We start from the raw sequence: 72,089 nt of genomic DNA on the forward strand, positions 1-72,089 counted from the left end.
AGCAAAGCACGTTCACATGGAAAACTGGCTATCGTGTACAAAATGCTTCAAAAATTAATAACATGAAAACCGTACACCGGAACAAGGGTGGGTAAAAAGGAAAAATGGGCAGTTCAAAGGGAGGAACAGGGTTATAAAATCAGATTGGAAGTCCGCTGAACGTAGGGTGTGTTCACATAAAAACACAGCAAAATAAGGAAAAAAGAGAAATGGAAGAGGAACAGCCCCAAGGGAGGGGTGACAGTGGACGGGTGGGTGGGAAGGGACCTCATCAGGGTAAAATCAAGTCATGGCATAGAGGCATTAGCAGGTTGAGGCATATGCAGAGGGATATGCAATGTAGACGCACAGGGACGCGTCCCCACACTTAAAACCTTAACGGATAGGGTGAACTGAGCAATAGGGACCTAGGACTACACAACAGACCAACCTCTAACGTCCCCACACTTAAAACATTATTGGTGAGGCTCAAGGTTGATTGTCGATGGCACGCCCTGTGTTGTTGTTGGCTGCAGGAGGTACCAAGGTTCACTCCAGCACACGTCCTTCATGGCAGGGACCACGCAATAGTACCTAGGGAGGTAGCTGGTTAAAGGAATCACAGAAAATTCGTCAATGATGAGGAATGTTGCACTCAACTCACAATCACTCAAAGGGAATGAAAGAATAGTCACTCGCCCCAGGACTAATATCACTTGAGAAAGAATGATTGAAACCCATATCTCATACCCGGTTTAGAAATCGACAAGGGAATGGTGCAGAGGGAGTATGCCAGGGTGCACAGTTGATGGTGCATCAGTGCGTCCAACCCATCTGGCAGCATAGGTGCAAGGAGGAAGGCAAGGGAGCCTTATAGTGCAGTGTACAGAACAGGGTGACGTGTCCTGTGATGACGGCAGAGACCCATCCCGTGGACGCATAGGGAAATGGGAACATACCTGACTCCAAGTATCGTAACGTCCCTTAATCTCACCTCTCGGTAATTGATTGAAGAAATTCCAGTCACACTCAGTCCACCCTCTGTCTCACTCTCTGTTGATAGATACAGGAGGGCAGCCCTTTCCTGAAACCCATTGATGTAATCTTCACTGTCACTTGTGCAAAGGTTGTATGCCTTGTGCGCATTTGATGGTGCAACTGTGCATCCCGCCCTGTGCCGGCATACGGTGCGAGAAGGAAGGCCAGGGAGCCTTATGGTGCAATGCACAGAAACAAATTGTGCTTTGTGCATTGAGAGGCCCATCCCGTGCGTGCAACACTCCATTCACACTGCTCACCTCTCATTTGATTTGAAGGGAAAAGACTGGTCACTCGCCCCACCCTCTGTCTCACACTCTGTTGATAGTTAGAGAGGGCAACCCATACTCACTTCCCCATCCGGTTAGGATGAAAGCTCACATCACTCAATTGTTTGTCGATGAAGATCGCGTCGTCAGTTGTTGAAGAGGCGTACCCAGGGAGGCAGCCATCAAGTCGAACATTGTGTTGCATAGGACATGTCGTCTGCTAGAGGACAGTTAGACGCTCTGCAGAGAGACCCAGGACACATCGTACCAAGAGAGGCAGCTTCGGAACTGGATCCTGGGGATATCAATTGATGAATCCACTTTCTGGACTACTGGGTGTTGCCACCTTTTCCACAACCAGCTTCTTGCCCAAGGGTGTTGACCACCTTTTCTTGGAACGAGGCCTGGTATGACAGGGAATTTCTTCCTTTTCTCCCATAACAGTTTTTTGTTTCATTTTTCTTATCTTGTTTTTTGTTTTTCTTCTTTTCTTTTTTTTTCTTGTTTTCCCCTATTCCTGAGGGTGTCTCCACCATTTCTCGAAGAATAGGTCGGCATGATAGGGACCTAAGTCCTTTTCTCCCATGACCGATATGTATATATTTTTTCTTTTTTTTTTCTTCGAATTAAGCAAGGGAATGGTGGAAATACCATTTGTCAGAACCAACCTCGCCACTGCGCTGGTGGAAAATAGAGAATAAGAGATCAGGGCTGGAAGGTAGGGTTGAGGGGACAGAGGGTTGTGTCCATCTCATCAGGAATGGCTGAAGAACGGCTATCAGAAGTAGCATCATAAGAGTGAGAGTGCCACGCCAACGAGGGGAAGGATCAGGTGACTGTGATTGTCAAGATCCCCAAGGAGGGAAGTACTTCTTCAGGCGATATCCATTGATCAGGAAGGGATCATCAAAGGCATCAACGGTCTGCACTTGGACAGAGCCATTAGGGTTGACAGCAAGTACCTTATATGGGCCCATCCACCGCTGTTGAAGCTTGCTAGGAAACTTGCCAAATCGTAAATCATAGACTAGGACCAAATCACCTTCTTTGAACTCCTTGTGCTTGATGAAGCTGTCATGGTAAGCCTTGCGTCGAGCTTGCGTGGCTTCCATGCACTGTAGAGCCATCCTGCGAGTTTCGTCCAAACATTCCAGGTGCAGGAGAGGGCGTTGCAGTGAATCATCGTCCTCCAAACGCTCTTTGATAGCCACTCTCAAAGAGGGTAATTCCAGTTTAATAGGGAAAACAACTTCTGTACCATAGCTGAAAGGGTGTCTGTCCTGTTGTTGCTTTATGGGAGGTTCTATACGCCCAGAGGGCCTCTGTAAGTTGATCATCCCAATCACGACGATGTGCGGCAATCGTTCTTATCAAGATCGAGCAGAGGATGCGATTGGTGACTTCGACTTGGCCGTTGGCTCTAGGGTAATAAGGAGTGGACTTGCGATGGCGGATCTTATACAACTCTGTCAACTCTTCCATGACTTTATTAATGAAATGAGTGCCTCTCTCACTTACCAGCTCTAGGGGACTGCCAAAACGGGTGATGATATTCTCGTACATGAACAGGGCCACGCTATTACCATCATCCCGCTTTAGGGCTTTAGCTTCACATCACTTTGTGACATAATCCGTACATACCAGGATGTATCTATTCTGCTTCCTTTTGGTGGGAGGATCGATTGGGCCTACGAAGTCGATGCTCCACTTCTCGAACGGCTTCAAAGAAAGGATAGGTTGCAGTGGCATGGCACTTGTTTTGGTGGATTTTTCCATTCTCTGACAAGCATCACATCTTTTACAGTAATCATAAGCATCCTTATGAATGGTAGGCCACCAATATCCTGCTAGCAGAGCCTTCCTAGCTGTGGATTCTCTTGCAAAGTGGCCTCCACATGGCTCGTCATGGCAAGCCTTCAAAACAATCCCAATCTCATCTCCTGCAACACATCTTCTGAGCACTTTATCTTTGCCTTTCTTGTACAGTGCACCGCCTAACAGGGTGTAGGGGGCTGATTCTAACATAAGCTTCTTCCTTTCCCTACTAGAAATGCCAGGAGGGTACTGTTGGGTTGCCAGCAAATTGGCAATGTCTGCATACCAGAGGGTTACAGTTTCTACCAGGAATAGGGAAGCATCAGGGAGGTCTAGATCATCCTGCTCCTCGTCTGCAATTTGTGGGATACGCGACAGATGATCAGCCAGAACATGGGAACGACCAGGTTTGGTAATTACCTCAAAGTCGAACTCCTGGAATAGAAGGATCCATCTCATCATTCGTCCTTTCACGTCTGCTTTGTTCATTAGGAAGGACAGGGCCTCATGATCCACATAAAATTTAAAGTGGGTAGATAGAAGGTAGTGGCGAAACTTTTCTAGGGCAAACACCATTGCCAAGCACTCCAGCTCTGTCACTGTATAGTTCCGTTCCCTATCAGTGACTTTTCGGCTTGCATAATAGATCGGCTGATCCAACTTTGAGGAATCCTTTTGGCAGAGAACTGCGCCTAAGCCTTCAATAGATGCATCAGTGTGTACATGGAACTTTTTCGTCCAATCAGGAGGTTGCAGAATGGGTGCCTCAATCAGACACTGCTTCAGAGTGTTGAAGGCTTTGTCACATTCTTCTGTCCAAATAAACTCTGCATCTTTCCTCAGAAGCTTGTGCAAGGAGGTTGCCTTTATTGCAAAATGAGCTATGAACCTTCTGTAGTAACCCACATGGCCTAGGAATCCCCTCAACTGTTTGAGGTTGGTGGGTGCTGTTAGAGCTGCGATCTTTTCGATCTTTGCATGGTCTGTTGATATCCCTTGTGCAGAGACAATGTGGCCCAACATAACTCCAAAAGAGACCCCAAAGATGCATTTGTCGGGGTTGAGAGAAATCCCATACTCCCGGCATCGGTCAAAGCATTGTTCCAAATGTCCCCAGTGTTCACGAATCAAACTATAGACACAGAAGTCATCCAAATATACCTCAATAAAGTCAAAGCATTGTTCCAAATGTCCCCAGTGTTCACGAATCTACTTTCACCAATGTGGATGATGCTAACATATTGTGGGATCAATCCCCTTTAGGTCTTTGTAGGACCACACAAACATGTCCAAATTCTCTTTCAACAAGTTGTACAAAGTTGACAACTCCTCTTTCGGTAGGCTGCTACCCACCTTCAAGTGGCGTTCAGTGCCATCTGCATCCACAAAAGTCAACTGCCTTTCACCTTCTACTTCACGGATGAAGGTCCCGCGGACTGCTTCTGGATACAGATCCGAATCCTTCAAGGGAGTGGTGTCCTCATCTGATGTTTCACTAGAACCAACTTCTTCTCTTGGTGGAGACTTAGGTTGCTCCTTGAGATGTTGAAATGGGATTAGAGCCGTTTCAGGTTTGGTTTCACGATTAGTTACCTCTTGGCTTGAAGACTCATCTTCTGATGACACGTCCAGGAACATCACATAACAGGGCCCCTCTGATGCCTGTTGGAATCGTGAGACTGGTGCTTGTTGGCATGGTGCATCATCATCATCTTTCTTTGGCAAAGGTGGGTGAGGGCGGCAAGAGCCACTGCTGAAAGACGGCTTGTTCTTCTTTAACCATTTCTTATAAAGCTTTTGCATATGAGAAGATCCATTTACCAGACCAAATGGTACCAGCGCCATCCTGTCCCACAGCATGAGCTCGTCTGCTTTTGATGCTTCTGGAACTTCTTCTTCATATATATCCTCTTCGGGTGGGATAGATTCTTCCATCTCGCTTTCATAACCTTCTTCTTCCATATCATCTCCCTCCTCTTCTGTCTCTGTCTCTGCCTCTGTCTCTGTCTTTGTCTCTGTCTCTGTCTTTGTAGGAGCTCTGTAAGAGAAGAACAGTTCTCTGTTTCATCTTCTGCCTCTGTCTCTGGCTCTGCTATGGCCATGTAACAGGGAGAGCAGTACATCCATGCTTTTATCTCACTGTCAGAAGTGATTTCGTAAATCGTTCCTGGTTCAGGCAGGAAGTATTCACCCATTGATAATGGCTTTGCATCTTTTGGGAGTTGGCTTACAGTATCCACTGTTAAGTTAAGGAACGTGCCACTATTTTCTTGGGAAGGATCTGTTTGACAGTATCTTCGTCTGCTGATGTTCCATCTGTAGACTCATTAGGGGAGTCAGAAGATAATTCCAAGGAGGTGGATCCATGTCCTTTTTGAGCACCATATAGCTTCAACACCACTTTGTTGGGTCCTCTACCCAAGGTCAAGGTTCCTTTGAACCAATCCGTCCTTGCTTTGGCTTCAAAAAGCCATGGTCTGCCCAGTAACAAAGGGTAGGATGTACCATAAGAGTTTGGCTTCACCACCAGATAGGTTAGCCAATAATCTTTTCCAGCCACTGTAGTCTTCACATATGGGAGAATGCCCAAAGGCTTGATTCTACTCTGATCTGCCAGTCTGATGAGCCATTGGGTTGGTTGCACACCTTGGAGGCCTAGATCCTTCATTGTCACATCCGTCATAATGTTCACTGATGAACCACCATCAATTAGTGCATTTGCAATGAAGCAGCCTTCTATCCACACACCAATCTTTGGGGTACCCGGATCTAGGAAGGTGTTAGCCACGTCCACTTCTTTTACAGGCTCTGGAGCTTTGTTGGACTTTGTTGATGTTGAGGGAGCAATTCTTAATCCATTCTTCTTGTCAGTATACTTTTGAACCTTTTTCGGCAACTGGGAGACAACATCAATAATTGTCGGAATGTGAGGTTTGGTTTAAAGGTATCTAGATCTCTGACCGGATCGTATTCCTTAATAGGATCCACTGGCTTCTCTAACCGGTTAGGGAATGGGGCAACACCCATTTTCATTTTCCCTTTTTCTTCCAACAGGGGCATCAGGGGAACTTCTTCTGCCACTTGTGGCACTTCCTCCTCTTCTATCTCCTGGACCTCTGGTCCTGTCTTTGGAATTGTCTCTATGACTCTCTATGGCACTGTGGTGCTTTGTACAACACTGCCAGGCTCTATTCTGTTCTGTTCTTTTGGTGGAAGATTGAACTTCACTGTTTTGGCAGGAGGATTATTTTCTTTCTGGATAGGTGGTTCCTTATTCTTTGCACGCGTGATGGCAGCAACTTCCAATTCCACTAAATTGGAGGTAGGCTCTTGGGCCTTGGCCGGACTATCAGTAGCACTGTTTTTCATTGGGACTGGGCTTGGACAGTCTTTTGCAATGTGGCCTTCTCCTTTGCATCGGCTGCATAAGGGCTTATAATCCACTGACCTTCTGGGATTTGGACAATTTGGTGAAATGTGTCCCTTCTCTCTACATCTGTAACACTCCACTTCTGATCTCTGACCACCGCCAGACTGTCTTCCTCTATAACTTTGTGAGGGAAACCTCCTTGGACCAAAATTAGGACCAAACTCCCTAGGCTTTGGTCCAATATCCTGTGTTGTCATTTTGGATTCCAGCAAGTTGAATCTTGCGTCTTATTTCTTCCTTCTCCTATCATGCATCTCCTTCAGAGAACAAATATCCTCTGTATGGTTCTTGCGCAAATAGTAGGAATAGAAGGCTCTAGGAATGGTTGGTTTTTGTGTACATTCAGTGGCTAAATGGCCTGCTTGATGACACTTTCCACACCAAGTATTTGACCGCATCACATCTCTTCCTGCTCCTGCAACGTTGGATATGCTAGCGGTATTCACTTTCAACGTCTGTAGCTGCTCTGTAATCACATCCATCAACTCCTTTTTGATATTTGTAACTGAGTTGGATAAATAATCCTTCAAGCTTTCTCCTCCTGAGGTACTGGAAGTAGGGTTTTGAGGAATCTCTGTAATCACTGCATAAACAGGTTGGGCTAGTGCAGAGGGGTCTCTGTTCTGATTCTGATTTAGAGCTCCTGTTTGAACTGTTGGCTGTTGGCTCCAGTTGGTAGGGTTCCACTCTTGCTGCTGATTTGGCATTGGGAAAATTGGTTGGGACCATTGTTGTTGTGGTTGAACCATCATTTGAGGCATTGATTGTGGCCACTATAGATTTGGTGCACTGTATTGTGATACTGGGGGCATCTGTTGGTAGGAGTAGGGGACTGTCCCTGGGACTGCATTTGGTGGGTACATCATTCCTGGCATCAGAGGAGGTAGGACTCCTCTTCCTGTATTCATCGCCAATCTAGCTTCCACTTCATCGTACAGTCTTGCACCTTCGGTTGCAGCTTGCAGTGTGGCTGGTCTTTGCAGCTCCACAAACTTACGGACTTCTGGTTGTAATCCTCTGAGAAACACCCCCTTCTGAATGCCATCATCTAGATTATGGTTAGTCCATCTCTTCAGGATGGATTCCATTCGTGAGACATAAGCTTCTACTCTTTCTCCAGAGGACTGACTTAGGTTCATAAATTCCTCTCGCATCCGCTCTTCAAAACCTTCACGCCTAAATTTAGTGAGGAAGGCCAACTTCAGGTCGTCCCATGTGCCAAAAGTTCCTGCTGCTTGTCTCTCATACCACTGAAACGCCGTGCCCTTGAAAGTGGTGGGGAATATTGCCAACCAATGCTCAGGGGTTCTGGCATTGTTAACCACACATGCTACCATAAACTCTGCCACATGAAGATCAGGGTCTTCATTGTACTCTCCCTTAAAAACTGGCAACGGGACTACATTCACTGGCCTGTCTCATCAATATTTCCAGGATGGATCTGGCTTGGAAGTGGACCTGGAGGAAGGGCTTGATGTGACATTGGGACTTCTGTAAAGAGTTCTGCAAGGGCGTCAAAGGCAGCTTCTCCTGCGAGCTCGTTCTCAGCTTTGATTTTTGCTTTCTCTCTTCTCACGTACCTCTGGACTCGTTCTAACGGTTGCCTCTTTATTGCGTCATTCATCAGGGGGTTGGCTCCACTATGTTGTTAGTGCTCCACAGAGGGATAACAAAAGGCTTCAGTCTCTGGAGGACTCTCTTTCCAACATTTCTTCTACTTCTTCCTTTTCAACGTCTCTGAATTCTGCTTTCATGCCACTGCACAGAGGAAGGTATTCGGTTCTGAAGGTGTCAAAATGAATACGTCTAAGCATTGTGGTATCATCATAGTAATGCCAGCTGCTGATGGTTTCAACAGTGTATGTTGTGAAAAACACTCTGTCTACCAACTTCTAGTGGGTTGCTAATTGAACAAACAGAAGATTATCAGTGCACCAAGCATCCCATGTATCTTGCTGTTGAGCATCCACGAACAAATTCCAACTCTTTTCCTTCTTGTCTTTGTGAACCTCCACAGACCAAGACTCCTGAAGCTCCTTCACAATATCCCACTTGATGATGTTTGGAAACTTCTCAATGAATGCCAAATCTTCCATAGATGGTCATTCTCTCTGTTTCTGCTCTTCAGTTTGTTCCCAAACAGTTTGCCACCAAGATGCAAGTTTCTGCTGCTTCAACATGAAGAGGAAACTGTCCACCACATAGAGCATGCATCATGATGGTGATATGTTTCCGCCATTGTGGGATGAACTTCTTGTGGAAAGTGGCTTTGATTATGAGAAATTCCAACTCTTTAGTGGAAGAAGGAACTTTACAAACATCCATTGAATTCTTCTCTTCTTGGCAATGCCATTTCCTTCATTTTCAGTCTCTTCTGGTGCTTGTTGATGGCAAGGTTCCCCGGTTGCGCACCAAAAACATGGAGCCCCAAGAGGAACACCAAGGAAAAGGGAATTATCTTGCAAGAAAATCTATCTTGTAACATCAACAAGCTTTTTTATTAGGTTTTATCTGATCACAATGAAGAAAAGAACACCAGGCACAACAAATCTTCATGCAGTATCATGTAGATCTCCCACGGATTTGATAGAATCAACCATAATCTTCAATATCTTCACAAAATCCATCAATAGAACAAAGAAAGCAAAGGAATACACCATCTTTGAATGGAAATACATCACATAGTATTCATCTTCAATGTCTTCATAGTCTTCTCTCTCAATCTCTCATATACAATCACTCTGTTTTAGTAGAATTGGCTATCTCTGACTCTCTCTCTCTCTCTCCATCAATAATACATCATATCCTCACTACAATCTCTCATAATCACTCACAGTAATCCTTCTTAGGTCGTGGATACCCCTCCCAAGAGGTATGTCTGATATGAAGAGGCACCAGAGCCACTACAGTGTCCTTTCATAGCTCACCACTGTCACTTCACTCTAGTCTTTACTTGAGTCTTCAGCAGCTACTTCTTTGACTTCTTTTAGCTCTTTTGCACTTGTATTCACCTCTTTCCAAAGCTAGAAAAATTTTCCAAGCTACACTCTCATCCATCAGAACACATACAGAAGCATACAGAAGGTCTACAGAAGCTCACTAGAAGCTCATCAGAGAGTTACAGAAGGTCAACAGAAAACATCAGAACCACATTACTCATACCAAAACCATTCCAAACCATCAAAAATCACTCAATAAGCTTCCAAACAATCTCAAACCCTATCAATCAATACTCCATCCCTCCTTACAGAGAGAAAACAGAACAAAACAAAAGCTCAACAAAACCAATCAGGACCAATCAGAACATCATCAGAACTTACATCTCTACTAATAAACATCATGAGCTTAATAAAACTATTCCAACCTATCCAAAACACTCTCAAAACACTTCTAAAACAATCAATCATCTCATAAAATCAACCATTCAGCTCTCAAAAACAACAAAAATCAGCCAAAAAATAGATCATTTCAACACTCAACATGCTACTTAAATGAGAACAATGTTAAGTGTGTATCATAGAGAAGAACATTTATAAGACTTGCAAGGATTTGATGTCAAAAAGTCACATCATGGATAATATTAAAATGTGCAAAATAGGTTAAGAAATCAAAATATTGAGCTCAAGGTTTGATCAAATGTGAATTATTAGCCAAAAAGAAAATGAAATCTTTATATGTTCTTCTTACAATATATATAGTTATTGCAACTTATATTGAGACCTCTTTGAGAGCATAACTAGTTTTGTGGCCCAACATCTTTATTAATAATTAGAATAATTAGAAAATTGATCTAGATCTAAATGGGTACATCTTTCCACTTTTTGTAAACAAATTTGGATCCTTGATCTCGCACATTAGCCAAATGATGCGTGTTAGGTGGTAGATATTGCATATTACATGGGAACTAGGGCCTTGATTAAAAACTCGCAAAGCTTCCTACTTTTCCAACAACATTATCTTCTCTACATTCCGTTTAATAGGATAGCCTCCAACATATCTTCATAGGGTCTTTGATGTAAAAGGAGGGAGCTCTTACATTTTCCCTTGAGAACTTGTGATGAAATATAACAAACTTTTAAAGGTAAGGTTTTTAATATAATGTACCAAGTCATGGTCCTTGCCTAAACCTCATTTCCATTTGCTAACTACATGACTAATGAACCTATCCCATATACAACAACTTGAAAAGTATCAACATGCTTAGTGAATTATATGGAAATTCACATGCTATCCAAATGACATTAGGGGAGTTTTGAGGTCTCGAAAATGCCTTTTAGGATGTGGAGAGAGAGTGCTCTAGACCAATAAGAGCAAAGCCTCCGTAACGGAACTTCTAATTAAAAAAAATAAAAAATCATTTTACAAAAATATATAAATATGATAATATTACGAATTTGTATTTTTATTATGTATTTTTAGTCTCTTATATTCGTGATTATGACATATTTTGCATTAATGGCATAGAGTCTCGGCTACTTTTATTTAATGATGTTTCTAGATTAATGATAATGACTGATGTAATCGAAATTCAAATTGGTGAAAAGCATGGCGCTCAGTTTTTTCCCTCGTTTCTTTTATTCCTCTATTGTTTTTCCCTCCGTTATGATAGCCTAGTCCTCTCTCTCTCTCTCTCTCTCTCTCTCTATCTCTCTCTCTCTCTCTCTCTCTCTCTCTCTCTGTGCATGTATCTCTCTCTTCTACCATGGATACAGAAATTCGACCTTCAACAAGGCGTCCAAGCTCCCAAATCACATCCATATCAGTGTTTAACTCATTCCAAACTGATGGAAGATGGATTCCTACTATCATTAGCAAAGGTAGTTGGATCACCATGCAACAAGCAAAACGTGGAAAAAGGCAAAGACATGAGAGCTCGTTTATCTCTGCTTGGAAGGGCAGAATCCGAGATTTTAAGCTTGGAGCAAATAAGAATAGTATCAAAGAGGTACTAGTGCAACATGTGTTCATGCATAGAGAGCTATGTTTGAAACCTGGATCTTCAAAGCTTCCAATGCATAGACCAAATTGTAAGAATTTGATTCTTAAAGTTTTTCCTTTCTTAAACATGGTTTAGGTTTTTCCATTATAATATTTGTTTGTCTTGTAGATGTCTATCCCTCTAATCTTGAGGAATGGCAACCAGTGGAATCTATTATTGATGTTATTGATGTTATACATGGTTCAATTGGAGAAGAAATGTATAGAGGTAGAAAGAAGACAGAGCTTGCAGAGAATGGAATATTCTTTTATGACCATTCTTATGTTATTCCTATGCGGTGTTGCCAATGGGGATCAATAAAACTCCTTCCTTTGCCAGATTTTTCAAGCTTTGAGTGGCCTTTGCCAAGTCCAGCTACTAGTGAGGGCTATAGATGTAAGATATTTTCTGAGATCCAGAAAGCACTAAAATCTAATATCTCAAGTAGGCTAAGCAAAGTTACTTTATTTATGCCTATTAATATATTTATTGATTTCTTCTCTAATATGGAGATAAGAATAACAAAAACCATGCTTTCAGTGAAGAGACTAACATATGATCATATCATACAATTTGTTGATGAAGGATGGGATACAAGGACAGAAGGAAAAATTATATGTAAGATAGATCAAGACTCTATAGCTTGTAAATATATGATTGCTACTCAAAATTTTATCCTTAGCTTTTACTATAGTCGATGGCATTTTGTTGGTAGTAGTCTAGTTGCTTTAGACCAGAATCTTAATGATTTCAGCAAGGATCCTATTGTGGATCTTGATATTTGGTTCAACGAGTATATTATTGCAATCTTAAAGATCAGAAAATCATGTACGCTACATCAAGTGAGGATGGATTTACAAAATGAAGACATTGAACTACCATGCTCCTTTGTATTCCAACTTGACAAGAAACAAGTAAGTTTTCACATCATATTATATCTACTTAGATGTATATCAAGATCTCACTTTCTAACTAACAAACATTTGTAATTTATTTTTTGCAGATATCGAAAAGGAGAGAAAATAAAATACACTGCAATGACATTCAAGAAAAGACATCTTTACTATCAATATAAAATACATGTACAAATTTTGTAGCAGATGTCTATCTGCCATCTCTATGAGATATACAAGGGCTGAAGGGCAAATTTCTATATATGAAGGCCTACAAGGCGATATGGCAAAGCTATTTCTTTTTTGGAGAACTATCCTTTCTAGGAGTCCTTTTGCCTTTCTTTGATGTCTTGGGTATAGAAGGTGTTGAAGCTGTGGATTTGCCTTCCATGGTTATAGGCACCGCATCTCCTTCATGGTGCAAATCCCCACCAATCTCTGTTGTTGGTTGTATACAATTGATTATCATATACTTCAAGAGCTTTGCTCTGATGTACCAAATATGCTCAGATGTATAGCAATCCTTCGAAAACTGTCACACATTTATAGAAAAAAGAGTTTTAGTTCATTATTGTTCTTACAATAGACTATATTTTTATCATCAATGGACTATTTGCAATTAATATCTATCTTAAAGTTTAGCATCTTTCATATTACCTTTACATGTTTATCATCATTAAGATAAACAAAGTTAACCATTCTTCTAGCATTTGCAATCACCCTCCAGCCACAAGAATGGCTATCATCCTGATGGGGACACTGCAACCACCAACACAAAGTAAAACTATAAAGAGGACGAATGGTAGTTCATAGAACAAACTCATGTTTCAATTATTTTAATGAATAACTTACTGCAACTTGTCTATATTGCATTGTTGCAAGCAAATCAGATGGCATAGGGGGTCTTTTCTCTAGCTCTTCAATTAATCTTTTGGCACCTCTGTATATAAAATATGTTGAAATTTAGAGTACTTACAAAAAAAAGAATTGAAATATCAAGGAGCCCTTGGATAATATAACTTACAATTTAGCATTTCCATGGCTTCCTTTCATAGAGTTGATTAAAAAGCATTGCTTATCCACAAGGTCTATTGCAATCAAGCTCCAATGAGAACTAAAAGCAATCATATCTCAACAAATTAGTAGGATAAAATCTCAAAAACTCTAATAGAATATTGAATCACTTACTTTTCATTATATGGAATTATAAGCAGCTCCAAAGTATCGAAGTCAATCAAATTGAGCCAGTGCTCAATAAAACTTGCATCAAGCTCATTCCTCATAAAGAATGAGATAGATGGATCAAAAACCTCAATTTTTTGTTGTATATCCAAAGGAAACTCATGCATTATACACCTAGAAAAGGCATAGAAATAGTGAGTATAAACAAGAAAAATCTTATTGCTAAAAAAATATCAAAAAGTATAAGTAATTATGGATGGACATACCTTAGGCCAGCAAGAATAAGACTGTCATTTACTTCTCTTCTTTTATCCTTAAGAATCTGAACACATGCAGCATCAAAGGAGATAACCTCAGTTCTTTTGCCTAAGTCACCAGGTAAGAAACAAAACACACTAAATCCTTTTGGATTAGTTGCTTCAAGAAGGGTGGCTAGCTCATTTTCAAAGGACTCTAGTTGCTCTATTTCCCTTTCTTCAACCCTTTGCCTCCTATACTCTCTCCATTTATCTGCTTGTTCCTCTTTAGCCTTCTCCTCTTTTTCATGTTGCCTTGTATCCTTCTCATGGGTGACATCCTCAACCCTGACACCAGAATCATCTTTCTTTCTTCTAGCTGGGGGCACATTAAGGATATTAAATGTCTTCATATCAGTGAGGGGAATTGGCTCAAGGACCTTTGAAAATCTATATCTTAGCCTCCTAAGAATTACCATGTCCTTGTCCATGAGTGTGAGCCTATGAGCATGAGCAGCACAAATGTAGGCATCTTGGAAAAACTCAATTAGAAAATCCTCTGTGGCTTCTTGTATACAATTAAGAGCTGTTCTTGTCCATCTGAAACTATCCAAACTATATCTGTCACAAATTTCCCTGACAAGCCTCTGAAAAGACAACTTTGGAATTGCATTGTCAAGAGCATTTACTGCCTTCCTAATCTCCCTTAGACACCTGACATTTTGAGAAAACCTTCTCCTTGGCTTTGACTTTCTGGAGAGCTTCTGAGGCTTTGAAGACTGATGAATCTTTGATGCTAAATCCCTAGGATCAATCTTCTCTTTTCTTGCTGTTGCCTTAGTCCTAGCCATCTGCCAAAAAAACATATGTTACTTCTTCTCCAGCATGTAAAGCAAAACGCGAGTCCTAGACAAGAGTTATCTATGCTGCATGGCGTTTTCTCGTATCAGCTGAATTTTTCTCGAGCTGTCTAGTGAAACGCGAGTCTCAAGCAAGGCGCCTCCTTGCAGCTGCTTCTTTTCGCGTTTCACCGGACTTGTTGTCCATTGTGTCCAGTGAAACGCGAATTTAAGCCAGGAAACCTGCTTGAAGTACCTTATTTTCGCGTTTCACCGGACAGCTCATGAATAGCATAAAAATTGACAAAACCAAGAAAAAAGAGCTTTGATCCAAGGAAATCTTTTAAGATTACTTAAAATATCCATAGAATTAGGGAGGAAAGAAACAGGCACCGAGAGCATGGAATTCTCAGATAAGTAATTATTTACAGCAGCATGGATTTCAGATAGCTCATGCAGATCACAGTAAGATTTTCTTAAATATCCACAATATTAAGGAATGCTTTCACTGTGGAAAAAATTCTTTTGTTGTGGTCATGAGCTAATAATAACATAAAGGATTAAGGAAAAATATCAAAACAATGCATTGAATGGAGCTTGTTATTGAAAAGCAAGATACAGAAACCATACCTTCTTCTTAGCTTGTTCTTCACAATCTGAGCCTAAAGATGACAATATGCTTGAAGGTTTGCTTTGTTGGGGAAGCAGTGAAATGCTTGGAGATTGGAAGGAAATGCGTGGAGACTGGAAGGAACACCAAAAACAAAGATGGAGTAGCGATGAAATGCGATGAAAGCTGAAGGCGGTGAATTTGCATGGACTCAACGTTCTTCGCAAAGTGTTAATAACACACGTGTGACGTACTCTCGCTTATCGGAATTTTTTATTTACTTGGAAAAGGGTTATTTAACACACGTAAAACGTATTTTTGGAAAAAGAGAATGCGCACGTCTTCTGAGGAGTTTATTACGCTGTGTTAAGTCACACACGTGTACATGTATTTTCCATTATTACACAAACTTTTTCGTTGGAACTATCACCACATGCTTAACGGTCGATATAAAAGCATTTCAAACCCATTTCTCCGACATTGTCTTCTTCTCTGCCAAAATTTCGTCTCGACTTCCCTTCAAGGTCCTTGCATCCTGTGTGGAGAGCAGTTCAACAATCTTTGATAGGTAACAATTTTTTTTATTACAAGCATTTTAACAAAATAAATTTGATTAATATAGAAAGAATGTTTTATAACACTTAAACAATTAAAGATGTTATGTGCTTTCTATCTTTCAAATGCAGCATATCTTTTCCAAAAATGATTATATCATCAATTTGTGTGTTTCCATAGAATTTATTTATTGTTCATGTTTCTTTTCTTCATTTGCAATTTTTGACAAGTAAAACGCGAGACAATGTCTCTGTTGATGATATTTTTCTTAGTATCGCGTTTCACCGGCCACATTTTAGAATAATTTTTGTCTTCAAGCTAGTGTCTGATGAAACGCGATTCCTTCACAGGCATTTGCCTTACACACTTGAATTTTCGCGTTTCACCGGTCAACTAAAAAAATTCTCCTGTTTTGATTTTTTTGTCTTGGAAAATCAATGTTGGGGCCTCTTTCCATGATATCATCTTGTTTTATTGGATATTGGTTCTTTTCTGCTTTTTTTTTTCAGGGATAAATATTTTTCTGGTCAAAATGACAAAGAGGAAGCTATCTCTGGAAGGAATGGATGAGGAGGAGATAATTGAGACATCTGATGATAGGCTCTTTGATTTTTTACACATCACTGGAAATTCTTCCAAGTTTTGCTATATCAGGGAAATTTTCAATGTTCCTTTTGATTTGAAGGAGTTATTAGAGGATCTTGATGATAAACTTAAGGAGTACAGATGTTTTTATGATAGACATGTGCAAGGTTTGGAAGTCAATGGATTTGTTCATTATAGTGATGTCATGGGAGCCACCAATACATCCAGGTCAACTTTGCTCGGCAGATTCAACCTCATTGATGAGGAATTCAGAAAGAAAGAAACATGTTGCCCTTTCCACAGGTACCAACACCAATGCCTTCTAATCCACAAGGACGTTGGATTTATTGTGTATCTTCAGTACATGGAAAATTCTTCTCCAGATATAGACCAACAGAGAAAGCTAGAGGATATTGCAAGTATGGATAAGGAGGTCGAAGAGAAGGAGGAGATGTTCCAAGAAGATGTTGAGAATCAACTTGTCCAAGGTTTTGATGTAGGTTTATTCAAGAGTGACAATATCACAATGGTGGAAGAAAAGGAGATTGAGCCAAGTGCACAGGTTGATGAAGAAGGTCCACTTGCCTGTGTTCCAACATTTCCCACTTATCTTATCAACAAGAAGAGATATGTGTTGCTAAATGATATTCAACATCTTTTTGATCTTAGAGAAGATTATTGCTTAGCAATCCTTGCAGGTTGGGGCAAAAATGACATGAATTTTATAGGTTATGAACAAGAACCACTAGCAAGTCTTGATGTTGAGGGAGAGAATTTCCAAGATAGCTCTATAGCCTTACATACATGTATTAATCAGATCATAGAATACGAAAAGGGGGGGCTACCTACAGAAGAAGAGTTCTTGCAAGTCCAGAAGAAACTTCATATTGATGATGTAGGGTATGAAGAGAGATTGAAGTCTCCATCAGATGAGAAGCCCAAGAGTTCAATAAATCTTTATGATGATAGTCTTCTTGAAGAAGATGAACACCCTAAGGTATGAAATATAATTCGAAGTTACCCATTGAGTTTATGTTAGACTTTATTATGCATTATAGATAAATATCTTATATCTTGTACTGTTGTGGTTTGTTCTATAGATTGAGATTGAAGATCTGGACAACTTTCTTGGAAGGGCCAAGGGCTCTAGGCCAATGAAGCTTGGAAAAAATCAAAGCCTTGGCCATTATATTGGAAACTTAAACAATCAAACAATTGTAATATATCATAGTAGATTGTCAAGCTCTCCAAGTCTACCAATGATGGCTTTGAGAGCTATCTCAAAGGTTATTGGATCTCAAGTTTTCAGCAGAGGTTTGGACAAGATCATTTTGGTGGAGAAGGAAGAAGCCATAAGAGTTTTTGGCTTTATGCCTGGATACAGTGGATCTAGAGCTGGATATTTTGGAGTTCTTGGCTCCTATTTGCTCTCTTATGTAGGAGATAGTAAGAATTTGAAGCTTCTTCCGGGCTATCGAAAACAAGAGTTTTTGAAATACAGAGGTCTTATTGAGTGGGATGAAACAAAAGATTCCTCTAGAGGCCCTGTCGAGCTACCTGAAACCAAGGACTCCACTGAAGGCCCTGTTGAGGTGCCTGAAACTAAGGACTCTTCTGCAACACAATCAGACTAGAAGATGCCAAAGATTAAGGGTTTCTTGAAACCCATCTTTTCCCAACTCTTTGTTTGGTTTGTAACCATTCTGTAAATCTTTGCTTTGCGCAAGAATTTAAATATCTATCTTTTCTTCTTTGGGTAACAATTTGTATAGTCCTTGCTAAAGATGATGTATTGCTTGATGTGGTTGTATCTTTAAGCTTGAATTTATGCCAAATTTGTCGATAGAACCATTGAAAGACCTCTAATAAACTGTTGGCTTTGTGTCTTCCACCTCCATGTCTTGTATGTCTGAAATATTTTGTTCTTGCTTGATAATGTGATTTTTCCATACCTTGGGTTGACCAGATAGATAGAGATCCATATTGTTTAATAAAGTATGGAGCATGGTTATATAGAATATGCTGCATAGTCAACAAATAAGGAAAGTTATTAAAAAACATTATATGAGTTCGACAATGAAGAAACAAACATATACAAACTTCTTACCATATAGTGAGTAAAGTGTTGATCACCCCAAGCTTCTGTCATCGCCTTTTTGAAAAGGTTCAATTGGTTTTTAAAGTCTTTGAGATCATCGTCATTCCATTCAGTCTTATCACAATAAAAAAACACTTTGTCTAGTGTTTCCCAAACTTTAGCTTTTCTATTTCGAGCTTGTCCATTATCAGTGTGATCCTTAACTGCATTATGTAGGGATTTCCACTGATTAAATTTAATAGTTGAGCCACCATTTCTCGAGTTTATCTTGCCAAGTCTCCCATGAAAGCCTAGAAACCTTCTAGCCTTCACTCCACCAATAGATGGTTTTTCAATAACAACATTGCCACCATGCAAACCAATTGCAGAGAGAACTTTTTCAACCTTTGTTATAGCATCTGTTCTAGTTGATAATGGCTTCAACTTCCATGCAAATCCTATATAGAGATGAACAAGCTTTTCGATTATCCTGCAAAGTGCATGAAGTGTACAAATATGGGCATTCGCTAAAGGAATGTCCAAGACTGGTTTAAACTGTGGATCCTTATTGTGCCTAGAGGGAGCTCTATTCCAATTGCTTGAGTTTAACTCTACAGCTGGTGACATGCAGTATAAGCAAGGAGATCTCGAGTTAGCTCCCTTTGATACATTATACATACATTTGAGTGTCTTTAGGTCACCAGCTATGTGCCACTCAATCCTGTAGTTCCCTAATCCTTCAACAAATAGCTCTTCTCCTGCTTGTTGCCTTTGAATAACATTAGGTATTGATGTTTGATGAAAAACCCAATATAGTATATCAAAATTCTCAGTATCTACCTCAAATGCTCCTAGCCACCAGATGTTATATTCAGATTGAACACTAAATGATGTTGAGTGATTGCAATGACTTGACGAAAGTGCTCTATTCATCAAGGTGATAGAGATTCTCTCCAATTTTTTACATTTCAGAATCTCACTTTCATCAAATTTAATCACAAATCTAGCCACTCCCTGTGCCTCAACTACTGACAAGTCATAAAATTTGATCATTAAGCATTGTAGGGTGGGCAAGTCAAGGAAAATATTGTTAAATTCATTGAATGTAACCTCCTTTTTCTTGCCCTTGAAGCTAGCCTTGATATGAAAAGGCTCACCTAGAATCTCCATCACTTTGTTATTAACTCTCTGTCTGATAGTCCTAACCACAAATGGTTTCGGAAGTATGCAATTGTGTACCTGTCCTTGCTTCATATTTGATTGTAAAAGTTGGAAAAGTTGCATATAAGCATCTCGACTGATACCAATACTATCCAGTGTCTTCTGTACTAACTCAGAATCCAAAGAATGATCCTTCACAAATGACTCCAAGCATTGTTTCTTTGCCTTTTTAAATTTCTTCTTCTCCAAAATATCCTTTGAAACCACTGAAGGAAGAAGATGATAATAAAACTGAGCTGCTTTTAAAGAATCTCTTTCACTTGCATTTGGTTGTAGAAGAGATCTAAGCAAAATTAACATCACAAATCAATGCAAGTAGTTTAAATAAAGCCATATTTAAGATTTTTCAAGTGAAAAAAAATATACCTTGCTGCTTGGATTCTTTTACCACAGCCTCCTCCTCCTCGTTTGAGATTCTCAATATTTTTAAGAGCTCTTTGTCGATTTCGAAGGCCTAATAAAGTTTGCTTTTGTTGATAAGCTTTGATACGCTTTTCCAATGAATGAATTTTTTGTTAACAATCCTCTAGCTTCTGCAACAACTCTATATTGTGTTTCATCAAAAGATGATTCTCTAGTCCAAGGATATCCTTTTCTGCAACAAGATTAAGTGTATAACCTAAAAATCCATTGTAGCCATCGCCAATAAACCTCATTAATGACGAGCTATTATAGAAAGGAGGAGTGCTATTTCTGCTAGGATCTTTGGGATATAGCTTTCCATCTAACCAAAGATCAATATTCTTCTTTCCTTCAAACCTCAGTATATGTTTCATAGACTCTGTAACCGTGATAGATTTTGTTCTCTTTCTTATCGGTTCATACTCACTGTCCAACTCAATATGAAGATGATAGAGAGGTCTTTTATGAGAGCTACAGAGATCATTAGATGATTGATCCATAGCTGAGTTACAGAGATCATTGGGTGATTGATCCATAGCTAAGGATATGATTAGAAGCAAGAACGAAAACAAAGAAGAGACTAATAAGGAGGAGAAAAAAAGAAGAGAGAAACGATGGAGAAACGATGGAGGGAGGCAATCGAGTATCCACCAAAATTCAAATTGAATATTACTTTTCACTTTAATGAGGAGAGGTAAGATCTTCATTATGACAACCTTGCCAACTTTATGGCGACCTAGATTTCTAGGTTTGATGTGACCACGAGAATATCACGACAATGACTTATTAACGAATTTTGATATTTTAACTTACCAAAATATAAACCTTTTAAAAATTCTATAAAATGATTTTATTTCATAAATTGTTTTCTCTCTCTAGGATCTCTTACAGGGCATTTTCGAGACCTCAAAACTCCCCTAATGACATATCTTGAAACAAACCTTCTAATTTTCATCTAAAATAAGCAACTCCTCATTCCATATCTAAAAGATTGATGGGCCAATCTACAAAGACTTACAAGTCAAATTCTTATGTCATTTTTCCAAGTGAGATACACCTAATTTCTTCTATGTTGTTTCAAATTGTTCCTCTAAAGAAAGGGTTGGGTTCGATCAAAGTGCATCTTGGTACATTATGGTCAATATCTCTACTACATAATATTATTATGTATTCTTGACATTTGAATTCACTATGAAATACTTATCCCAATCTAGAACAACAAATATTTCTCAAGATTCTGTGCTATAATGGCTAGTCAATAGTCCTCCCTAATGTTATTAAGGGTTATCGATCCCAAGAATATTTCATTTCACTAATAGGGAAGGTGAGCAACAGAGTTATTAGAGCATCATCATCATCCTCCTTTGTTGTGCTTACTCATCAATCAAACCCATCTCTGCATTCTCACTTCTCAAAGGTTCAACATCCAATTGAACACTTTGCTCCCTCTCACTAGCCACATCTAATGGCCAAGAGACCTCTCATATCTTATTTAGGTATGCTTCGAGAGATTACTATGTATATTTAGATCCTAGATCAAATCTTTCCCTTTATCTCCTACGAACACATACAAAAAGCAAGCAATCCCAAGAAAATAATCCATGAGATGGCATTTATTATTGTGTTTAGGATAATTCAAGTCTACCTTCTTCATGCATTTTGGAACCCCTAACATTATTTGATTGGACTTCCTCCTTAGGGACTTTTTTACAACAACATCATTGATGTGTACATATGGGGTACCCTATATATGAACTTCTCTAGGATGGGTGTGATTCAAGAACATGGACTCTCACTCCTCTAGGAAGCTTCATGAATCCTTAACTAATTCCTCCTCAGAGGCAATGACAAACAACACCTAGAACACCTATGGATGTAGATACTCTTGTCCCATTCAAGAAAGGAAATCTAGAAGCATGTCATTAGGAGTGCCTTCACTACTCCTAGGATATTGATCCTCCTCCATTCCTTGCACCTCAATAAAATCCATCTACAAACACAACTATATCATTCTCTACAATGGATGCCCCCCTTAGATCAGGGCCAACACAATGTGAAGGAGGTGGGGAGTGAAGGTCTCGCAAGGGCTCCCTTGCCTTATACTAGCCCTATGCCAATATAACCCAAGGGAAAGGAGGGACCTACACAATGAGTGCACAATGCAAGGGGGACCTTAAATTTTTGAGTGCCCCTCTCCTCACACTATGTGCATCTAGGACCTATACACTGTAAGTAGAGCCTCAAGATTTTTTGGTACCCCCCTCTCATTGTGTGGGTCTTAGACCCACACAATGCAGGATGGGGAGCGACACTCAAAAATCTCTAGGGTAGAGGAAGAAAGTACCGAGAGAAGAAGTTCAAGAAAAGAAACTAACCACATATAGTTGCCTATTTTGGTGGGCAAACTAGAATTTGAGGCATCTAAGGCTAGGATCTATAGTATGTGGAGAGGGAGACCCAAAAATCTCAAGGGTGCCTCCCCACATTGTGTGGGTCTAGGACCCACACAACATGAGGGGGCACCCAAAAATCTTGAGGAAAGATGAAGAAAGTACCGAGAGAAGAAGTTCAAGAAAAGAAACTAGACATGTCTAGTTGCCCATTTTGGTGAGTGAACTAGACATTATGGTGCACCCAAGCCACCATCTAGTGGCCAAAAACCCCAATTGCCACCACCTACGAATCTACCATGCATTCCTCCTACCCTACGTCTCATATATGTCTACAATGCCTCCACCTTCACTTGCACTATCAAGGCCACTCACATCATCTCCTCTACTATTGTTCCTCCCTCTCCTTTTACATCACCTTTAGTTCCTTGCTTCCTTATCATTCCAAGGTATTTAAATTATCTTAGCTAATAACACTCTGCTTCACATAGCCTATGAGTTCCATCCTCCCCATTCTTCACTTGGGGTCGAGAAATCATTAATCATGATAGGGAATGGTAGTCCACAAAGTGAATCTCACTAATAGGATTAGCAACAGGAATGGGTATAGCTTCACACTCCCCCACCTTCTCACAATGTCTCCATTTATGATAACCTCCAATTTTCCTTTCCAACCATCCAAGGAAATCTCTTGTATATCAACACTTTTGTAGCCCTTTAGGGACTCCCAACATGGTTACTTTTTCTGCCCACCAACTTGGAATCCCAACCCATCACAAGGCGTAGACATTGCCAATGGACTCATCAAGCTAGTGTGTTGGGAGGCCATGTGACTTAGGTAGCTAACCTTTGTGCTAACTCCTCCTATAATCATAAGAGGGGGGAGGACCAAAAGTATAACCATGGAGGAAGATGACTCCAAGTGAGGAGTAGAAGGTAATCAATACAGAAGAATCCATGGAACATCATCCTCTAATGAGGAGGAAGATATGTGCTCTATCACCTTATCTCATAAAAACATATATAAAGTTTCCTCCTTTAGTTGTCCCCCTAAGTTAGATTTTCTCCTTTGGCTAATCCTCCATAAAACCTTATGGAACCAAGAGAAAGCAAGAAAGATTGTTATTGGCACAAGAACTTGTAGATGGTATTGAAACCATCCCTCATCTCTTCCTTAACTTCCCCCACAATCAATTGTACTTGTATTGGTTACATGGGATCATCCTACCCTTTTACCTTGCTTGCTATACTAAAGGGAAATTATTCTAAGAGATTCCAATGGCCTCTTCTCCTCCCTCTAGACATCCCTAAGAGACACCAACATTTGCACAATATGGATATTTCATAAGGATATGATCTTTAATAAGAAGAATGTTGATCTTGTTTCCAAACTAAAGTCTAATTTTTGAGTGCAAGTGATAAAGAAAGGAGGTGCTATCACTAGAGAAGAAACTAAAATTACCATTTAAAAAGTCTGAGCAAAAGAAGAAACTAAAGAATGTTGATCTTGTTTCCAAACCAAAGTCTAATTTTTGGGTGCAAGTGATAAAGAAAGGAGGTGCTATCACTAGAGAAGAAACTAAAATTACCATCTATAAAATCTGAGCAACTATCCAATAAAGATTGAGATCAAGCCCTACTCCAAAAGGAAGACAAAATCAATTTCATCCTGAATGTCATGGCAAACTCAATGGGGCTAATGATGCCCCTCAGTGGCTCACACCAAGTCAAGGGCAATTGAGAAAAATTAAGAAGTCCAAGAAGATAAATGAAGAAGAGGAGATAGGTGAATAGACTAAAAATTGGCTAATTTGACAACTCATCTAGAATGACTTGTTATGAAGTCCATAACACTCAAGAAATTCAATGTGTGTGAAGAATCTTGGTGGAGAGGAGAGAAGCAACGTGGAATGACATTTTTTTGGATAAGCCACACTCACCTACTTTGATTCAACTCCTTGAGTGAACCTCTATTTAGCCAATCCCTCTTTGTCTAGCTAACAATAGGATCTAGAAATCAAGCTTTGGACCATTACATATGGCACCTACTTTTTTTGGTTTTCATAGGATCAAATCTATCTCTAAACCAGCTATATAAATACAAGTTATGGGCAATGCCCCGCCCCAAATCATGTAAATACCAATTTCACTTTCTAATACAATTTACTAGTTTCTCTTTTTAAAAAATTCTCAAGAGTCCTCTCTCATGTTGTGTGGATCCTAGATCCGCATAATGTGAGAGGAGGGGGAATATGAAAATCTCAAGGAACCCCCTCACATTGCACGAGACGAAGGCCTACACAATGCAAGGGGAGGGTGTCCTGGGCTAGCACAACATGAGTGTGGGTCTCAAACCATCTCTTGAGTCCTCCTCTTGCTGTTGGCCTAACGATCAAGTGGAAGGGAAGTAGGAAAAAAAAAACCCAATTGAGGATTGCACCTTACAAGACAGAGAGATTGGATCGCAATGAAGAGGGTACATACAGAGAGAGAGAGAGAGAGAGAGAGAGAGAGAGAGAGAGAGAGAGAGAGAGAGAGAGAGAGAGAGAGAGAGAGAGAGAGAGAGAGAGAGAGAGAGAGAGAGAGAGAGAGAGAGAGAGAGAGAGAGAGAGAGAGAGAGAGAGAGAGAGAGAGAGAGAGAGAGAGAGAGAGAGAGTGTGTGTGTGTGTGTGTGCGTGTGTGTGCATGTGTGTGTGCATGTGCATGTGCGTGTGCATGTGCATGTGCGTGCGCGTGTGCATGTACGTGTGCGTGTGCGTGAGTGTGCATGTGCGTATGGATTTGATGATGGATACACCTTAATAGCCTCAATTCTTGCACACATGGCATTACCATATATAGCAAAAATCCAAAAATGAAAATTTAATTTTGCACATTGCATGATTAGACATTCATATTGTTCACACCCTAGATATTCTCATTGCATCATTTAATGACAATGAGTCTTCAAGCTGTAAAGCCAACTCAACATGAGAAAAGGATATTCAAGCAAACACGTCTCTCACGTTGTGCAACCTTGGAGATCTACACAACATGGGGTAGAAGAGGACTCAAGATGTTGGACAGTGCCCCCCTCACATTGTGTGGTCCTAGGACTTGCACAATGCAAATAGGACCACTTGAGCTCACCAAACACCCTCCTCTCATGTTGTGTGGGTCCTAGAACTACATAGCGCAAATAAGTCCATGGACTACACAATAGGAGAGAAGGATATTCAATGAGCTCATGAGTGAACCTATTTGCACAAAATGGGATTTGAGAGGGTGTTTGATGATGAGCTTGGGGGATCTATTCACATTGTCTATAGATCCTAGACTCGCACAGAATGAGGGTAGCCTATCCAATATCTCAAGTCCCCCCACCGCACATTATGCAAATTTAGGAACCACGCAACATAAGGTGGAGGGAACTATCCAAATCTCAAGCCCCCCCCCCCCCCCCCCCCCCCCCCACACATCGTGTGAGTCCCTAGACCCTGCACAAATACAATGGGGGGAACCCAAAAACCTTAAGGCTCCCCCTCATGTTTGTGTGGGTCCTAGACCAAAACGTAAGGGGGAGAGCATGTCCAAAATCTTGAGGCCCCCCTCACATTATGTGGATCCAACAATGTGGGGGGAGCCTCAAGATTTTAGACAACCCCCTCCCCCCCAGCATTGTATTGGTGACCCACACAATGCCAGGGGAGCCTCAAGATTTTGGCCCACCCCCCCAACATTGTGCAAGTCCCCAAACCCATACAATGTAAGAGGAATAGGTAGGGCTATCCAAAATCTCAAGGACCCCCTTGCATTGTGCGAGTCTTAAGTCCTACATAACATGAGGGGAGGCATTGAGATGGACCAACACAACACAAAAAGGGGGAAGGTGGGAACCTCTAGTTATGGTGGGCCTCTTATTGCATTTGTGCACATCCTACCTCATGGACCCCATTTTTCACCCTTTCTACCTATTGGAGTTCTTACATGATCTTCTAATTGTTCATATAGATGGCTCAAACAAGGAAAACTACCAAACTAGTATGCAAAAAGATCCACACATTGCATGGATAGGATAGCTTCAGGGAAAAATACACCTCATTGTAGGCTACTACTCAACATATTTAGTATGACCAACACAACTTGGTCCTAAAGGAGCTAAAGAAAATTATGGACTATATTGAGGAATCTATCTTTAAGCTACCCTCAATGAGGATTGTAAAAGAGATATGTGAGCAAGACAAGCTTAACTTCCACTCATAGGCTTTAGCCCTAGGGTGCCTACCAAGAAGCTGTAGAAGACTTCATGGTGGATTTTGAAAATAAAAGGGATTTTGGAGATTCCTCTTATTAATTCTAAGATAATGAAGGTCATTAAGGTGATAGAGGAACCATACCACTCTCACATTACAAGGCTAAATGTACAGAGGATGAGACAAGAACAACTTGAGACATGAGATAGAGAGTAGTACTCTCCATGAGAGGTACATTAGCATTTCTAAGGAGAACTGGCATGCCCTAGAAATACTAGAGCCACATTTTGATGTGGAGATACCCAATAGGAAAATAAAGGGGATTTTGGAGATTCCTCCTCTTAATTCTAAGACAATGAAGGTCATTAAGGTGACAACAGAACCATCCCACTCTCACACTATGAGGCTAAATGTACAATGAATGAGCCAAGAAAAACACTTGAGACATGAGACAAAGATCAAGACTCTCCACACGAGAGACACACTAGCATTCATGAGGAGAACTACAAGGCCCTAGAAATGTTAGGCCCATGTTTTCATGTCGTTCCACCTTTATGAAAGTAGCACTAACAACTAAGTGTATTCATTTTAGCAAGGATGATATCTTAGCTCTCACAAATATTTGCAAGGAGGTCATTTAATTAATACAATTTTAAGGTATGTTAACTATTAATAGAAAATTTTGTATGTTTTTCATTGTGAGCGTATGATTTGGCACTAGGTATTATTTGATTTTGTAGCTTGATTCTTGTAAATTTCCCATTTGATCAATAGGAGAAGGTGTTTGTAATGGAATCTCTCTTATTTACGGTGTTAGTATAAGACAATACATCTCTTTTGGACATGTGCCCTTGATATAGTGCCTCGAATTTGGATCTTGCACAATATCTTATAATGGCATATCATGAAAGGTAAGGGACTCTTTATATGTTTCTTTTAAGTTATCTCAAGTAAATATCTAATCATGTATACGAGAACATAAAAATTATTAATTACAAAGTGGTAAAGAAGGGTGTCAACCAAAGCTCTATGACTGGAGAGTTTTCTATAATGCCAAATTGCTCCTAAAACATCTATTGAGGCTACTAACAAGTGGTCTAAGTTTAAATTTTCTTAAATTCACTTAGCATAAGTGTTAAAAAATTTATAGTCATCCTTGTTTTATATGATTTTTTGTAGGATGATCACTTGGTAAATTATATGAATGATGACCCTTTGATGTTTAGATATAAGACTTCAAAGAATCTCATCAAGTGTGTGTTGTAGAAAATGCCTCAATGCCACCTATTTGGATTGTTGGGGTTTAGTCAAAGTTTTCCAACTTATTGCATGATTATTTATACTTATTATAATACATATATGTTTGCATCTAAAATGTAGGGAAATATATCTTGTAACCATTCTAAAGATATTTGCTTTGCACAAGAGTTTAGACATCCCTCTTTTCTTTTTTGGGTTGCCATTTGTATGGTTTTGCCAAAGATGATGCATTGCAAGATGTGATTTTGTCTTTAAGCTTAAATTTATGCCAAATTTGTTTGTAAAACTATTGAAAGATCTCTAATGAACTATGAGCTTTGACTCTTCCTCCTCTATATCTTATGTGTCTAAAGTATGTTATTATCACCTAATAATGTGATTTTTCTATGCCTTAGGTTGACTAGATAAATAGACTTTTGTACTGTTTGATGAAATATGGGGCATGGCTGTATAAAATATGCCATAGAGTTAAAAAATAAAGAGATTTATGTAACAAAGGACAAAAGAGAATGAAGAAGTCCATTATCAATTTGAAAAGAAGAAAATAATTACATAAGAAAGTGTAAATAGGGAGTATTATGTTATGAGTATAAAAGGGAGCCTTAGTACCATTATAAATAACTTTTTGACTCATTTTACAAAAATACAATAGAAACTCTTAGTCTAATATTAGTATTAGTTGTTACCTCTTTGTACTTTTCTTGTACTTTTAGCAGAACTATGGATTCCATGGAACTTGGGCTAATGAAAGTTTATCATTTTCCTATTCCATTTCTTATCTTCTAGTCATTAAATATTTGTCTAGTTTAGTTAGAGTATGCCTTCTTTTCATTGGTATCAAAGCTATAGTTGGATCCAACCAATAGGTCATTTTCAAGCTTAGATATAGTATTTGCAGTTAGAATAGGTAACTGTGGTTACAGATCTTGGTTGCTGTGTCGTTAGCCTATGCATAACCATGGTATGCAACAACCAAGAGAAGGAATTCATTTGGATGCAAATGAGGATACATATAATGCATATGAGTTTCTTGATGGGGATGTATATGGACATTATGCTTGGAATGCATATGCATATGACATGGATGATAGGGATGATGATGATACTATGTTTCTTTTTTATCCAATGGATTTTGGATATGATTATGGAGATGATGCATTATACTCATTTGATCCTAGTGGTTTGGTACTTGTACTACTTGATGACAATTTTCCTCTCTTGGACAACCATTATGTTGAAACACTTTTCAATCCAAGTGAGAATGATCCTTGTTGGATGTGTGATGACTATTATGTTGAAATACCTTTTGATCTGGGTGGATCTTTTGGATGATTTTTGATTGCATAGAATAGGTTACATCTTGCTATAATAATTTTTTGCATTAAAAATAATTAGTCTAGCTCCATTCAAATTGGTTCTTAATGGTTTGGACGAAGTATCTTCTACATTTACACACCTTATTAGCCTTATTTGGAGGAGTATCTCTCGAGTTATGGTCATTTTTCTCTTGCAACCTTCTTCTAGACAACACTTGGATATTTACAATTTTACCTTATTTGTGACTCTTCTTTCTCTTGGGAGATATATCATCATCTTTTGTTTTCATTCAACAAACTTCTTTGTGCTTCAGTTCTTTAAGGAGTTTCTTGGATTCCATCATTTTCATCATGTAAGCTTTGAGAACAAAGCTATTTCATGTGGGAATGGTCTATAATGAATGATAGTAGAGGATGAAGAAGTCCATTGGACCACAAAATTGAGTCATAGGTTGAACTAGAAGACCCTTTCTATTGGGGAAGATATATGTAAGGAAAACTAGTAGCTATAAAAGGAACCCACTGCATGAAATGACCCAAAAAACCAAAACCACTAAGAATTGAACTTGTAAACTTAAAAGAAACCTCACACATAATCTTAAATAATATCAACCGCCAACAAATTAAGACATTATGGGCCAAGTCACATAAGTGTTTTCATAATTAGATCAGAGGACACCGCCCTAGCTTAAGGGTTGCATTTACACCAAATCATCTACAATCAAGCAACTACGATAGGGAATTAGATATCCACAATGGAGGAGGAGCGAAGGCTAAAGGTCGTGATGGGAGACTTAAGTGACATGCTAGGGAGTTTTCAAGCTACAACTGGATAAGATAGTGATGAAGTAACATTGATAGACATCAAATGGCAATATCAAATGCTATTAGGATAGAACAAGTAGACCCTAGATAATCTCATGGACTTGACTAAGGCAACTAGGGATGTCTAGCAACTTAGTCGCCAACTTGGTGGTGCAAAGGAATTCATTGAACAACATCAATGCTCTCTAGGCTAGGACACACAAGGCCAACATGCTACTTGAAGGACTTGGTGTCACAATTGACTCCAAGGATCAAGCAAAAATCCCTTTAATTACTAAAAAGATGGAGAAATATAAGGCATGGGACAATGCCTATCACTTTGTAGAGTAATTTGAATAAATATGTGAGATTAACAATCTCACTTTAGAATTGGAGAGGTAACAAGGAGAGTGTGTGATGCATATGGCTAGATGCAACTAAGAAGTTCCACTTCTCAGTTCTCAAATACCTATTGATCATGTGGTTTGCAAAATTTGGATATGGGGATAACCTCATCATGCAACTTATGAAACTAGTGCACGAGGAAGAGAACATGAGAAACTATGTCTCTCATGTACAAAGCTTGTAGAAATGAATCCTAGCCCCACAAAATGATGTAATCCTAAGGCTATTGCTAAATCCTACTTGAAGGGCATATGTGATGAGAAAACCTATGAAGTCATGGGCAATAACTCTACTTTATATAGAAAAACAACCACATATGCCTGAACCCAAAAAAAAAAAAATCACTCCAGTGAACTCCCCCACAACTTGGCGTACCCCCACACCCCCCCCCCCCCCCCAAGAAGTTATATATGATGCCATGTGCATTGATGACTTATACTAATAGAAAATCACAAAAAAACAATAGGGCTAGGAGCGATGCAACATCCAATAGCATGACGACCAAAGACTTTATTGTCACCTTCAAGTAGTAGTAGTCAAAGTTAGCCAAGTTTACTAAGATCCTAAAGCAACCATGGACTCCTACCACTAGAACATCCAATGCATACACTTTGGTGGGAACCATCTATTCTGCAAGTATTCAAGATCACATAGTTTTAATGCTTAGCTCTAAATGAGAAGGGAAGTCCACAGTAAAACCACCAAGGGAGGTCAACAAGGTAAACATCACCAAGGAATGAGAGCCCCTCGAGCTTGTGTATACTGTTGATGACCTCTTAGAGGAGGATGGGAAAATGCTCATTAGGCTCCTAATCAAGTTCCAAGATGTATTTTCTTGGAACTATACCAACCTTAAGGGGTACCACCATATGTGCTAACATAAACAATTCCTACAAACCCCAACATCAAGACCACTGAGCAAAAACCCTATGTGATAAACCCCTAGATATGCAAATGTTGTATGAGAAGAGTTAGACAAGCTTATCAAGGTACATTTCATTTACAAATTGAGCACATATACTAGATATCACCCATATTATGGGTGCTCAAGAAAAATGGAAAGATTAGAGCATGTATTGATTACAAGAAGATGAATCACCAAGAGAGATCGCTATATATTTCCTTACACTAAGCACATAATCAAGCACATAGCAAGCAAAGAGGCATATAGTTTTTGAATAGATTTTTAGGTTAATGGCACAAAACTACCTTCACTCTACTAAATGGGGAGTGTTTCCATGCACATAGCCATGGGATTTAGGTTGACACTCGTACTCTTCCATTGTTGCATATGCACAATATTTATAAGGCTATGCTTTGCAAGTACCTTGAAGTGTTCCTTGATGACCTTTGTGTCAACTCTTCATGGGATGAGCACTTAAAAAAACTTTGAGTAGTCATCTAACCATGTAGGCGATAGTAACTCTCATTGAATCCATTAATCATTCTAGGTCACATGGTTTCCAAGAATACTATTGCTATAGACACATATAAAATCTAAGCCATCTTGGAGCTATCACCCTCAAAAACACCAAGGGCTTGCATTTCTTCCTTGGATACACTAGTCCCCCTATACCCCTTCATGAGCAAATGGAAAAATACGTTTGTGGGCTTCTTGAGAGAATCAAGATTTTTTGCATAAAATTGACAATGTCTAGCATGTCTTAACTCATACAGATATTGCTACAACCAATGTTTTGTTGTGTGGATATGACTCGAGATTCCTAGAGAGTGAGGAGAAGTTGAATAAAAAGTTGCTTAAGGCTGAAAAAAGGGGCATATCTAAAAATCAACCCAAAAAGCGGCCAAAACATCAAATGGGAATCCCAACCACCATAGCTAAACCTTGCTCAAGGATCTATGTTTCTCAACATGGTATTAGAGTCATGTTGAGCTTGCTTTAGCTCTACACATTGCTCCTCCAACTCTCCACAACCTCTATCAGCTCAACTAAACAAGATGACTTCATCTCTCACTCCATTTTCACTATACCTCTCTTGACTACCATAGCCAGCCAGCACCTTGCTTTGTTGGAGCTTTTGGATCTCTTCAAGTAGGCCATGTCTCAACAAGATTTCTTATGGGGAGTTGTTTCTTGACTCAGCTACTTTAGGCTGGCACCTCAATCCTTGAAATTGGTGACCTCCCACTCCAATATTGCAGAAATCATCAGCGCTGCCCAGTTTGCGCTTGCATTCGGTCATACTACTGCTATCAACATAGTCCATGATCTATCCTATTGACATAACACATTCAAAGCTTGCTATCTAAGCTCTCTCCTCACCAAAAATCAACCCCAATGGTGCACTCCTCAAGTTGTTAGAAGGAAAAAAGTAGGCCCCTGTCAAAACCCTAACTATGGTAGCCATAATCACTTTTCTTCAAGCTTATTAATCTCTTCATTTTCTTACTTCCCCGAAATCAACCAAGTCACTATCACCCTGATTCACTTTACCACTCAGTCTCCAACAAGATTTACACTTCAAATCAGCAAAGCAGGCGAGAAATCAATAACAACATCAAGCAACAACAATATTAAGCTTCATGCATAATATCTTTTTGATACTCATTTAGTGTTGTTTAACACTGAATGGTAACTCTTGTGATCCTTGAGACAATCATTTTCAAGTCATTTCTTGGTGTAATTTGATATATTTGGTATTGATTTGCTACTGATCCTACCATCATCTAGTATGGGAAAATATTCACCATCCTGTCACTTCAAAAAAGGAACGGGCTTCCACACATGGTAGACAAGGATAAAACTAATCCTCATGAAGAAAGGTCTATGTTAAATAAGTAGTGGACAAGAGAAGAAACTGAGAGATGTTGCTCTTGCAGCAGTATGGCAAAAGAACGATGACAAAGCCTAAGAAATCATCAAGTTTGATAGTTATATCCACCATGTACACACATGAGATACATCACATACCAGCTGGGAACAATTGGGCCGAGAAAATCCAATCATCCAAGAACTTAAATCGGGCAATTTTAGTAAAGATGACTCTCGAGATCAGGGTAAGAGATGCCATACGTGCGGAGAGATAGGGCACATCTGTAGGAGATGTCCCTATCGTCAATGCTTCCATTGTAATGAGCTAGGACACATCCAAGCAGATTTCCCTGATCTAAGTCCAGAAGACAGTGAGCCTCCAAGAAAATGAAGCAACACAGGTGCAGTCTATGGATATATAGAGGAATCAGATGAAGACAAAGATCTAGAGCCCACTACACCTTATCAGGAGGACTAAAAATCCTAAAAGCTTAATCGACATGTAACACAATTGAGAATAAATCCTACTCTTGTACCTATGGTTAATTGGAATAATATGAGTGCACTACTTGAAACATTAAGAGTAGTGCAGCAGATGCATGGTGGGTCTTAATGCACAGGCCCTAAGCCCCATTAATGCTTGTCTTCCCTAGTTTCTCTCGAGATGAGGACATCTCAACTTCTCTAAGGGGAGGAGGATGTAATATTTCCATGCAATAAAAGTTAGTCAGCTAGTTCGAAAGTTAGTTAGTCAATTAATAAGTTAGTAAGATTACTAACTAAAGACTAACTAAGGTAAAAACTAACTAGTGTTAATAGCTAATAATATTTATTTAAATAAAAATATATTTTAAAAAATCAAGAGTTGTAAATCTGATAATTTTCTTGGATTGATAAGGACCGTAGCCACCCCTCACGAAAGTTACAACGCAAACGAGACTTATGAGCCATATCAATCACTAGTATTAATGTGTATAGTTTGGATGGTCCAAAAATATTAGATTTTTGGGATTTTTGGAAAAATAAAACTAGTATATTTTAGATATTATCCTGAATAGATAGAACTGAAAGTCATTTAAAAGAAAAGACAAGTGATGTTTTAGTTAGTTTTAGAGATTTTATAAAAAGAAAAATAAAGAAAAGTGACTACGAAATCGCGTGCGCCATGATTGCAGTCTACAGGCAGTAGAGAACACTTCAAATAGAGAAAAGAAGAAGGATTGAACTGAGAGCTTTCTAATCAAGTGTCTTAGGGTTTTATCCCCCTTTTGGAGCCAATGTAACCATCAGATTTATGATCTGAGCATCAGATAATTGAGTCTTCCAAGAGCCCCTCCACTCTTGTTCTCAGCCTTATCCCCTCCTCTCTAATTCATTATAAATATGAGGCATGGGGAGGCATAAGGAGACCCCAAAAGGCTGAGAGAGATAGATAGAGAGGAGGATACCCCTCCAAGAGATTGTGAGAGAGAGCTTGAGAGAGAGAGAGAGAGAGAGAGAGAGAGAGAGAGAGAGAGAGAGAGAGAGAGAGAGAGAGAGAGAGAGAGAGAGAGAGAGAGAGAGAGAGAGAGAGAGAGAGAGAGAGAGAGAGAGAGAGAGAGAGAGAGAGAGAGAGAGAAAGAAAGTTATATTAACGTCTTTTAAAGACCAAAACTGGCCTATGAGACAAACTGTGATACAACTGATGAGGTCCAGCTATCCAAAATAAAAGTGCTGAATGAAAAGCTAAAAACTGGAAACTGAAAATATGGTGCTGTGAGTGTGATAAGTGTCATGTATGTGTATGTGCGTATGTAGCTCTGGTACTCCAGATAATGGCTACAAAAGGGGAACAAATGTCAGCTGTGATAGGGGAACAACTGTCGGCTGTGATAAAGTGGTGCGATGTGTATATGTAACAAATGCAGGGAGATATACTATCCTGGGATGTAGTAGCAGTCGTCGAAGTCGCTAATAGCAGGTGATCCCTCCTGGATGCAGGATGTGGTACATCGGCGGTGGAGAAAGAGCAAACTGGAGGTCTGAGATCCAATGTGTCGAGTGTCGTCGGATCTCAGTCTGCTATCGATGTAGATCAAGAATCCTCCGGATCTCCTGTCGGTGTGGCTGTGGGGTCCGAAACCCACGGATCCTCGTGCGGCGTCGAGTACGCTGGTCCTCAGCCTGCTGTAATGTGAGCCCGGAGGTCTGGCTGGAGGCTGCTACAGTAGCTCTCACTCTGTCTGTCTGAAAGAACTGTGTAATAGTCGTCTGGGTGGGCCCCTCTCTGACTGGGACCCGCTGTGTGCTCTGCTCTCTGATGTGCCATGCCTCTCCCAGAAAACGGCCAAATGATCTCTGATCCATATCAGTCATACATCCCTGAAGTGAGCTACTCAATGTGTATCTAGATCTCAACTCTGAGTATGCCGTGCATCTGAGAACAAAATGCTCCTCACTCTTCACCTCTGATCTGCAAAGGGGGCATATCCTCTCCTCCCGTGGGATGCCACTGGCTCTGCCACTCTCAATCATAAGCTGATGTGATGATACCCTGAGCTGTCCAATAAGAACTCTCAATCGATGTGGCATATAGATCTGCATATATCTTGGAATCTCTATGAATCCCTGCTCTGATATGCTCAAGAACTGTGTATAATAATATGCCATCTTCGATGGCAGTGGCTGTGCAGGGCTGACCCATGTCCTCTGTATATAAATATGCCATATCTCCTGTCTGATGACTTTGTTCCTCTCAGAGAGAGAGAGGGTGTAAGTGGGAGCCTGAGTATCATATAGAAGAGGTGGGAGTCTATCAATGTCTAGCCCATGTCTATCAAACCAAGCTCTAGTATGTGCATACCATGATGTGGTATCCCCCGCTCGAGCCATCTCCTGAGATGCCATATATGCTCTGTATGCAATGCGATCTCTGTCCATATCTTGAAATCTGTGTAGGAAGCAGACTGTCTGAAATAATGCCTTGACTAGCATGGGCGGTGTGGCAAGCTCTGCTCGCACAATGTCATGTGGGACTGAGGCCTTGCTGCGAATCAATCTAGATATCATGATCACTTGAGGTCTCTCCATCAATGTCCATATATAATCGGCGAGGCCTGGCCCCCATATAGCTGCTCCATACATCAGTGCTGGAGTGACTAGAGTATCAAAGAGCCACCCCTTGAGAGAGAGAGAGAGAGAGAGAGAGAGAGAGAGAGAGAGAGAGAGAGAGAGAGAGAGAGAGAGAGAGAGAGAGAGAGAGAGAGAGAGAGAGAGAGAGAGAGAGAGAGAGAGAGAGAGAGAGAGAGAGAGAGAGAGAGAGAGAGAGAGAGAGAGAGAGAGAGAGAGAGAGAGAGAGACCCCGAGAGGCTGCAAGGGAGAGAGAGTTAGCTCAATTCCCCTCTATCTTGATCCTTGACTTAGCCATCTTATCTTACCCTCTCCCATCTCAAATCTATTTTGCCTTCTTTATCTCTTGAGTCTACTTGCGACGGAAAGTGTGTCTCACTCCTATAGGTGGCTTGGGGTTAGTGGAGCTTTGGAGAACCCTTGCCGAGTTCGAAACGGAGTTGTAGATTGCCATGAGCCCAACGTCTGGAGGCGCTCAAAGATCCTATTCTAGATAAAGGATGGAAATTTTGGTGCCATGTGATTTGGACCAGGTACTTCTGCTAGATACAAGGGATACATAATTCTCCTGTATGGGCAAGAGACAAAGATTAACTTGAAGATAAGTTAAGGAACTTGTTTGTCAAAAGGACTACTTGTTTTGTTTTTGTGTCTGCACTGTAAATTATGCGGATGAACCCTGTTTCCTAAAATGATTAATTAATGAAGCTGATTTTAAATGTTGCACATAAATATGGTAGGACCTAATTAGAAAACTAAAGCTATCAAGAGAAGCGGGTGGATGGAATCCCGGACAGGTTCGTCCAGGGTGGTCCGAGAGAACTCGAAGGTTTCTCACAAGGATTTATCGTCGGGTTGATTTTAGGTATTGTTAAGTTAGAATCTGATTCATGCCGTTTTAGGGAACCGCAATGGGACTATGCCCTACAAGCAGAGAGGTTGAGTGGCTTAGCCCTCTTCTTTCCCATTCTCTTTGAACCAAGTGCGGTATGGATTTGCTTCGAATTGGATATCTCTGCGTAAAGTAGGATGTCCAAAACAAGATGCTAGAATGCTATTAGGAGACCTTGACGACCAAGAACCTAGATATCAGGTCGATCCTAGTGGGCTTGGCTGCGAACGTTTCGTTGCGAGGTAGACTCAGGAAACCCTAGGCGACAAACCCCAGAACATTCAATGGGATTGTCGGGCGGCGACACTTAGATTCATTTCTTGATGGACCGCTAAAACGTGCTTAGATAGACAATAGGCGGGCACGTTACAGTTGGTAGCAGAGTTAAACTTTACGATGATGTGTGATTGATTAATGTTTTTTAATTAATGTTTGGTTCATAGACATTTGCTAAACAGAAATAACCTAAGTGGTATGGCTCGATTGCCAAGCACCTTCTGTACCCACGAATGCTGATATGCAAGAGAAGAAATTCCTTCTCAAGCAAATTAAGGCACCTGAGTTTGATGGAGAAGGGATAGATGTTGCAGTAGAGGTGGAGATATGGATTGAGTCGATGGATGACTATTTCTCTACTTCGGGTACTGCCTCCATGAATCAAGCAATGATTGGCAAACTAAAGTTAGTTGGCCAGGGTCAGTTATGGTGGAAGCAATGGTGCAAAGATCAATGTATTTTTGAAGCTTCCACCAACTAACTGATACCTTCCGCCAACCTGCTAGACTTTGAAGATGAATGAATTCTTCAAGATCAAGCAGCTGGAATTAACCCTGGAAGCTTAGTACTCAAATGCGCCACCTATGGATATTGCACAGCAAGTATCCAACTTTTGTCATGGCCTAAGCACTCCTCTGAACCATCGTCTTGAAGCAATGCATCCAACGGACTTGCAAGATGCATTACTCTGAGAAAATCCAATCATCCAAAAACTTAAATCGGGAAATTTTAGTAAAGATGACTCACAAGAGATTAGGATAAGAGATGCCATATGTGCGGAGAGATAGGGCACATTCGTAGGAGATGTCCCTACCGTCAATGCTTCCATTGTAATGAGCTAGGACACATCCAAGCAGATTGCCCTGATCTAAGTCTAGAAGACATTGAGCCTCCAAGAAAACGAAGCTTCACATGTGCAGTCTATGGATATATAGAGGAATCAGATGCAGACAAAGATCTAGAGCCCACTACACCTTATCAGGAGGACTAAAAATCCTAGAAGCTTAATCGACATGTAACACAATTGAGAATAAATCCTACTCTTGTACCTATGGTTAATTGGAATAATATGAGTACACTACTTGAAACATTAAGAGTAGTGCAGCGGATGCATGGTGGGTCTTAACCCACAGACCCTAAGCCCCATTAATGCTTGTTTTTCCCAGTTTCTCTCGAGATGAGGACATGTCGACTTCTCTAAGGGGAGGAGGATGTAGTATTTCCATGCAATAAAAGTTAGTCAGCTAGTTCGAAAGTTAGTTAGTTAGTTAGTAAGTTAGTAAGATTACTAACTAAAAACTAACTAAGGTAAAAAATAACTAACGTTAAAAACTAATAATTTTTATTTAATTAAAAATATATTAAAAAAATCAAGAGTCATAAATATGATATTTTTCTCGGATTGACAAGGACCGTAGCCAACCTTCATGAAAGTTACAATGTGAGCCATATTAATCACTAGTATTAATGTGTATAGTTTGGATAGTCCAAAAATATGAGATTTTTGGGCAAAGAAAACTAGTATATTTTAGATATTATCGTAAAAAGATAGAACTGAAAGTCATTTAAAAGAAAAGACAAGTGATGTTTTATTTAGTTTCGAAGATTTTATAAAAAGAAAAATAAAGAAAAGCGAATGGCAAACTTGTGCACGCTGCGGTCACAGTCTACAGTCAGCAGACAACACTTCGAACAGAGAAAAGAAGAAGGATTGAACTGAGAGCTTTCTAATCAAGTGTCTTGGGGTTTTAGCCCCCTTTTGGAGCCAATGTAACCATCAGATTTATGATCTGAGCATCAGATCACTGAGTCTTCTAAGAGCCCCTCCACTCTTGTTCTCACCCTTATCCCCTCCTCTTTAATTCATTATAAATATGAGGCATGGGGAGGCACAAGAGAGCATAATGAGACCCCAAAAGGATGCGAGAGAGAGGAGGATACCCCTCCAATAGATTGTGAGAGAGAGCTTGAGAGAGAGCTTGAGAGAGAGAGAGAGAGAGAGAGAGAGAGAGAGAGAGAGAGAGAGAGAGAGAGAGAGAGAGAGAGAGAGAGAGAGAGAGAGAGAGAGAGAGAGAGAGAGAGAGAGAGAGAGAGAGAGAAGAGTTACCTTGAGAGGATGCAAGGGAGAGACAATTAGCTCAATTCCCCTCTATCTCGATCCTTGAATTAGCCATCTTACCTTACCCTCTCCCATCTCAAATCTATTCTGCCTTCTTAATCTATTGAGTCTACTTGCAGATGATAGCCTCCAAGCGAAGAATGTCACGTGCGGATGGAAATCCTATAACCAACAACCAAGCTTCGGGCAAAGGCATCATTGTCAATCCAATTACGGTACCGGTCGTAAGTAATGTATTTCCATATTGATAGATACTTGTTCTGATTCTAGCATGAGATACATTATGCTCCATACCATGATGGATGAGAATAGGTCATGGGAAGGGATAGGCCTCTTCTGACATATTTAAAAGATAAAATTTGCAAAATGCATGTATCAAGGGAAGTTAATTGCACTTAGTTGTGTATGGCTTGTTTGTTGATAGAGCAATTACAAGGAGGAATCACTCAAGGGTTATGAATGGCATAATCATGACATTAAAAATTGTGCATGCAAGTATTAAGTAAATTTTGCGTAGAATCAGTCTTTGATCCCGAAGGAGAGAGCAAATATGCGATGGAATTTTTATCGCATCTATTCTTGTATTGTTTGGGAAAAGTACAATTAGTTTTGTTGGTTGATTGAACAACACCCTAAATGTTTTTATTTTAATCAATTAATTGTTGCATTGTGATTTGGATAAATATTCCAAAGCTTGTGTTGATGGAAAATGGATGGCATGGGTCTGTAATGACAAGTTGCCATGGGAATAAAAGAATGTTTTCCTAGAAGATGATATTAGGGTTGATTGCCTTGATTGTGCTTGATTCATAAATGGATTAATTAAGGAAGGATATTTTGCATGCGCGGATCATCTCCAAGATTTCACCACGTGGATTACCTTGAGAGGGCACTACTCGATTTACAGGCCAATGGTCGAGTGGTGAAAAGGCCAACCACAGAAATTGTGTCTCACTCCTAGGTGGCTTGGGTTCAGTGGAGCTCTGGACACCCCTTGCCGAGTTTGGAACGGAGTTGTGGACTGCTGTGAGCCCAATGTTTGGAGGCACTGGAAGATCCTATTCAAGATAAAGGATGGAAATTTTGGTGCCATGTGATTTGGACCAGGTACTTTTGCTGGATAGAAGGGATATATAAAAACTCCTGTATGGGCAGAAGACAAAGATTAACTTGAAGATAAGCTAAGGAACTTGTTTGTTAAAAGGACTACTTGTTTTGTTTTTCGTGTCTGTGCTGTAAATTACATGAATGAACCTTGTTCCCTAAAAGGTTTAATTAATAAAGTTGATTTTAAATGTCGCACATAAATGTGGTAGGATCTAGTAAGAAAACCAAATCTATCAAGGGAAGCGGGTGGACGGAATCCCCGACGGGTCTGTCTAGAGTGGTCCTAGAGAACTGGGAGGCTTCTCACAAGGATTTATCATCGGGTTGACTTTAGGTATTGTTAAGTTAGAATCTAATTCATGCCATTTTAGGGAACCGGAATGGGACTATGCCCTACGAGCAGAGAGGTTGAGTGGCGCATCCCTTTTGTTTCCCACTCTCTTTGAACCAAGTGCGGTATGGATCTGCTTCGAATTGGGTATCTCTGTGTAAAGTAGGATGTCCAAAACAAGATGCTAGTGTGCTGTTAGGAAACCTTGATGACCAAGAACCAAGATTTCATGTCGATCCTACTGGGTTTGGCTGAGAACATTTTGTTGCGAGGCGGACTCAAGAAACCCTAGGCAACAAACCCTAGAACATTCCATGGGAGTGCCATGCGGCGATGCTTAGATTCGTTTCTTGATAGACCGCTAAAACATGCTTAGATAGCCAATAGGCGGGCAAGTTACAATTGGCAGGCAGCAGAGCTAAAATTTATGACGATGCTTGATTGATTAATGTTTGGTTCATAGACATATGCTAAATAGAAATAACATAAGTGGTATGGCTCGATTGTCAAGCACCTTCTGCACCCACGAATGCTGACATGTAAGAGAAGAAATTCCTTCTCAAGTAAATTAAGGCACCTGAGTTTGATAGAGAAGGGATATATGTCATAGCAGAGGCGAAGATATGGATTGAGTCGATGGATGACTATTTCTCTACTTCGAGTACTGCCTCCATGAATCAAGCAATGATTGGAAAACTGAAGTTAGTTGGCTAGGGTCGGTTATGGTGGAAGCAATGGTGCAAAGATCAAGGTATTTTCGAAGCCGCTGTCACTTGGGCTCAACTAAAAGATATTGTACGCGGATGATACCTTTCGCCAACCTACGAGACTTTGAAGATGAATGAATTCTTCAAGCTCAAGCAGTTGGAATTAACCCTGGAAGCTTACTACTCAAAGTTTGTAACCCTACTAAAATATGCACCACCTATGGATATTGCATAGCAAGTATCCAAGTTTTGCCATGGCCTGAATACTCCTCTGAACCACCGTCTTGAAGCAATGCGTCCACTAGTGGACTTGCAAGATACATTACTACGAGAAAATCCAATCATCGAAGAACTTGAATCGGGCAATTTTAGTAAAGATGACTCCCGAGAGAGGGATAAGGGATGCCATATGTGCGGAGAGATAGAGCAAATCTGTAGGAGATGTCCCTACCGTCAATGCTTTCATTGTAATGAGCTAGGACACATCCAAGCAGATTGCCCTGATCTAAGTCTAGAAGACATTGAGCCTCCAAGAAAATGAAGCTTCACATGTGCAGTCTATGGATATATAGAGGAATCAGATGAAGACAAAGATCTAGAGCCCACTACACCTTACCAGGAGGACAAAAAATTCTAGAAGCTTAATTGACCTGTAACACAATGAGAATAAATCCTACTCTTGTACCAATGGTTAATTGGAATAATATGAGTGCACTACTTGAAACACTAAGAGTAGCGCAACGGATGCATATTAATGCTTGTCTTTCCCAGTTTCTCTCGAGATGAGGACATGTCGACTTCTCTAAGGGGAGGAGGATGTAGAATTTCCATGCAATAAAAGTTAGTCAGCTAGTTCGAAAGTTAGTTAGTCAGTTAATAAGTTAGTAAGATTACTAACTAAAGACTAAGGTAAAAAATAACTAATGTTAATAGCTAATAATTTTATTTAATTAAAAATATATTAAAAAATCAAGAGTCAAAAATTTGATATTTTTCTCAGATTGACAAGGACCGTAGCCACCCTTCACGAAAGTTACAACATGAATGAGACTTATGAGCCATATTAATCACTAGTATTAATGTGTATAGTTTAGATGGTCCAAAAATATTAGATTTTTGGGCAAAGAAAACTGGTATATTTTAGATATTATCCTAAAAAGATAGAACTAAAAGTCATTTAGAAGAAAACACAAGTGATGTTTTAGTTAGTTTTGGAGATTTTATAAAAATAAAAATAAAGAAAGGCGACTGACGAAATCGCGCGCACCCGCGATTGCAGTCTACAGGCAGTAGACAATACTTCGAATAGAGAAAAGAAGAAGGACTGAACTAAGAGCTCTCTAATTAAGTGTCTTGGGGTTTTAGTCCCCTTTTGGAGCCAATGTAACCATCTGATTTATGATGTGAGCATCATATCACTAAGTCTTCTAAGAGCCCCTCCATTCTTGTTCTCAGCCTTATCCCCTACTCTCTAATTCATTATAAATATGAGGCATGGGGAGGCACAAGAGAGCATAAGGAGACCCCAAAAGGCTGCGAGAGAGAGGTAGAGAGGAGGATACCCCTCCAAGAGAGAGAGAGAGAGAGAGAGAGAGAGAGAGAGAGAGAGAGAGAGAGAGAGAGAGAGAGAGAGAGAGAGAGAGAAGAGTTACCCCGAGAGGGTGTAAGGGAGAGAGAGTTAGCTCAATTCCCCTCTATCTTGATCCTTGACTTAGCCATCTTATCTTACCCTCTCCCATCTCAAATCTATTCTGCCTTCTTAATCTCTTGAGTCTACTTGCGGATGGTGGCCTCCAAGCAAAGAATGTCGCGTGCGGATGGCAATCCTACAACTACCAATGAAGCTTCGGGCAAAGGCATCATTGTCAATCCAATTACGGTACCGGTCGTAGGTAATGTATTTCCAAATTGCATGAGATACATTATGCTCCATACTATGATGGATGAGAATAGGTCATGGGAAGGGATAGGCCTCTTCTCACATATTTGAAAGATGGAATTTGCAAAATTCATGTATCAAGGGAAGTTAATTGCACTTAGTTGTGTATGGCTTGTTTGTTGATAGAGCAATTACAAGGAGGAATCGGTCAAGGGTTATGAATGGCATAATCATGACATTAAAAATTGATCATGCAAGTACTAAGTAAATTTTGTGTAGAATCACTTGTTGATCCCAAAAGGGAGAGAAAATATGCAATTGAATTATTATCGCATCTATTCTTGTATTGTTTGGGAAAAGTACAATTAGTTTTGTTGGTTGATTGAACAATGCTCTAAATGTTTTTGATTCAATCAATTGATTGTTGCATTGTGATTTGGATAAATATTCGAAGGCTTGTGTTGATGGAAAATGGATGGCATGGGTCTGTAATGACAAGTTGCCATGGGAATAAAGGGATGTTTTCCTAGAAGATGATATTAGGGTTGATTGTCTTGATTGTGCTTGATTTCTAAATGGATTAATCAAGGAAGGATATTTTGGATGTGTGGATCATCTCCAATATCACACCGTGGATTACCCGGAGAGGGCACTAGTCGATTCACAGGCCAGTGGTCGGCCAATGGTCGCCAACCACGAAAAGTGTGTCTCACTCCTATAGGTGGCTTGGGTTCAGTGGAGTTTTGGACACCCCTTGCCGAGTTCGGAACGGAGTTGTAGATTTCCGTGAGCCCAATGTCTGGAGGCGCTAGAAGATCCTATTCTAGATAAAGGATGGAAATTTTGGTGCCATCTGATTTGGACCAAGTACTTCTGCTAGATAGAAAGGATACATAGTTCTCCTGTATGGGCAAGAGACAAAGATTAAGTTAAGGAACTTGTTTGTTAAAAGGGCTACTTGTTTTGTTTTCGCATCTGTGCTGTAAATTATGCGAACGAACCCTGTTCCCTAAAAGGCTTAATTAATGAAGTTGATTTCAAATGTCACACATAAATGTGGTAGGACCTAATTAGAAAACTAAAGCTATCAAGGGAAGCGGGTGGACAGAATCCTTGATGGGACCGTCCAGGGTGGTGCATCGCCGGATTGAATTTAGGTTTTGTTAATTTTGAATCTGATTCATGCTGTTTTAGGGAACCGGAATGGGACTATGCACTATGAGCAAAGAGGTCGAGTGGTGCATCCCTCTTGTTTCCCATTCTCTTTGAACCAAGTGCGGTATGTATCTGCCTCGGATTGGGCATCTCTGTGTAAAGTAGGATGTCCAAAACTCGACACTAGAATGCTGTTAGGGGACCTTGACAACCAAGAACCCAGATTTTAGGTCGATCCTAGTGGGTTTGGCCGCGAACATTTCATTGCAAGGTAGACTCAGGAAACCCTTGGCGACAAACCCTAGAACATTTCATGGGAGTGTCGGGTGGCGACGCTTAGATTTGTTTCTTGATGGACTGCTAAAATGTGCTTAGATAGCCAATAGGCGGGCACGTTACAGTTGGTAATAGAGCTAAACTTTATGACGATGCCTAATTGATTAATGTTTGGCTCATAGACATATGCTAAACAGAAATAACCTAAGTGGTATGGCTTGATTGTCAAGCACCTTCTACACCCACAAATGCTGACATGCAAGAGAAGAAATTCTTTCTCAAGAAAATTAAGGTACCTGAGTTTGATGGAGAAGGGATAGATGTCGCAGCAGAGGCGGAGATATGGATTGAGTCGATGGATGACTATTTGTCTACTTCGGGTACTACCTCCATGAATTAAGCAATGATGGGCAAACTGAAGTTGGCCAGGATCGGTTATGGTGGAAGCAATGGTGCAAAGATCAAGGTATTTATGAAGTTGCTATCACTTGGGCTCAGCTGAAAGATACTATACGCGGACGATACCTTCTGCCAACCTACTAAGACTTTGAAGATGAAGGAATTCTTCAAGCTCAAGTAGTTGGAATTAACCCTAGAAGCTTACTACTCAAAGTTTGTAACCCTACTAAAATATGAGCCACTTATGGATATTGCACAGCAAGTATCCAACTTTTGCAATGGCTTGAACACTCATCTGAACCATCGTCTTGAAGCAATGCGTCCAGAGGACTTGCAAAATGCATTACTCTGAGAAAATCCAATCATCCAAGAACTTAAATTGGGCAATTTTAGTAAAGATGACTCTCGAGATCGGGATAAGAAATGCCATATGTGTGGAGAGATAGGGAACATCCGTAGGAGATGTCGCTATTGTCAATACTTCCATTGTACTAAGCTAGGACACATCCAAGCAAATTGCCCTGATCTAAGTCTAGAAGACATTGAGCCTCCAAGAAAACAAAGCTTCACAGGTGCAGTCTATGGATATATAGAGGAATCAGATGAAGACAAAGATCTAGAGCTCACTACACCTTATCAGGAGGACTAAAAATCCTAGAAGCTTAATCGACATGTAACACAATTGAGAATAAATCCTACTCTTGTACCTATGGTTAATTGGAATAATATGAGTGCAGTACTTGAAACTGCATTAAGAGTAGCGCAACAGATGCATGGTAGGTCTTAACCCACTGGCCCTAAGCCCCATTAATACTTGTCTTCCCCAGTTTCTCTCAAGATGAGCACATCTCGACTTCTCTAAGGGGAGGAGGATGTAGTATTTCCATGCAATAAAAGTTAGTCGGCTAGTTTGAAAGTTAGTTAGTCAGTTAATAAGTTAGTAAGATTACTAACTAAAGACTAACTAAGGTAAAAAATAACTAACATTAAAAGCTAATAATTTTTATTTAATTAAAAATATATATTAAAAAATCAAGAGTCATAAATCTAATATTTTTCTCGGATTGACAAGGACCGTAGCCACCTTTCACCAAAGTTACAATGTGAACGAAACTTATGAGCTATATTAATCACTAGTATTAATGTGTATAGTTTGGATGGTCTAAAAATATTAGATTTTTGGGCAAAGAAAACTAGTATATTTTAGATATTATCCTAAAAAGATAGAACTTAAAGTCATTTAAAAGAAAAGACAAGTGATGTTTTAGTTAGTTTTGGAGATTTTATAAAAAGAAAAATAAAGAAAAAGCGACTCGCAAAATCATGCGCACCGCAATCACAGTCTATAGTCAGTAGACAACACTTCGAACAGAGAAAAGAAGGAGTGAATTGAGAGCTGTCTAATCAAGTGTCTTGGGGTTTTACCCCCCTTTTGGAGCTACTTCTCTTTCTCTCTCTATCCTCTTCTCTTCTTCTCCCTATTCTATCTTCTCTCCTCTTCTTCTCTTCTCCTTCTCTCTCTATCCTCTTCTCTTTTACTTTATCTTCTTCTTGTCTTCTTCTCCCTATTCTCTCTTCTCTTCTCTTCTTCTTTTCTCATATATATTCTTCTTCTTCTTCTTCTTCTTCTTTTCTCTCTCTCTCTCTCTCTCTATTTTATTTCCAACTAGAATTGATCATATCTTGAAAATAAATCTCCCAATGAGTAAATAGCCCAATGGTTGCTTCATGGTAGTGATATCTCAACTATTCATTTCCAACTAGAACTGATCATATCCTAAAACAAATCCCCCATTGAATAAGTAGTCCTTCTATTAAATGCATGTACTGAGCATCAGATCACCGAGTCTTCCAAGAGCCCCTCCACTCTTGTTCTCAGCCCTCCTCTCTAATTCATTATAAATATGAGGCATGGAGAGGCACACGAGAGCATTAGGAGACCCCAAAAGGCTGCGAGAGAGAGAGAGAGGTAGAGAGGAGGATACCCCTCCAAGAGATTTTGAGAGAGAGCTTGAGAGAGAGAGAGAGAGAGAGAGAGAGAGAGAGAGAGAGAGAGAGAGAGAGAGAGAGAGAGAGAGAGAGAGAGAGAGAGAGAGAGAGAGAGAGAGAGAGAGAGAGAGAGAGAGAGAGAGAGAGAGAGAGAGAGAGAGAGAGAGAGAGAGAGAGAGAGAGAGAGAGAGAGAGAGAGAGAAGAGTTACCCCAAGAGGCTGCAAGGGAGAGAGAGTTAGCTCAATTCCCCTCTATCTCGATCCTCGACTTAGCCATCTTATCTTACCCTCTCCCATCTCAAATCTATTTTGCCTTCTTAATCTCTTGAGTGGTGAGGGCATATTTTGTACATGTGGATAATCTCCAAGATCACACCGTGGATTACCTTGAGAGGGCACTGCTCAATTCATAGGCCAATGGTCGAGTGGTGAAAAGGCCAACCACGAAAAGTGTGTCTCACTCCTAGGTGACTTGGGGTCAGCGGAGCTTTGGACACCCCTTGCCGAGTTCGAAACAGAGTTGTAGACTGCCATGAGCCCAACATCTGGACTCCACTAGAAGATCCTATTCTAGATAAAGGATGGAAATTTTGGTGCCATGTGATTTGGACTAGGTAGTTCTGCTGGATAGAAGGGATCCATAATTCTCTTGTATGGGCAAGAGACAAAGATTAACTGGAAGATAAGTTAAGGAACTTGTTTGTCAAAAAGGACTACTTATTTTGTTTTCGTGTCTGTGCTGTAAATTATGCGAACGAACCCTGTTCCCTAAAAGGCTTAATTAATGAAGCTGATTTTAAATGTTGCACATAAATGTGGTAGGACCTAATTAGAAAACTAAAGCCATCAAGGGAAGCGAGTGGACGGAATCCCCGATGGGTCTGTCCTCCAGGGTGGTCCCAGAGAACTGGGAGGCTTCTCACAAGGATTTATTGTCGGGTTGACTTTAGGTATTGTTAAGTTAGAATCTGATTCATGCCATTTTAGGGAACCGGAATGGGACTATGCCCTATGAGCAGAGAGGTTGAGTGGCGCATCCCTCTTGTTTCCCATTCTCTGCTTCAAATTGGGTATCTGTGTGTAAAGTAGGATGTCCAAAAAAAGACGCTATCGGAGGGGTTTTTGTCGAAAGGTTGAATCCACCGGGGATCGGAAGTAGAAGGAAGTAGAGATTGGAGATGGAAGAGAAGATAGAGAATACCCAAGTGGTAAACAGGACAAAAACAAATCACAATGAATTAAATCATTATGTATTGAAAGAACCTGGAATCTTTGCACTACTCAAAAGCAATCTCCAGGTATTAGTTCTCCTGGAGCTCCTTCATAGACCAAAAACGTGGATTAAAAAAATCAGCTCTTTCTTTGCTGCCCGGAACCTAAATCTGATGGCTTCGTTGGCTCCAAAAGGGGGGTAAAACCCCAGGACACTTGGTCACCGATCTCCCAGATCACTCCTTCTTCTTCCTTCAGCTCAATCTATAGTTTTGAGCTTGTTTAGAGCGATCGCGAGGCGCGCGATTTCGTCAATCTGTCTTTTTAATGAAGAATCTCCTAATTGGCTGAAAAAGCAACTAGCTTTTTGCATGCCATCCTAATCTAGAAGCTTTTTCTAACTTTTTTGTATTTTTACAATAAATAATATAAAAAATAGACCAAAATTATCCAAAAATCTAGTATTTTTGGATAATCCATGCAACTCACACTAGTACTAATGGCTGAGATCACTTTGACTCTCTAGATCAATAGAGAAGTCGGATGATGATGCATTCCATACTTTTTCGCACTGTGTCCTCATAACATCACAACATCCATCCCCTTTGAACTTGCACATCCTCTGGTATGTGCCAAAATCCTAGTTGTTACTGGATTCTGAGTCCTCCTCATCGTCTGCAACCATAGCCTTTACTTCTTCATCCTCCATATCTTCCTGACTAGCCCCTGTATCATGACCACTATTTTCTTCCAATTTTGGCAACTCATAGGCAGTAGATTCCCACCTTTTGAATAATTTGATTCTTTTCCCTGCTACCAGAAGTTTTATGGCTGTCCCATCCAACTCATTTAATGCATAAGTAGCATTATCAAACACCTGTCTTACCATGTAGGGTCCAAACCATCTTTTGGAAACTTTTCGCATGGCACTATGCTAGTTATCTAAACTATATCCTAAACCAATACCCAATCCCCATCTTGTATGGTTCTTGGTCTCAGTCTATGTCTTTTGTCAAACCATTTCTTGTTCTGTATCCTTGCTGCCCTTAACTTTGTAGTTGCTGCCTTTATGTCTTCTGACTTTCTTTCCAACTGTCTAATGCGTAAGACCAATAACTCCTCTTGATTCAACTCCTCCTCCCAAGGTAACACACTCCATATGACTGTCATCTCTTCTAACAGCATGATAGGTTTTTGACCATACATCAATTATGCAGGCATATATCCTGTAACAGCACTATGAGTTGTCTTGTCAGCCCACAAAGCATAAGGGAGCAATCGTGGCCACTCTTTTATCTTCTCTCCACATGCTTTTGCCAATGCCTTCACAATAAGTGGATGATCTCTTTCACTTTTGCCATTTCCTTCAGGGTTATAGGCTGAAGTTAAAGCAAGCTTTATCCCCAACTATGCAAAGAAATCATGAGCTTCATCTGCATCCAACTCACCCCTATCTGCTGTAATTTTTCCCACACAGCCATATCGATAAAGATCTCTTCTAAGAGAAAAGTACATACGGCATTTGTCGTCTTAGTACGTAGAGCTCTCCCTTCCACTTGATTAGTCAAGTCTTCACGAGCAAGCACAAGATACCTCATCATTTGCCAAAGACCTGTAGGCATTGTGACCAAATCTACCACCCACTTAAAATGAATAGACAATGGATATGTGGGTTGCAATCCATCCCGATGTCTCATAGTTGAATACATTTGACATGTCGTACATGTTTCCACAAAGTGAGCAACATCCTTATACATACCCTGCCACCAATATCTTTCTTTGATTTTTGTAAAAGTACCCCAAACACCTCTATGACGAGCCCATAAGCTTTCATGAAATTCTTGCATTACTTTTATTTGTGAAGCTCTGTCACCCAAAACTCCCAATGGCATACCGTATTTCTTTTTAACATGTTTCCATAAGTATCCATCTTTTAAGAAAAATCCATAGGCTTTCCTCTTGATCTCCTTAAAATCCTCATTTGACCATTCATCTCTCTTTGTTAATGTACTGAGATATTGACCAATTCTCAGCCACTCTCCTGCATATTTGTCTTCCAGAAACACTTCTACACAAGATGCAAAACATCTAAAGTGTCTTCTCTTTGTTGTCCAAGCTTTTGTTAATGCTATAGCAACACCTTGCATTGCTAAATTCACTCTTGCAACATCATTCTCAGCCATAAGAAAGTCATCTTCTTCCTCCTCATCCATCATCCCATCTTCATTCTCATAGCGTGTTTGAGATAACATGTCTGCCACTGGGTTATCTCTTCCTGCATTATGCTGAAATTCAGGGTTCAAAGATTTGATGTATGCAATCCACCGGAGCATAGCAATATCCGGGGTAGCACAACTAGTAATCATACCCAATACCGGCAAACAATCAGTCAGCACCCATAAAATACTCCTTATCACATTTAAGGGCTGTCACAATTCCCCATAATTCTATTTTAACCTGTGGATATCTTCTCTGTCGTTCAGTCAATACTTCAGCACCAAAGAGAATTGCATATCTTTGTCCTTCCTCATCATCTTGCCCAATTCCCCATCTAATACCGATTGGGCTTGTATCAACAGTAATAATGATAGGCTTTCCATGTGAATAGTCAGCCTTTCTCAACGTAGGAGCAGATTGTAAGAGTTGCTTCAATTTCTTCATTGCTTTTTGATGCTTCCTTTCCCAATGAAAATTTTGACCTTTCCTTAGAAGCTGATAAAGAGCATCGGCTACATGTGCAAAGTGAGGAATCCATATCAAATAGAACACACATGCACCCAAGAATCTACGCACCTCTGATACATTCGTGCATACATCTCGCATTCTATCAATCCCATCTATTTTTGCTGGTGATGGCCTTCGCCCATAAGGCCCACACATATGCCCAACAACCAAAACCTCTTCAACTCCAAAGACAGACTTTTGTCCAGAAAGAGTTAAATGCACCTCTTCTAGACGTGTCAAAATCCTCTCATAATCGACAATATGATCTGCAACAAACTGTCTGCATCCATGAGCATCCATCTCTTCATTCTTTTCATCCACTGCACACCCTTTGATTGGAACATCATCCAAGAAGGGCATAGTCAATTGTGGTATAAAATCCCTGAGTACCCTATTCATAGCATTTGTCATGTGTGCCACTGAGTTTGTTGCACCCTGTGGGAGAGTACACATCCGTACTAACCCCAAAGGAGTCTTCATGGTTGTGATATCCCTGCTTTCAAGCTAAAACTAATCATAACTCGAGTAAAGATTACCCAAAGAATAGATCGCTCTGCCTACAAAAGCCTCTGCAAATTCATTAACCGCAGGACCTGTACCCACATTTCTTATGGTCACTTTATTGACCGGTTGCATGTCTTGAATAAATCTCAAAGCCCCATTCTTTTTGGGCACAGTAAACCAACGATTTGAGTACGGGGCTGAAGAAGGCTCCAAGATCTTCATGTGAATCTTTTCATTTAGCAAATCCATCAGCTTTGGCAAGTAAGCTTTAGGCACTGGAATAGGCCTCAAGTTCCATGGTACATGTGGCACAGTAAATATGACCATAAGAGAGAAAACATTTGGATCCACACAACCTATTAAAACAGTTTCTCTTAGCAGGCAAAAGAAAAGCTTTTGCACCAACTTTCAATTCCTGTAATGTTTCAGATGTAAATTGATGATCTATACCTTTAGGATCCCATAAGCTTGGCTGCCTTGACACTTTTTCATACATACCCTCACTCTCTGGTGGAAGTGGCAAAGCAATTGGTTTCACCTTTTTGTCAAAAGTCTTATACTTTGTCTCCAGTGCTTCAGCCCATTGTAATCCTTCCTGCTGAGCAAACAATGCTATAACATCATACATATCCAAAGAACATACTAACAACACTCTATTTTCAGCCTCATTTTTTGCATGTATAGTTGCTGAGATTTCAGCCATAGTGTCAGTAATATTCAGCCCATAAAAGATGCCTGAAATGCCATCATTTTCAGCTAACAGCCCCAATGATCTCAGTTTCTTAATAGCCCGTTTCATAGATATGCGTTCAGCCCTACACATAGCTTCCATAGGCTTAAACCAACATGAACTGTTTGCTGTAAATTGAGAACTACTAATAGTAAATACATGCTTCATTTCATCAAGAGGCGAGTACATCCTCTGAATGGCACTACTGTAGCCCCGCATTACAACAGTGCTTAATGAAAATCCAGGTCTTTGAATTCCCTTGCATTTGGAACCAAAGGAGACTCTCGAAGCGTATCACGATTTCTAGGATGATTAACACAAACACTAAGAAATTGGATTACTTTTCTCCCATCCTTGCTTCTGACTCTTGCATAAGCAGAACCATTATCAAGCACCTTTGTTTCCATACGCACACCTGTAATATAGGGCTATCCCAAAATCACTACATATGTGGAATTATCTTGCACCAAGAAGTGTTGCTCTTCCTGTGCATCACCAATCGTCACTTTTACATTAGGACATGCAGCATAGAGCTCCCCTGAAGAATGTAGCCCTCATATGCCAACCATGATCAGTGTCCACAGGCCATGCACCATTTTCATACAATCCCTGCTCAATGACATTTATCTCAGACCAATGGTCAAGTAAAGCAACACAAGGAGTTTCACGCTCCCCTATTTTCACTACCATTTCAGTGGTAGCTCTAGTCGAATGATTTCTTGTGTAGTGACTTCGAGGAATAAATCCTAGAGTCTCTTCTCCATATTGGTGCATTTGCCTTACTCCACCATGCATATTGCTACAAGACAATGCATTTTTAGCCACTTTCTTCTCTTTTCCACATGTTGTCCACTGATTAGTAGCTTCCTGCATAGATAATCCACTACTTACTTCATGCTCATATTCAGCCTGAATTCCCAACAAACCAGTTTCCTCTTCAAATTGCAGCAATGCACTAGTGGTATCACCAAGAAACTGACGCTTCCTTTTAATTATGTCAATGATCTCATCATGAAATTCTTGCTTGGCAATGCGAAGCACCTCTCCCAAGGTAAATTCCACCCAACTGTTTAAGATTCGTTCTTCAAGAACCTTCTTAAGATCTGTGGCTATCTCAATGTCAGATTGCAACTTATATCTTGGTTGCTTGCCCTTCTTTTTGCCCTCTAGTTTGTTATCCTGTTTTTGCTTCTGACTGACCTCTTCCATAACATGCTCGGGAGGTGGCTGATTTGCAACTTTAGGCTGATCCACACTTCTTCTTGTCATTCTTTTAGATGTCCCTGCAATATCTTCATCTCTTTTTCGTTTTTCTTCCACAAGTACATCCGTGTTTTGTACCTTTGCTAAATATGCATACACTGAATATTCATCTACCGGTGATTCCCAACCAGCTATGCCACGAATGTCTTGCCCTGCATGAGAAATTTCACTATTAGTGACCTTTCTCTTTTCAGCTGCATGTAAAGCATGTGTCCATATTTCAGTCTTTGGACCAACCATCACTTGGCCATGCATTCTATCCAACTGTAGACCAAAAGTAGAAGCATGTACCGCCGCATAAGCATTTCGGACAGCCAAGTCTTCCAACAACTTCTGCATACCTCCCTTTCCAAAATTCAAAGCAAGAGGCAATCTCATTTCTTGTGCATGGATCTTGCCATCTTTTCAAAAGATAAGCTATCGTGCCAAGGCCTGCTGATATTGTGCTGCAAACTGTCACACCACATACATCTTTTTCCAGGCTTAGGGGCTGCTGCCGGTCCCCTTTCCCCTTGTTCTTTTTCATCCAATTTTGCAACCTTAAATTGAAGATCCCGCATCCCTTTGACCAATTCATCTAAGACATCTCCCCTAATAGAGGGAACAATAGCAGGTACAACCATAAGGTTAGCCACATAAGCGGGTGGCTTACTGGATACTTCAACTGTCTTACCCGTAACAGAGGGCAAGCTAGAGACATGCAATCTTTCTCTTCTTCTATGCTTCTTCACAAGTGCAGTAACAGCTTCCTTGACATGTCTCCATTTTGTTTTCAAACCTATCTCTGTAGTCTGATCCTCCAACAAATCATCAAGCTTCTCTTGAAGCTCAGGATCAGCTGCTTGTAGAAACAATTCAATTTTCTGACTTGCAAGAGCTTGCTGTTCTGCAAGATCCAACTGCTCAAATCTACTTTCAAATTCTCTTAACAATTATGTAGCCACAAGACCCTTATTGGGTTGTATAACCCACTCGTGAAAAGTCTTGCGCGTAATCAAACTGGTGTCCTCAATGTAAAATTCTTCCCTGAGTGTCTTCTTGAAGGCTACCCAGTCAGCATCCTGCAAGTATAATTCAGTAATCCGTGCTTTTAGTTCATGAACAGTAATACGTACAAAATTCCGGCTCCATGCAGATTGAGCCACTCCAAAGAATTCCATCTTCTAAGCATAAGTATGTACATATGCAGATACATTCCTGCCATTGAATAACTTCACCTCATGCTCAATTACTTGCAAAGCATTCATCACAACACTTTCTGTTTGAGCTGAAGCTTGCATCACCTATTGTTTTTGTTGTACTTGCATAAGCATATTCATATTTTACACCAATTGTTGCAAAACATCACTGGAGATTGTATTCGAAGGTTCTCCCATATTATCTTTCCTTCTTCTGTGAACGACCTTTTACGTCGGGTTCACCAATGTCGGAGGGTTTTTGTCTAAAGGTCGAATCCACCGGGGATTAGAAGTAGAAGGAAGTAGAGATAGGAGATGGAAGAGAAGATAGAGAATACCCAAGTGGTAAACACGACAAAAACAAATCACAATGAATTGAATCAATATGTATTGAAAGAACCTGGAATCTTTGCACTACTCAGAAGAAATCTCCAGGCATTAGTTCTCCTGGAGCTCCTTCGTAGGCCAAAAACGTGGATCAGAAAAATCAGCTCTTTCTCTGCTACTCGGAACCCAAATTTGATGGCTCCATTGGCTTCGAAAGGGGAGTAAAACCCTAGGACCCCTGATCACGGATCTCCCAGATCACTCCTTCTTCTTCCTTTAGTTCAATCTGCAGTTTTTAGCTTGTTTAGAGCGATTGCGACGTGTGCGATTTTGTCAATTTGTCTTTTTAATGAAAAATCTCCTAATTGGCTGAAAAAGCAACTAGCTTTTTGCATGCCATCCTAATCTAGAAGCTTTTTCTAACTTTTTCAAAATTTTACAATAAATAATATAAAAAATAGACTAAAATTATCCAAAAATCTAGTATTTTTGGATAATCCATGCAACTCATACTAGTACTAATGGCTCAGATCACTTTGACTCTCTAGATCAATACAGAAGTCGGATGATGATGCATTCCATACTTTTTCACACTGTGTCCTCATAACATCACGACAACACTAGAATGCTGCTAGGAGACCTTGACGACCAGGAACCTAGATTTCAGGTCGATCCTAGTGGGTTTGGCCGCGAATGTTTCATTGCTCAGGAAACTAGAATATTCCATGGGAGTGTCGGGCGGCAACTCTTAGATTCGTTTCTTGATGGACTGCTAAAACGTGCTTAGATAGCCAATAGCCAATAGGCGAGCACTTTACAGTTGGTAGCAGAGCTAAACTTTATGATGATGCATGATTGATTAATGTTTGGTACATAGACATATGCTAAACAAAAATAACCTAAGTGGCATGGCTCGATTGTCAAGCACCTTCTACATCCACGAATGCTAACATGCAAGAGAAGAAATTCCTTCTTAAGCAAATTAAGGCACCCGAGTTTGATGGAGAAGGGATAGATGTCATAGCAGAGGCGGAGATATGGATTGAGTCGATGGATGACTATTTCTCTACTTCAGGTACTGTCTCCATGAATCAAGCAATGATTGGCAAACTGAAGTTAGTTGGCCAGGTCGGTTATGGTGGAAGAAATGGTGCAAAGATCAAGGTATTTTTAAAGCTGCTGTCACTTGGACTCAGCTGAAAGATACTGTACACGGATGATACCTTGCGCTAACCTACTAGAATTTGAAGATGAATGAATTCTTCAAGCTCAAGCAGCTCAAATTAACTACTCAAAGTTTGTAACCCTACTAAAATATGCGCCACCTATGGATATTGCATAGCAAGTATCCAAGTTTTGCCATGGCCTAAACACTCCTCTGAACCACCGTCTTGAAGCAATGCGTCCCAGTGGACTTGCAAAATGCATTACTCTGAGAAAATCCAATCATCCACGAACTTAAGTCGGGCAATTTCAGTAAAGATGACTCCCAAGATCGGGATAAGAGATGCCATATGTGCGGAGAGATAGGGCACATCCGTAGGAGATGTCGCTACCATCAAACTTGTTTTAGCCTTGTTTAAGCCATTCCTGGTTATGGATGAATGTGGTTGATTTTGGACATGTTTGAAAATATGTATGCCAAAAGTTAAGCAAATAGACAAGAAGATGTAGTGTAGATCTGCCACAAGAGATATCACTACAAATAGTGCATAATTTTCACAAAAGGCACTACTATAGGTCAATTCAGATTCACAAGAGGTAGCACTATGGACAACATGTACTCTCCCCAATGTCTTACCATTATGGCTTACACACAACCAAGTTATATTTTTCTAGAGTGTAGATTGCCACCTAGACAGAAGGTCAAACATGTAAGGAAGATTCATCTCTTAAGGTGGTATGAGAACCAGTGGGGTTTTAGTAGGAACAATCATCCTAAGATAGGGAAAAAATCCACATGGGATTGGTGCATTGGAGAGATCTAGAGAAGAAAAAAGGGTAGAGGGTAAGAAAGACACCGAGAATGAGCTCAGAAACACCAATGGTTAGGGTGAATATCCAATGCAAGGCCTAAAGTCTCAAATGTGAGGCTATAGGCAATGATCAAATAAAAAGGAACAAAAAACTATTTTGATAATATTTTCCATAATTTTTTTGAAAGTAATCAAGGGCATGAAACAAAACTATGAAGAGGATAATTAAGAAGCTCCTTTTAAATGTTAGAAAGCATGCTATGTAATAATTAATTTAAAATACAACTTGAGGGAAGTGGGAGAGAAAATTCTTGATGGATACAACCTATGGCTAGGTGGTCTCTAGTTTTCCATCTTGAAGGATTACAATGTGATCACCCAGACTGAGTGCTAGAATGTTTATTAGCAACTGTTAGGTCTTATAGGAACCTTCAAATTGATCCTTGTGGTTGGATGCCAAGTGTTTTGCATGCAAGCTAGACCCAAAAGCCACTTATACATTATTCTTGTGGAGTGCACATATTATTGACTACTCGGATAGAACCTATGCAACACATTACATGTGAGAAGGATGTAGTACCTTGGATAGAAATGTACTCAAGCTAAAGCCTACTATGTTTGAACAAGGAATAGGACTTATGGCTAATATTAGCATTTGGCATAAATGTATTGGCCATGTAAAGATATAGTGGTTGAAGAGTATGTAGTCATATGAAATTGTAATAGGCTTGTTTGAGTTCAAAGTGGTTGTTAATCGTTAGACGAACAAGGTGAAAAATCTGAAAAAGCTAAAGCAAAAGACAAAGGCCAAGGCAAAAGTGAAACGGAAGATGAAGGCACGCCAAGAAAAATATGGGCACAAGAAATGCAGAAAAGTCCTAAATAAAGGAAAAGGGCGCACAAGAAAAAGTGTGAATCAATACTTTTGTAAAAGAGCGCAAGCGTATCATGGTTTAATTTAAAGAGCGCCGGGCTCTCACCCGTGCAATTTGTAAAGGTAGATGGGCGGTAGGAAGGAAGCTAGGAAGATAGAAGGGCAATGGGAAAAAGGGCCTAGGCCACAATCGGCCATGTAAAAAAGGGGATAAGGGGATGACCGCCCAAAAGGGATTTAGGGTTTTCTATATAAAGTTGAAAAGTGAATGAGAAGCTCATTCTTATGTGTGGCCAAAAGTAGCTCTCCTCTTCTTCTTCTTCTTCTTCTTCTTCTTGCTTGCTTGAGCTTGTGCTTGAGAGAGGGAGTGTGAGAGTGTGAGGGAGTGAATGTGTGAGGGCGAGGGATCAAGAGGGTGAAGCTTTCCATCTTCTCCTCTATCCTTCTCTTCTCTTCTCTTCTCTTCTCTTGTCCGCGGTGATGGAGCTTGGAGTGTGGAGCTTGAGGATGGAGCTTGGTTGAAGCTTGCACTTGGATCGTGGAGCAATCGGAGTGCGCGGGAGAGGAGGTAACTCAAATGGCATGGAGTTAAGCTCATTGCACTCGGTAGGCATGAGAGCGCGTAGGCTATGTGAGAGGTAACCATTAGCATTTGGCTTGAAACGCTTGAAGCAATAAGCGGTCCGTGGGTCTTGGCGGTTGAGCGTGAGCTCCCACTACATTTTGGTTCCATTGCCGAGATAAACGGATTCAAGCCTTGAGTGCTTGCCCGCTCCACATCGAGCATTGAAGTAGGGTTTTCCCCGAACCGGTGCTTGAGATAGATAGGAAGTGAGGGGGTTGAAGATGGTATTCGATCTCCTTGGCAAGTAGGTTTTTTGCTTTTTTGAGATTTATGTTGTGAGATGGAGTAGTGTAGGTATTTATTTTGTGATTTGGATGCATTAGAGTAGGAGAAAACAAAGAAAAACAAAGAAAATAAGCATTAGGGTTTTTGCTGTCAAAACATGGAAAGAGGGTTTGATTTGCTTGCCGATTTGTACTTTGGAGGTTATTTGCTATTCCAAGGGTATAAAGTCCTTCATTCATGTCTATTTTTGCATTCTGGAAGTTTATATGACCCCTCAAGACCAAAATCATAAAAAACGAAGCATTATTCGTCAAATCTACCAAAACTGCGCCGCATTCGGCCCGTCCAAGTGACGGCCATTTTGGGCCGAACCCCAGAATCGGCCCTCGGTCCTCTCCCATTCGGCCCTCCGCCCAGCCGACTCGGCCCATTCACATTCGGCCCTCGGCCTGGACAACTTGGCCCTAACATCTACTCGGCTCGTCCAAGCGATCCACTCGGCCCGGCTGACTCGGCCCATTTGGCCCTCAACCCGGGCCTATTCAACCCTCAGTCCGGCCCACTTGGCCCTCGGCCCACACCCATTTGGCCCTCAACCCAGCCCACTCAGCCCTTGGCCCACACCCATTCGGCCCTTGGCCCACTCGGCCCTCGGCCCTCGGCCGGCTGAAGACTCCAGAAGGCATCGATGGAGAGCTAGCACAATGCCACGATGGATATCCAAGGCGATTCTACGTGCTGAAGGGTATTATGCAGGTAACCGATGGATTTGGATACCAAAACCCCTTGTTAAACCTCCTTTGTCGACTGAAGGCTAGATCGTATCAAGAGCAAAGAAGCGTAGGAGGAGATCTAAACTAAAAACCAAGTCTCAAGTAAAAAACAGTGGAGTGACCGAGCCCCTCATGGTTGAAATCAAGAAACCCAATGGGACCAATTGGAGGGTAGATCCTCAGCCTAGCGTGCTTGACAAGCAATCATCAGATGTAATCGCTGAGGATATGCAAAAGCCACTAGTGCCCAAAGAGCCTTTGAGTCCCCACGAGGATAGCAGGCATCATAGGCACAACATTGCTCATGGCAAGGTTAAATGCTCAACAAAGCAAATAGCAAAATCATCTAACAGCCACGAGAAAATCTCCCAGCCAGTGTCAAAGACACTTAGGAATCCCAAGTCTCCTACACCCTCTTCCCCTAAACGGACACAGGGCTCTCAACCTAAGGATGTGCCTGTGCAATCCACCGTGTCTAGCTCAACTGATACTCGATCTACGCAAGTGAATGCTCTAAGGGCAACAAAAGACACTACCACTTCCAATTTCCCTAAGGACTTGACACCGCAATCCACCAATAGTAGCAAGTCCAACTAGCTGCTACTACTTCAAATCAGGGATCACAACAATCACAGCCCTTGGCCATGACAATGCCCCTTGTGGAATGTGTCCTTAGTAGTTTACCTGTCGAGGAGGTGTCGCAACCAACTTCATTAACAACTCCTGCACTTCCAAAGCGTCTAAAGCCTAGACTGGAGGAGTTAAAAAGAAGGGAAGAGCTAGACTCTCCAAAAAGGGAGGTAGTTGTATCCTCACAACCTAGCAATGCTATTCAGCAAGCCACGACTATGTCCCATGAGGACACACCAGAGCAGGGGAAAGTTGAGGCCCAACCAAGCACATCAATGGCAGACCTAGTTCAGGGTCTTGAGTCATTAAGTTATGCACCTTCATTGACCAAGAAAAAGAGGAGAAAACAATGAAAACAACAGCAGGTGATTGTGGACCCCAAGAGCATTGAGACCAAGAGTGCTAGAGAGCTGGGGAATAAAGCATCAAGTCCATCCACCAATGAACCCATTGATGTCTCTCTTAATAGCGGTGAAACCTCATACACATCCGTGTGCTCTGGAAAATCAAAGCAACCATTGCCATCAACAGTTGCTTTCAACACTCAATCCACCGACAATAGAACTCGCATCAACCAATCAAGAGTGGATACAACGCTGTCACAACAGAGTGACAAATCTATGCCAGTCACATCCGAGGAGAACCATGAAAAAATAGTAGCAAAACCTCAGGAAAAATGCTTAATCCCCGAGAGCATAAGCAATCCTAGCATTGACCAATCTTGCTCATCTAGGCATGAGCCCCCAGCTATGCTAAAGCCTAGGCAAACTCCTAGAACCTTACATGAGATAGCAACCGAGCAAGCCCTCGTTGAACATAGAAGTGTCGCAGAATGCTTAACTGAGTTGGATGCTAAGCTCAAGGTGTTCGCATGTGTCTACGTCCTTGCAGACATGGGCACATTCCCTAAGGAGCAGCTTGGAGAATAGTTGCCATTTTCCCTATCCTGGGAAGAGCAAGAACATCTTAACGAGCACTATGATAGGCTCCTGCATGAACGCATGTGACTCATCTTTGACGAGGAAGCCGACGAACTACACTTAACTGTAACATTCAATGATGTGCTCTACCAACCAAATCTCTTAGAGATAGAGCAACTAAAGTGACAATCGAAGGGTCAAAGTCAATTTGAGAAACGTTGGTTTGAAAACCGTGTTGCAATGGCCGAACTAGGAGCCCAAATCATGACAGTCTCAGAAGAGTGATTGGCCAAATAGCAGTCTCAAAGAGACCCAACCTATGTGGCGCCAACTTCCTTTCGAGTGCTAACTGCCATTCGGGGTACGAACTTAGCTGGAACTAGGCAAGAGAACTCTTTCGCTGATAAGGTTCTCACTGAGGAGGAGCTACATGTTGCCAGTAGACTCGGACAAGGTTCAATGCTACTTGATGTTGCAAAATATCTATCGATATTGAGTAAGATGCCATGATTACTAGATGCATGTGTCACACTTCAGTGTAATCTGGAGTTCAACAATTGGCTTTTATCCTCGTGAAGTGACATGGATTCGTAAATATGTATATAAATAAACAATGATTTTTGTGTGACCCTGTATAGACAATATCAACACACACAAGCAATGATAGTCAAGCATAGGGAGAAGAGTTGGGTTTGACAGGCTAAGCTCCTCAGGTCCTCCTCTCATCACACATTTAAAAGTTGTGTGACCATCCCCACCTCCAAGTGAAGGGCATGCAACCCTCATTACCGCCATAGAAAGCTTTGACCAACAACTCTGATGGTGTAGACGGGGTACTGTCCCTTTCTATACACCTTTCCCCCTTTCCGGTATATCCTTCCGAGGATGAGCCATGCTCCACTCCATGACAATCAGTCCACACAACTTAGCATAAGCCAATATCTGCTAATGGCTGGAGGTAAAACGAACATCATCATGGGGGCCATCCCTCTACAACAAACACTGCATGCCTCACCTCTCCCCTCCTCATCATATGCGCTTGATAACCCACTGTATAATCCCTTCCATGCAAATAGTTTTATCCTGCCTCGAGGCCTAATCCTTGGTTCGCATTTTGAAGGTCCCCCTACAATAGCCGACATGGAGCACCCAGTGCAGTTGGCTTGCAAGGACGCTATCCACTGTCGAAGGGAGCATGTAGCAAAAGCGCCTCCATCGGAACGCTACGCACCTACCCTTAAAAGGTATGCAAAGTAATGAGGAGACACCAGCCTAGACGTAGGCCAAAAGATCCCCAAGCCAGGGGAATAGAAGCTCAAGGGAGCACACAGGGCATGGCAACACCAGTTGTGCAGGCTCCTACCAGACGCTCGAGCACCAGGTGCTCAAAAGAGGAGAGGGTAGCTCGAGACAAGCAAGAATTTGACGCATTGTTTAAAAGCATTCTAGAAACAGTTGCGGCTAGGGACTACACCATCCGGGTCCTAGCCGACATTTTTCCCTCCCAGCCTCACAGGAGCCCCTCACCAGCACAGCCTCAGTCGCCCGACCACCCAGACTCGCCCCGCCTCGTACAAATACAGTAGCCCCATGTTGTATAAAAGGATTATCAAATGCTACCTGGCCATGACTTTTTGTCTTTAAATGGTTAAGTGTTGACATGTTCCCCGATTGTATAAACTCGCTGGGCTCTCACCCGTGCAATTTGTAAAGGTAGATGGGCAATAGGAAGGAAGCTAGGAAGATAGAAGGGCAATGGGAAAAAGGGCCTAGGCCACAGTCGGCCATGTAAAAAAGGGGATAAGGGGATGACCGCCCAAAAGGGATTTAGGGTTTTGTATATAAAGTTGAAAAGTGAATGAGAAGCTCATTCTTGTGTGTGGCCAAAAGTAGCTCTCTTCTTCTTCTTCTTCTTCTTGTTCTTGCTTGCTTGAGCTTGTGCTTGAGAGAGGGAGTGTGAGAGTGTGAGGGAGTGAGCGTGTGAGGGCGAGGGATCAAGAGGGTGAAGCTCTCCATCTTCTCCTCTATCCTTCTCTTCTCTTCTCTTCTCTTCTCTTGTCCGTGGTGATGGAGCTTGGAGTGTGGAACTTGAGGATGGAGCTTGGTTGAAGCTTGCACTTGGATCGTGGAGCAACCGGAGTGCACGGGAGAGGAGTTAACTCGAATGGCATGGAGGTAAGCTCACTACACCCGGTAGGCATGAGAGCGCGTAGGCTATGTGAGAGGTAGCCATTAGCATTTGGCTTGAAATGCTTGAAGCAATAAGTGGTCCATGGGTCTTGGCGGTTGAGCGTGAGCTCCCACTATAGTGGTTGATATGTAGAAAGAATGTGAAGCATGCCAATTTGAGAAACAAACAACACATGCATTTCCCCATGATAAACATGTAATCAAGCATTTACTTGTTGTTTTTCATTCAAACATGTGGGGACTTGTACATAATGCATCAATGGATGGTGGGTATAAGTATCGTGTAACATTGATTGATGATTATACAAGGAAGGAATGGGTGTATTTCATGAAGGCAAAAAGTGAGGTGTTCTCTTACTTTTGAGAATTTTAAAATCTAGTTGAGAAACAAAGAGAAGTGCAAATTAAGCATCTGATGTTAGATGGAGGGGGAGAGTATCTCTCTAATGAATTTAATAAATTTCTAAGATAATATGGAATTCAAAGATAGTTTTACATGCAAGTATACTTTGCAATAGAATGGTGTTGTTGAAGAAAACAATAGGCATATTGCAAAAGTTGGAGGAGCCTTGAAAAATACCTATCTCATTTATTATTGGGATGAAGATGTCTCTATAGCTCTACATAGAGCTAGATTTCCTATTGCCATGGAGTTAGATCTCCATGTCAACAAGCTTTTGGAGTTCTAATGACCATACCTTTTGTACCATAGCTCTATATAACTTGTCCTTCTCTCTTCCATATTCATTGCATTCAAGACTAAAATGTAGGCATCTAGTTTGAATAGTCTACCATGCTCTGACCATGCTTTGTTCCTTTTGTAATCACCTTATAGCCTCTTTTTCTATCCTTTATGGGACATCTATTTCCTTTATATTTGACTTTGTAATCCATTTCAACTATACTATTAAAATATAAAGAGTTATTTATCAAGGAAGAAACAAGAAAAAAAGCATTTACCTTAGTCTTCTTACTTTGAGACATCATGTGCATATCTACTTTTCCTATAGTTGTATTTGGGGTACTATCAACAATATACACCATTGGACCAATATTTGCAAATGGAGAGATAAAGTATTCTTTGTGAGAGGTCATTTGGGAGATTACTCCACTATTCAATCTACCAATGTTCTTGTAAAATACATTGGCTTTCAAACTATACATTATTAACAACATCATGTTAAAAAATTGAGAACAAATTTTACTCCCCAAAAAGAGAGGCTCCTTTCATAAGATTTCCATGTTTCTCATTCTTTTCTTTCAACCAACAATCGATTTCATAATGTCCTCTTTTATGACAATAATTTCACTCCACATTTGGTCTAGAAGATCATGTTCCTTATCCACGAGTATTAGTGTTAATTAGCATATAAAAAAGAAAATAGATCAAGTCTACTAATTAACAACATAGATAATTAGCATATAGGATAGCACACAGATCATTGCTAGTTAGCAACTACTAACCAGCACGTGGAATAGCACACTGAGTTATTGTGGGTAGTTAGTATACTTGTAATAAGTATGTGGGATAGCACACAAGAGATTGCTAATTAGCATATAACACTTGCTAATTAGCATACAGTTCTTTATTCATGGGATGATGTCATGATAGTGACATGATATTAAAATATATGACTTTAGTTTTATATTTGACTTTTGATTAACACATTTTTGGAGAAAAAGTTGGAAAAAGATCTCCTTGAATCAAGGTGAAATTTTCTAGTTACTACTTTGTCTATCATGGATAGTTTTGTAGAATATCTCTCAATGCGACCATTAACTCTTGGAGGTGTAAAATCAAAAAACGTTTTCCTATATACATACTACAATTTGAGTGTTGGGAACTTCTAGATCTAATTATTTATATATCCAAAAAATTATTTTGTCACCTAGCTATAGGAATTTAGACTACACTTAAAATTAGCTTCTCACCTAACTATAGGAATGTGGACTACCCCTAAAATTAGATGGTCACCTAACTGTAGGAATTCAGACTGCATCTACCAACCTAATTTGAAAGCTAAATAATAGGAGTTATAGCTATTATCTAATATGAAATGTCAAGAAAATTTGTTTGTCATATCATGGAGCATCAACCTACCAAAAAGTTCCTCTATATTCTCTCATTTTAGAGAGATACATCAATTATACTAAGTAACAAAATGTAGATTGGAATAGTCTTGTTGAGTAGTCTTAAGCAGTCTTGGACAGTCCTACACTATGAGTATGAGAGTAGACAAATAAGGCACCTTAGAGGTGTGCTAGTAAGAGTACAAAGTGGTGCTAAGTGTAGCTCACACTCTCTACCTTCTTATATGAATTGTCATATTTGAGCTCATTGAGCTCCTTTGTGTTAGTTTGTGATTAGGCCATTACTTTGTACTGTAGCCATAGCTACCCTTTCTCAATTGAATAAAGTCTATCATTGTTTCCTTTGTCATTGTATTTCTGGCTCTATTGTGTCTCATTTCCTCTTCCTCACCAAATTTTCTCATGGTATCAAACTAGATTTCATATATATTGCCTAGTGCAAGCCCTATCTATGTGAAGATTCCCATTCATCACATTGTTTTCTTGAAGTTGGAAATGGCACTTGGTCTTGACAAACTACATTTAGAGGGAGATGAACAGATCAATTGTATCAACTATGACACTTGGAATGTGAAGATGTATTCATTCCTTTTCTTCCAATATTATTGGGACCTAGCAAGGGAGCTCATCTCAATGGATAGACCAAAAGAAGATCAGGTTATGTGAGAAGAATTGTCCAAATGGGACAAAAGGCCATGTTTGCTATCTACATGATGAAGCTGAATGTCAAGGATGATATTTTTAGCCATCTAATGGATGTGTCAACTCCTAAGAAATCTTGTGAGCTCTTGAAGAACATATATAAACCAAAAAGCATATCCAAACCAATAGCCATGCGAGTTGAGCTAACCAACACAAAGAGAAATGCATGAGAGATTGCCATAGAGTTCATCAAAAGAGGCAAGGATTTGTATTAGCAATTTATTGCTATGGGAGATAAAATGATAGAAAATGAGTTGTTAAAAATCATTTAAAAAGAAAGAAAGGATATGAAGAATTTTTATAATGCCTCATTGTTTCGAGAAAAATCCTTCATTTGATGAGATGGAAGAGACTCTCAGGGTTAACGATCAAAGACAAACTACTATAAGAAATATTCATAATGTTAGCTCTTCAAGTACCTCAATAAGCACAACTAACAAAGCCCTCTTTTTACTAAGAACAAGATGGAGATTAAATACTCAAAGAGATAGAGGAAGACACCAATCAAACCAATCTGACCACAACAATAATCAATAATCTCATGGAAGATAGTCACTCTCCTTATATAAGAGGAGGTCATTCCTCTAGAGGTAGAAGTAGAGGCTATAATACCTTAATCCAATATTATTATTGCTCAAAACATAGGCATTTCAAGAAAGATTGTAGGAAGAAGCAAGCTGTTTGGAAGGGAAAATCAGTTAGCTTTGTTGATGGGGAAGGAAATTCACAATGCTTCTTTCAAGATAACTCTCTACTTTCTTGAAATACTACACAAGCCAATAGTTTAGACCTAAGTTGGAATTCAAGAAGAACCATGGTGGATTGATAGTGGGGAAATCTCCCACATGAATTCTCATAGTAAATAATTCTCTAAGCTAGATTCTACTCACAATGGTAATATATATACTGCTAATAGTACTCCTAGTTCTATTACATGTATAGGAGACATATCTATCCAACTCAATATAGGGCTAAACAAGATACTTGGAGATGTTTTATTGGTACCCTCATTGACTGAGAACTTACTCTTAGTTGGAGCCATGATAGAGAGGCTTCAAAGTGGAGTTTGAAGGACACCAATGCCTCATCAAAGATATAAAATATCACTACAAAGTAGTGGACAAAGGAAAGAAGAATGGGAAACTCTTCAAACTTGATGGATCATGTTCAGTATTTGGAACCATACAAGATGAAAGAACAACTATCCCGCTTTCTCATATTGAAATATGGCATAAAAGGTATGGGAACTTGAACATTGAAAGCATGTGTATGTTGAAGTCTCATGGCATGGTTTTGGGCATACCATCACTACAAAGGAATGTGAAAGTTTGTTAAGCACACTACTTTGGAAAATAGTCAAGAACTAGATTCTCAAGAACTATAAATCAAAAGGAATCCTTGATCTCATTCATGCACATGTATATGAATCATCCCATACACCTTCAATAGGTGGATATATATACTATGTCAATTTTACTAATGATTTTTTAGTATATACTTTGGTATTCTTCATGAAATTCAAGGATGAAGTGTACTTTCATATTATGGTTGAGACCATGACAGTAGAATAATCAAGTTTACATCAGATAATAGTGGAGAATTCTTATCCAAATAATTTAGCCAATGTCCCTAAAACATGGGATACGAAGGTAGCTTACTTGCAACTGCACATCTTCGCAAATGGTGTTGTAAAGAAGAAATTAGGACCCCATTTGAGGCAACTAGATGCATGTAGAAAGTTAAGCAACTTTCTAATTGCTATTGGGCCAAAGCACTCAATATTGCTTGCTACTTGATGAACCAATCACCTACTAGAGTACTAAAAGGTATCACATCATATGAATTTTTCCATGAATCCAAGGCTCAAGTACCTCATCTCAAAGCATTTGGATACTTAGATTTTTATCATATTCCTTATAAAGAAAAGGAAGAAACTTGATGATAAGTCTAGAAAATGTTTGTTTATTGGATAAAGTGAGGTGAATAAAGCTTACACACTTTATGATCCAATCAAAAAGAAATCTTTTGTATTAAGGGATGTAATATTTGATGAGAATAAAAGCTAGAAATCAGCTCAATCCTTAGATTTAAGCACATGCTCTTCCACACCTCTTGAAATGCAAGTACCAATGGCCATGAAAGAAGACAATTGAAGAGTTAGAGGAAGAAAATGAAGAGCATCAAGCAACCTTAAGGAGGTCTACCAAGAATAGGACACCCCAAAGACTAATATACCAAATAAGTACTAATTGAGATTTTGAGCAATGCAATCTTACTTTTCTCATCTCAGTATTATAGCATGATCTTGGGGGGTTCACTATATATATATATCTTCTTTATCATGTGCATTCATGGCCTATTTATAAATATCCTAATTTGTGTTTTTTTCTTGTATTCAATCTATAAGGAAGCCTTTTATATGACACCCTTCTATATGTAAACTTTTTATAAAAATTGTATTTTAAAAACCCCTTATTTTGAACTCATATTATATATAGATATATTCATGAGTGATCCCCCCATAGGATCATGATGAACCTACAATATACAAGGATACATGTAATTAAAAAGAATAGAATGATGCTATGGATAAATAAATGTCTATATTACATAAGAATGATACTTGGAATTTATGTCAACTTCAACTGACCAAGAAAGCCATAGGTTATAAATGGATCTATAAGATGAAATTTAACATGGAAGGATAGATTAATAGATATAAAGCTAGGCTAGCTACTAAGGAATTTGCTCATGAATATGGTATCGATTATCATGTAGAGACTTATGCTCATGTAGCCAAGATAAGATCCATCAAGTTGTTGCTCTCTTTGGCTTCTCTTCATGAATGGAAGTCATGGAAAAAGGATGTGAATAATGCCTTTCTCAATGGGTATCTTAGGGAAGAGGTCTACATGTAACAACCAGAAGGCTATGTTACTATAAGTAAAGATCATTTGGTATGCAAGCCAAAAAAGATATTGTATGGATTGAAGTAAGCTCCAAGAGCTTGGCATGGAAGAATAGGTGACCACCTCAGATATCAAGGATTTCTAAAGAGTAATGTTGTCCATAGTCTCTATTACAAGATTAAAGGGAATGATTTTATTTATTTTTGTTTATGTGACAATATAATTTTTAAAGGTAATAATGATGCTTTGGTGGATATTATAAAGTTTAAGATCTCCCATGAGTTTAAAATGAAAGACATTGGATACTTGCATTATCATATCGAATTTTGCAAGATGAAGGTAGGTGACATTTACATTTCCCAAACATATCTTTAGTACATCCTTGAAATATTTGGTATGGCTAGCCCCAAAGCCACTTCTACACCCATGAAAACAACCCTCAAGCTAACTAAGGATGATAATAGTGCTTCTTATTATGCTACTATATATAGAAAAGTCATTGCATTCCTTATTTATTTGACTATTATTTTATTATGCAATCAATTCACTTGCTCAATTTATGTAGAGTCCAAGAATGTCTCATTGGATGGTACCAAAAAGGGCCCTCAAACACTTGAAAGGTACTCAACATTCGGGTATCTTATATGTAGGTGATAAGGTGAATCTACATGGATTCCTTGAATTTGATTATGAAACAGATCTAGTTGAAAAAAAAAGAATTAGTGGTAATCCTTTTTTCCTTGGAATTGGAGAAACATATTGGTACTCTAAGGAGAAAGATATAGTCGGTCTCTTATCTACAGATTTTGAATACAAGGCCTTAGCTACAATAGCTTGTGAAGCCATATGGCTGAAAAGATGCCTGTAAGAACATGGCTTCAATGAACACCATCTTGGGGAATATGGGAATTTCCCATAAGTTTGGGACACGTGGTCAAATCTTTGGATTTGTCATAACTTAAACACTATAACTCCAAATAGAGCGCTCTATAGCTCAAAAGATTCCATTTTTCAAGTGCTTTCCAATGATAGGTCACATCATATGGTTTTGAGAAACTTATGGGGATGTTATCTGAGTGCCACCTTTTTAGTATTCAAAAAATGGGAATTGGGAGATTCTCAAACTCACTAATATTGTGTTAATGGATTCTCTACTCCTATTTCTATATTTTGTGATAACATATTTGCTAAGTCTCTAGCAAAGGATCTCATCATGCATAAAAAAACCAAGCATATTGAAGTGAGAAAGCACTTTATCCAAGAAAAAGTGCACAATAGTGATATAGTATTACATCATTGCAATAATTAAGAAGAGTCTTGTTGACATGTTTACGAAAGCTCTAGGAAAAAATGTCTTGTTCAAAATAGTGCAAGACTTGGCATGATGATGGAGCTTCCCTTAAGGGAAGGTGTTTGAGGAGTAAGGGAAGGGTCATGATGTAATGCATGCTAACTAACCTTGTTAACTAATAGTATTAACTAGCATACAAATAGTGCTAACTAGCTTTGTTAACTCTTAATATGCAAAAAGAGAGGAGTAAAGAAATTGTATTTAGAGATGTTAAACTTGAGGGAAGGTGATAAAGTATGCAAGTTCACACCATATCAAAGGTGTGGATATTACTCTTTGGATTAGCACACAAATAATTGTTGATGTGCATACATGAACAATAAATAAAATACTATTAATTAGCATACCAAATTCACACAAATCACTAGTAATAAGAAAATAGATCAATACTAATTAGCATACATGACAATAGACAAATCACTACTAGCTAGCGTACTACTAATTAGCATGCAAGACATCACATTGATCATTACTTCTAGTTAAGCATACAAGATAGCACACAAGAGACTACTAATTATCATAGATCACACTACTAATTAGCGGCCTTGATTTTGCGAGATTGTGAGCAAGCTCCTACATAGGTCATATGCTTCTCTCCTCTAGCTACTCAATCTTTTTTTTTGACTTGTTTCAATTCCATGTCCTGGCATGTGGTTAATGCTTCTAGGATGGTAGTTTGCACCTTTTTGCTTTGCGGTAGCTCCTCCTTTTCCTTGGTTAACTCCTTCACTTTCTATTCAAGGAATTATTGGTTCTTGGAGGCTTCCTTCCATTTCTCTACCAACGTGAATAACATGTCCATCTACACTATTTCCTCTTCATTGTGTTGTAGCAGATTTGGTTTATCGATTGTTGTAGCTTGCCTTCTAATTGGGCTATGATGGTTGCAACTTGCTCATGGTGTGCCTCCCATCTTTCTTTATTCTCCTTTTCTTGCTCATATTGGTGTAGCACTTCCTCATACTTTTCATTTTCTACCCCTTTCCTTACCAAGGTTGCTATTTCCATCTTAAGGGCATAGAGATCTCTTGTATACTACATGTACATGTTAAGGGTGTAGCACTTCCTCATACTTTTCATTTTCTACCCATTCCCTTACCAAGGTTGTTATTTCCTTCTTAAGACCATAGATATCTCCTTATATATTTCCTATGAAGGGTGACATAGGCTTCCTTTTCCTTCTCAAGTGCAAGCATTGCTTGCTATCTTTCTTCCTTCTTACGGTATTTTTGTTCTTTCAAGGCCTTGATAAGGTCATCAAAATCTTGTCCATGCCCTTGGGTGATGAGGGGCATCTATGCAAACATTCCTTTTACTCTTGGGACCTTTTCTCCCCTCCTTTCTAGTTCTAACTCTTC

This window comes from Lygodium microphyllum, chromosome 5 (assembly GCF_053477565.2).
Source record: "Lygodium microphyllum isolate KBCC chromosome 5, Lygodium_microphyllum_v1.1.10, whole genome shotgun sequence".
In the NCBI taxonomy this organism is placed as follows: Eukaryota; Viridiplantae; Streptophyta; class Polypodiopsida; order Schizaeales; family Lygodiaceae; genus Lygodium; species Lygodium microphyllum.